Source organism: Nelusetta ayraudi, unplaced genomic scaffold, assembly GCF_046127955.1.
Source record: "Nelusetta ayraudi isolate G7.1 ecotype Tasmania unplaced genomic scaffold, CSIRO-AGI_Nayr_v1 ptg000060l, whole genome shotgun sequence".
Lineage (NCBI taxonomy): Eukaryota > Metazoa > Chordata > Actinopteri > Tetraodontiformes > Monacanthidae > Nelusetta > Nelusetta ayraudi.
The window spans coordinates 5360465-5431159 of NW_027466110.1; the positions used below are offsets into that span (position 1 = coordinate 5360465).

At 49.4% G+C, this 70695-nt stretch overlaps 2 protein-coding genes across 3 annotated transcripts; both read right to left on the minus strand.

Annotated features, from left to right (window-relative positions):
- Positions 1-13553: 13553 nt before the first annotated feature.
- LOC142897530 (protocadherin-17-like) lies at positions 13554-42702 on the minus strand. Of its 2 annotated transcripts, XM_076039936.1 has the most exons (6): positions 42670-42702; positions 42136-42207; positions 24792-30248; positions 23518-23576; positions 23148-23317; positions 13554-14560 (listed from the first exon to the last, which is right to left on the minus strand). In XM_076039936.1, exons 3-6 carry the CDS (start codon positions 27258-27260, stop codon positions 13896-13898), a joined length of 3363 nt encoding a protein of 1120 aa, XP_075896051.1. In that variant the 5' UTR covers positions 27261-30248; positions 42136-42207; positions 42670-42702; the 3' UTR covers positions 13554-13895. The 2 variants fall into 2 exon arrangements, with proteins under 2 accessions (XP_075896051.1, XP_075896052.1); XM_076039937.1 differs by lacking the exons at positions 42136-42207; positions 42670-42702 and having other exon boundaries at positions 24792-30412.
- A 4464-nt stretch (positions 42703-47166) lies between these two features.
- Positions 47167-51004, minus strand: LOC142897639 (protocadherin 8). The gene is made up of 4 exons (XM_076040109.1): positions 48519-51004; positions 48239-48309; positions 47805-47935; positions 47167-47692 (listed from the first exon to the last, which is right to left on the minus strand). The coding sequence occupies exons 1-4, from the start codon at positions 50898-50900 to the stop codon at positions 47349-47351; spliced, it is 2928 nt and encodes a 975-aa protein (XP_075896224.1). The 5' UTR covers positions 50901-51004; the 3' UTR covers positions 47167-47348.
- Positions 51005-70695: the final 19691 nt, after the last annotated feature.

Consider the following 70695-nt stretch of genomic DNA (forward strand, 5'->3'; position numbering starts at 1 on the left):
TGTTGACCAGGACTGATGCAGCATCCAATGCTAATCTCTTTAGCCGCAGCCATTGTTTACGCCTCATAGTAACTTCTTCTTCCTGGTCTTCAGCGTGTGTGTGTGTGTGTGTGTGTGTGTGTGTGTGCGTGCGTGTGTGCGTGCGTGTTTCAAAGCAGTGTGGAACTTGGAAGTCTTTGCTTTCATCACGGCCTGACCTTCCTGCCTCCCACCTCCTTAAATGCAGTCGGCTGTTTACGGAATGCGACGGCATAACATTTTGGGGGCCGACCGAGAAGCACGCAGCCTATCGGACGTTGGCAAGACGGATAAGTGAGATTTCAGAGTTGAAACGTGAGCGATCCAAGCTGTCACGCAAAGGCGACGTGAGGCCCCTCCCTGGACTTTTAATCATCTCGTCCACGGCCGGTGATTTCAAGGGCGAAAATAAAGTCGTCGCGGGAGAAACAACGCCCGATGCACAAGCGCTGACAGAACAGAGTGACGCTGACATACATCAGGACCAAGTCGTTCCATCCCGGGTACAAATTAATCTCCTTCCTGGGACAACGCCTTGTCACGAAATGATTTTCATGGTCGAAAAATAAATTCCCCCGATGACGGCTCGCTCTCCCTCCGCGAACGCCGTCTTTCGTTCCGACCCAACGTCGCCCTCTGCTTGTTCCCAGGAGAATTGACTAAATTAGCAGGCAAATAAGTGGAATTCACTTTTGCAGACAGTCGGGGCGATTTTTTTCACCTCCCTGTTTATCTTCCCTCACACTAAGAGGAGGGGGAACGTGTGAAGTGACGCGCAGCGGCAGATGACTAACAGATGGTAAAGGATGCATAACACGAGGCGTGCGCTTTGTGTGTGTGTGTGTGTGTGTGTGTGTGTGTGTGTGAAGGTCATGCTTTGACCTCTCCTGTCTGCTCGGTCCCACACTGTTGCGTCTTCAACTTGGGACCGGAGGATGAAGGTGCTCGTATATGAGCGCGAGCTGCGTGGGATGTTTGCATTGCGTTCCCCACCATCCGCGCGCCAGCGAGGAAACAAAGCCATGAATAAAACATAACAATCATTTATTTCCTGTAAGTTCATTTATCCCCGTAATTCTTTTTTTTTCATGTTCAAGCATTATTACTCATTCTCAGCAGTAAATTATCGCTAATTCTGCATTACAGCACGTTAGGAAATGCGGCGTCATTAGCCGAGTTCTCTTCCACTGAAATGGCCAATTAGCCTCTGCACTCTGGTGCTGATTCCTATTATTTTTTTTCCTGGCTGAGGGTTGGGGAGGGGATTGGAGGGGTAAAGGAACGGGGAACTTTGGTTTCAGGGGTTTGAGGGTTTTCTGAACGGCATCGCCGTTTCACTTTTCGCACTGAAACGCGAGGCGATCGGATCCACCGAGGCGGAGGGCGCCGGACTAAATTTAGCCGAGGCGCATCGGCCGAGGCAAAGAAATCCAGTTATTATGTTACAAGACGTGGAGAAGAAGCGATGTGCAGGCGGGTGGGTGATTGCACTGTTGGAGTGGAGGCCGGCCCAACAAAGGCTCACTTGGGAGGAAGTTCAAAACATTCAAAACGTTATAAATAAAGTTTTTCTTTTCAAGTACGTCATTGAGCATCGACAGGGACACAAAACAAAATGTCAATAAATTAAGGACACTTAAAAAATACCACCCGATGCTCACAATTTCAAATTGTTCCACCCTCCCTCCCGTCAGATAAAGTTTTTCTAAAGTGGCTGATGGACACCGAGGTCAAGTCGTCTGCACCGCACAGCGAGCTTTTCTTCTCCTTTTCCCCTCAACTCGGGGGAAATAAGAAGAGAGCCATCGCCGCCGTCCCCACGCTTTCTCTTCTCCGCAGCTCTATTTAGAAGACGGCGCCCACTCCTGGTGTCACTTTCAGACATCGTCACGGGCGATGTCTCCCCCCCCCCCCGCCGACTCGCAGCGAGCTCCGATCAAGGTCAGAGACTCCACGCTCGCCAGAAGAACAGCGCAAAAGAAGCGCCGCACAAAGCGTCCGGCTCTAATCTCCTCACTTAATGCGACAGTAGGAGACGGATGGGCGCATCACGGCGGCCGCTCCTCAACAATCGACAAGATGACGAGAGCCCGCGCAATCGCTCCGCCCTCGGCTGCAACTAAATCTCCCCCTGTTGAAAAGAAAAAAAAGGAAAGTCTGGATAAACATTCAATTTGTCCGAGCGTTTCTGTTTCTTTTTCTCATCCGCCGCGCTCGGCCGGACTCCGTTCAACAATGTCCTGGAAAACGATGGCTTAACTCCCTAACCAGCCCCTCCACCCACCCACCCACCCCACCCGGTCAAATCCGACTCCGTCAAGACAAACAAAGCAATAAATTAACTTGAAGTTGGTTTAATTTGATTTGGGTTTAATCGGGCGCCACGGTTTGTTTGCTCAGATCAGAAGGGAAGGTTGGCGGCGGTGGCGCCGCCGGGTTTGTGGGATTTTAACGTCACGCCGGATGGTCGCGACTCAACCCCCCCCCCCGCCCCCCCCACCCCAACCCACCCCTCTCGGTTGAATCGCAGGGGACTGGGGGTCGGGGGGGAGAGGGTAGTTAGGTGTTGCGGGGGGATCAAGGGAATGTAAATGCTGCCCTCACCTCATCCGAGCGACAATGAAAGTCCACTTTGGCCGCCATTCTCAGACGCACATGTGGAGTTTCCCCCAGAGAGCGGCAAGCAAAAGAGCACATTTGCCTGCGCAAAATTGCATAAAATCCAGGAGCCGGATTTGGTGATAAGGGTTCAGGACTCTGGGAGACCCAGTCGCACTGCGAGTGGAGCTCTTGGCTGTTTGCCGTTAATATATTTTTAGCCGCAGTGGCAGCAGCGGCGGCAGCAGCCGCAGCAGCAACACAATAAATGACCTCGAGGAGCCAGTTGTCTTACCAAGGTCGCGTAAACTCAAAACAAACGGGAAACTGAGGGAGGATTGGACGGCAGGTTTGGGTTCCGTTCTGACGTCGGTGGACAAGGCCTCCCCATCCGTCCGCCCACACACACACACACACACACACACACACACACACGCACACACACACATATACATGTCCACACACCTCTTTCTAGGTCACTGAAGAGTGAGCTTTTTAAAAACTCTTCTGAGGTGGAGGCTTTGCGAAAACTTCACTTTATTTTGTTTGTGTGTCCATGGAAACAATTTTTTCTTACTTGTCCTCCCAGCAAATCCCATTTTTGTTTGACGCCGCTTTTTTTGTATATTGTACGTATATATTGTATAATGTAGCCTTGGTTCACGCAGACAACATCATGTGTAGTGCTGCAAACAAGCATCGGGGCCGATGCACATCTGCTCCCCTGCACAATGAGGACGAGGACCTTTCGTTGCTTTCATTAGCTGTGCGTTCCACATAACAGTGAGAATTCAGCAATTTCAGCGTCAACCTTTGTCTCTTTGGTGTTGTATGCCAATTTCAGCTTTTAGTGATTGGCCGATGTGTTCTCAGGCTTTGGAGGTTGTATTGCCATCTCTGTTAATGTGCTTCTATGTGACGAGGCTTCGCTCCGTCGTAGCCGAGCCGCATCTTTTCTAGTGCAAACAGTCGGAAAACACAATCCAACTTTGGCTGTTTGAGGGTGCGATCACTCGAACGCAGAAATATAGAGCGTGTACGTTTTAGCAGAGAATTGAATGTTTTCCCGCGACAGCCGCGGCAACGACAGCGAGGCCAGGTGGTCAAGTGCGGCAGCCAAAATCTCACCGCCGTCGAGGCTCCAGGGTCAATATTGCAAACAGAGTATCGACTCCGCCGCAAACAAATTTCTGATCCCGGCGCTCCGCTGCGATCCAAACATTTACTTTTACAGATTTACTTGAAGTTATTGCCTCAGAAAAGAGCAAAAGTAGGGCCTCTTCTCCACCCCCGACAGAATGTGGAAGCAGCTGAACTCAACAAATGGCGGCTCAGTACATGACACGGTTAGCCTGGCGCGACAGACGGAGTGCCTCCCAAATCCTGCAGGATTTATCTCAGGTGCCCATCTGGTGAAGGGCCAACAGAAAGTGTCTGCACAGGAGTGGGTGAAAAAACTCAGTGGAACCGCGGGTTTCCGCGGCGGCGGTTGCATTTTCTCAGCGCAACTCGAGGCTTTCCTGTTCACGCGAGTGGTTTCTGTTGGACAAACGTCGGCTGCCCTGCAGCGTTCAAACAAGATCTTTTCCGAAGCCGGTCAAGAGCGAAGCTGCTGTGAATCAGCTCGTTAAGGAGGAAGGGTTGAACAACCAGGTGGCGACCGTCAAAAGAAACGACTGTTTACTCTGAGCGGCTAAATGAGAAGGAGAAGTGCGAAGTGACGGCAAAATAAATAAAAAAAAAGATCCTGAAGGACACCAGAAAACTGACTATCGACAGCACAGACAGGCCTCAGTGCTTCTGCAGTTCTGCTCAAAGCATCCAGGGGGATGAGCACCATTCACAATGAGTGTTCGGAGGAGCAGATTCCAACTAAGAAGAAGAAGAACCAACCTGAAGAAGAACCAAGCTGCTCTCAAAGGGCCACATCACCATAACAAACCAACACCAGTAGGTGCACAATTCACACCTTACTGAGCCAATCAGGTCCCTGAATGAGATCGGAGGGGTGGGGAGAGCAAGGTGGCACCAATCAGAATGTGCAGGTGTGCTGGGAGCCGCCCAGCCGTTGCAAAGCCACCAGTTCCAGCAGCCTTCGGCGCTGTTTTCATCGCCCTTTGAAATGAAAATGCTGCCCAGCCGTGATTAAAGCTTCTCCCTGCTACCTGCTTCCTCGCGCCGCTTCCCTCCTGTTTGTGTGTCTGTTTTCTGCGCAGCTTGATGCAACCGGCTGTCTACCGTTACAGGTTTGTGATGGGGAGGCAAACAAACATATTGAATTTTGGCAAAGTGCCTCTTTCAATACTTCTTCCAACACTTTGGTTTCATAAGAGTTGATCCGTGGTGTAATCTTTGGATTGTCAGCTTTTTCTTCTTTTTTTTTTTTTTCTTTTTTTAAAATTATAGCGTTGGGGGGAGGGGCAATAACGCAGGGGCTCTGGTGTGGTGGAAGGTTTGATTTTTGTTCTGAAACGAGAGGAAACGTGTGCCTTCAAATCTTCACACTCTGGAAGCCAGGAGCCAGGGTGACAACATTCAGCACTGAGAATAGAGACATAATACCATTGTGTGAAATTAGATTTAGACCAATGCAATGTACTGAAAATGAATGATTTCCCGGGGGGTGGGGGTGGGGGTGGGGGGGTTTGCACTAATCCACTCAAGTGCCACGGCACCTTGTCGTGCACTTCTTTAAACAAATCATATTTTTATCCCAGTGTAGGGTCACACTATTTACGCGGTTGGGATTTTTTTTTCTTTTCTGGATGCCAAAACTAATTCAAGTTGGCAGTACTTTGTGAAAAAAGAAAAAAAAAAGAAAACAGCCATTATCGACTGTTCTGGCAGGGTAAAATTTACCTTCTAACCGGGCATCAATAATAAACTCATTACACATCTACAAATGCGTGGCAGGGCGCACACGTCTACATCCAGCCCGCCGCGGCCGAGTGGGTCTCGCGGTTCTCCGGCGCCAAGCAGCAGAGCGACCGGCGCCGCTTCCAAAGGCGTCATTTGCGTCGCTGATTAAAGAAAATGGAATAAACCTGCAATAACGCTGACGGCCGCCATACGCTGACCTCCGCCGAAGGGTACGTGGGCAGACGTCAAAGCCGCTCAAACACGCCTCCCGTTTGCGTCTTTGAACGCAGCGTCCTGCTTTGGAAAGGCTCCGTGACGTCGTTTCTTTCTTTTTTAGACAGACGCTCCCACTGCGGGGGTTAAGAGGCCTCGCTCGCTGTGATATTCAGCAGCCTCTGCGAACGCCAGAGCGGTTAACCTACTTTTTTTTTGTGTTCGTCCCGACGAGGGAGGAGCAACTTGGCAGCCGCTCTTTCATATTTTTCTTACATAAGAGGCACCGATCCGCCGACGAGGCGCCATCAGGTGGATAAGGATATTCTCTTGAATGCCTTATTTATGACGGCGGAGCTTCTTGTTTGAAAGGGGATCAAAGTTTTGTGGGTTCTACGGTTTAAGTTGTGTGCACACTCGGACCTGATTGTCCGCAACTTTCCAGAAACTTTAAACCGCTGCTGCTGCTGCTGCTGCTGCTGCTGCTGCTTCTGCTGCTGCTGCTGCTGTTGCTGCTGCTGCTGCTGCTGCCGCCGCTGCCGCCTTCGGAAGAGTTTGCTGATTTGGAAGCGACAAATGGCCGAGAAAAAAAAAAAAAAAAACTTTGTCGACTAATGTTTTATTTACTCCACGCTCCATAGTGCGTCAATAAAACTGTGCCATCCCCTCTGCTGTGCTGTTTTTTTTTGGTTTGTTTTTTTTGCTATGCAGTGAAGTGTAGAATATTTATTTGGCACCTGGTGTTAAACAAATCCTTAACCTTGCGAGTACCGCAGCGTCGCTTGCATTCCAAATGCTAGCGCATCCAGCTTGCTAACCTCTGATCGAACGTTTCCTCCATTTCACAACCAGCCGGCTTCATTTACAGGTCGGAGGCGCCGGTGGGACAGGGCCGAGGGGAAAAGCTGCTCTGGGCAAATATGGAAGAGCACCAGGAAGGAGAAGCTGCCAGATGTCATAAGAATTTAAAAAATTAAAAAAAATGCTTTTACTGAGATTAGCATGTATGCTGTGGACGGAGAAGAGCAAAGAACAGCACAAAAAACCTCAAGCTACAAATTAATTTGCAATCAATTGATAAATCCACTACTGCAAAGGCCAGCAATACAGCTGGAGGCTGTTTGGTAGAATTATGACAGCAGCAGCAGCAGCAAGAGGTAACTCAATAATGACCGGAGTGTGTAAATAAGTGTGTTGGAAATAACCACACGAAGGAATGAGTTTCTGAACAACAGGAGCACCTTCAGTGTCTGTCCAGGTTTTCAACTGACCTGGCACCAGTCTGAGCCGCTCTGGGTCCACCTCCAGTCGCTGACGCCGGCAGCTTCCCACTTTTGTCGCAACTGAAAGGAAGCTGATTGGCTGTGGACTCGCCGTTGGACCTGCGACTAATGAGCGAGATTTCAAAGTGGAAAGCCGAGGAGAGCAGCTGCCGCCCGTGCAACATGAATATTGGACGCGATGTATGTGAAGAGCTTAGCTGTTGCTTTCATGCCTGCGTGCATCTGTACTCATTTAGTCACGTGATTTTTTTTTTTTTTCTCTAAATTAAAAGAGGCTTTCTAGCGACTCGAGCAGGTGGGACTGAGAGTAGCTCCTCTGCGCCACCTGCATTGATAATCGTAAAGGTGTAAATTGACTGAACCCAACAGGTCCAATAAAACTAATAGCGGTGCAGGGGGAGGCGTCATTTATTAGGCGCCGTTTATTACAAGCCCAGCAAGCTTGTGTTGTTGGGTTCTACGAAATCTGCCCTCGGCCAGCAGAATCGACATTGCAGGCTCCTGATGGCTGCAAGTGAACGGACCTCAGTTTGTTGCGACAGCCAATCAGATAATGAATATGCGATGCTGAGGCCGGCTCGCTGGTCCTACACGGAACTTCACACGTAGACGTTGTTTGATTGGAAAAGCCCTGAGTGTGCTTCTTGTGGATTTATTAAACCTTTAATGAGGAATGTCTGAAAATCTCCCTTTATTTGTAAGTTTTGACAGTAACAGGGCCGTAGTAATTCAGTCTGAAAACTACGTTTTGCTCAACAAGGTCACCTACATGATGGTGATGTGATGTGTAAATGTGATTGTCTATGGATTCTCGAGCCGTCGTGTCATATTGCGGGGGTGTATCAATTTAGGGTGGGCTGAATATGACGTCACGTCACAGCCGAGGCGGGAAATGCAGGGCCCGCCAGTGGTTTTTATAAGTTTTATAAGAACGCAGGTGAACAACCACAAGCTGAACGTCAGCACGTTGGCAAAAAACAAACGAAACAAAACTTTTCTGGAAATGCGATGGAAAGAGTGACTCCGCCTCGTCCCTTTGCATGCACGCCGCCGTTTGTCTACTTGATATTGCGCGCGGCGCGCAGCTCCGCTCAAATAACAGCGTCCCCCCCCCCACCCCTCCCTTTTTTTTCCCTCTGTTGAGAGAGAGCAAAAGCAAAGTCTCATGCATTCGGAAAGCGCCGTGCCACGCGGTGATAAATAACCCGGCGGGGAGCAAATGTGGCCTGCGACACGGCGCGGCGGCTATCTGCGCGAGATGTTTTCAGCCTTCTGGCTTGATTTGAAAAGAATTATTGAAATGGCGCAGAGGTGCCGGCTGAGGGATATCAAACGATGAAGAGAGGAGGAGGAGAAGAAGAAGGAGGGGGAAAAAAAAAGCTATGCAAGGTTTCGACCCAAAAAAAAAGAAAAAAAGAAGCTCAGGATAAATCACAGGAGGAACCTTGAGCGGCGCGGCCTGAATTATCGCCGGGGCTACCGGGTGCTAGCTCAATGCTAATGAGCCTCTCTCTCTCTCTCTCTCTCTCTCTCTCCTCCTCTAACTGCTACTACCCCTTCACAGCTGAAAAGTGAAGAGACCTGTCGTCCCTGAAAGGCCGCAAGGTTACCGCCCCCCTCTTCAACGCCCTCGTTTAAATTTCATCTTCGTTTCTTTTCTTTCCTGAAATATCACACGGACGTGCGTCGCACTGCGCCGATACACCGCGGTGAATTGATTCAATAAACGTTTCATCAATCTGAAAGGCTCCCTCGCCCCCTCTCTCTCTCTCTCTCTCTGTCACTCTCTCTCTATCGCGTTGGCGCTTCCCCTTATTCCCCCCCCCCACCACCGCCGCCTTTAACAAAAAAAAAAAAATTCTCCCTATCTTATTTGCGCTGGCAGACAAAGCACTTAAAGGGCGAGGACTCGGGATATTTGAGCAGATGACAGAGCACATTAGCTGCGCACTCTATGCGGATATTGGCCCACTTTGTCACTAAAAAGGCGTGCGGAGGACTATTTTTCGCCCGCGACTCAAAAGTGAGAGAGAGGGAAAAAAAGAAGGAAAAAAAAAAAGTGTGCCGTGACCCAGTAACACGGAGCCGAGTGGAACCTGTGTGAAGTCCTGCCGGATGCAGCCCCTCCCCCTGCCCTCCCTCCTACTCCCCCGCCGTCCCATAGCGCCACCGCCACCGCCCCCCCCCACCCCCCCCCACACACACACACACATCCCTCTCTTCCAGGCTGCTCGACATTAATCGTGATTGACAGATTGCCGCGCATTTCAACGCCTCCCACAGGAGGGCTGCCATAAGTAGCAGCTCTTTTTAAACAAGCGCTCGGGATGAAGCGGCTGTGTAGTCTGGAACGTGTTCTGTCAGACCGGGGAGGCGGGGTCAATGAAAGGGTTGTTAATTCCTCTGGGTGCGAACAGGAACTAAATGCAGTCAACGGCGGCGGCGCAGTCCCGGGGAAGGGAAAGAAAATAAAAATCAAATAAAAAAAGAGAGGAGAAAAACGACTTTTAAAGGACAGTGTTTTTTCCAGGCAGAACTGCTCTGTCAAGTCTGTCGCCAGCCACAAAGGGGAAATAAATTGTGAAAGCGCTGCCGCCCTGCCGTATGCATCCCTAACTGTGCCACTTTGAAAGGAACTCATTACCGTGCGGTGAAAAGTTGCCGTCTATTTATTTCCACGCTACTCCCCCGCAGTGCGACTTTAACCGCACAGTTTATTTGGTCAATCCCTTTTAATCTTGCTTTTATTTCTGAGTCTGTGTGTTTTCACTTTCGAAGTAAATATTAGGTTTGGTTTTCGCCCAATGCTGAAACTCCTGCATCCTGGACTTTTTAATGTTTCATAGGGAGCCACAGCAGCCTGAAGTGACATAGCGTTCAATGTTTTCTGGCAATTCTCTAAAGGGCTTTTTTCATTTAGAGTTTATGGAAAATGTTTATCTTTAAAAGTCAGAGGGGAATGCTGGCCTGGTAACCAGCGCTAAAGGAGCTAGCTCAGTGGCGGAAATTGCAGAATCTCTTTTCATTTTCCCTTTTACTTTCATTCTTGCTAATTCAAACTAGTGCGGGCGCATGCACAAAAGTGGTAACGTTGCTTAAATGTTTAATGTGAGCATGTTTAAACAGCAACACTAATTATATCGAACCGCTATTCAATTAGCATTAGCGCTGTTCCTTTTGCATTGCGCGTAGCTGAATGCAAACGCCGCGCCAGCATTAGCGTCCTCGATCACAGGGACGGCAGACTCTGACTTCCCACCAATCAAAGTTGTGTCAAAGGTTAAAAACTACACAAGATTGTCTTTGTTTCATTTTTTCTTTCTTTCTTTCTTTCTTTTTTTTTTTTTTTTCTAGGTGTCCACTTCTCTCCCTGATATTAAATTGGCTGCCTGCTTGCATGAATTACCGGCTGGACTAATTGTGCACATTAGGATTCACCCAGCAGCACCTCCTTAACGCTAAATTCAGGGCTGTCACATTTATATTGCCTCATTTACATCATCTAATTGGGTGCAGTCTCTGCTGTTTATTTCCCAGTTTGTTTTATCTTTAAAACAAATATGCAAATAAAGCCCGGAGGCGGCGCTCTAATATTTTTACCCCGCGGGCTGGCGCGCTGCGCTCGGCGACACCTCTCCGTTATGGGACGAGTGTTGAAGCTGCCTGCGTCGCCTTGTGTTGTGTTGTGTTTGTCGTGTTGTCTTGTGCTCCCGCACTCCCCCACCGCTAACCGTTTATCACCCAAGTGGAACCGTCTCCCACGGCATTCGCTGGAGGTGGAAGACAAGCCCTTTAATCTGAGGCGTTATTGAATTATTGAATTAAAGGCTTAAGTACTCGGGGCGAGCGTGTCACTTTTTCACAACTGAATGGCGCGCCGCTCATTCCATTTTCATCTGAATAGATCATTTGTGTATGTAAAACGGCGGGGAGAATGGAGGTATTACAGCGATGAGTTTCATTGTCTGCCTCCCCCCCCGCCCCCACCCACCACCCACCACCCACCACCACCAACCCCAACCAACCCCCACCCCCCGCCAATTGTGACTGCAGTCGTCGTGTGTTTGATTCCCGTCATTAATCTGCGTTGAACGACGTCGCACTTTGCTGTCCAACAGCTGCACTGTGGTGCACTGCTGATTGAGAAAGACAGTTTTTTTTCTTTTTGGCTTCAGCGCTTCGATTATTTTCCGTTTTTGCGTAATCACGCGCCAGAAGTGGAAGTTTAGCCCGAACGACGGAACGGGCGTCAGGAAAATGGAGGAATGTCTCGCTCGCTTGACATTCCGCTCACACCCCCCCCCCCCACCCCAGCACCACCACCACCTTGTTCGGAAAGCGCGGGACTGATACAGATGAAAACGATGCGATGTTTCTGTCTGCGTTCCAGCGGGATGAGTTGCCGTGACCCACGCACTCTCCCTCTCAGAGAGTATTTCAACTTATGCAGATGAGCTCATCAGAGCCGCCTGCTGAGAGGAGACATCCAGGGCCCTGGAATTGTGTCAATACCGGCACCAAAACAAATGCAAATCAAAATCCAAATTAATGTGTTTTTCCCCCCGAGGAGGAACCGTGCCGTACTTAGAGCGAGCTCTCAGTAGATGACAGGATTCTGTTATCCGAGCTCACGGAAAAAAGGGAAAAAAAAAAAAACAAGGCGTTCTGAAAGTGCTCGGCGGAGTCGCTTCTCTCCAGACGAACGAGGGAACAGAGCGAAACTACGTGGAAAAGGTTAGAGGGGAAGGCGGGGAGAAAAGGGGAATGAATCGGGAGGATTTTGGCGCCCGTGTTTCACAGATGAAAAACAGGGAGGGGAAAAAAAAATGATAATTAAAAGGAGATTCCTGCATTTCCAGGATTCCAAAGTTTGAATCTGTGCCTCGGGGGAAACAGGGGTGTGTGTTGACGGCTAAGCTTTACACCAACACACTTTATAACACAAACACACACACACACACACACACACACACACACACACACACACACACACACACACACACACACACACACTCGTACAAACATGTTTTCAAAAACCAACGTAGTAATTGAGGCGGTTTTAATGGAATTGTGGCGGCTCCAACTTGACAATTGTGTCCCACCTTCCCGCCTCTGATTGGACAAGAAACACTGAACAACACAAGGATCAAACCGCATTCCAACCCGGAGCTCCGACCGGCTCCATTTTTCTGTTTCCTTTAAAAAATAAATAAATAAATAAATAAAAAAAGCGTTGCACAATTTTCTCTCTCTAATCTACTTACGCTAACCTTTAATGCACCATTTGTTCAACCCATTGCCGCCGCAATGACCCACTTTTCCCCCCCAAAGGCATCATTAAAATTTAATTTTATCCAATCAAAGAATTCTGCCGCCAAAAAGAAAAAAAAGAAACGTCTCGCTTGTAAGTGACAGCTTGCAGCCGAACGTTAACGGGCTCTCGTTTTCTTGCGAGATTCATGTCGGCGGCCTATTTTGTGGAGACACCATCGCAGGTACGACTGTGAGCCGAGCGGCAGCCTTTGAAAGTGGAAGCAGGAGGGTGTTTTTTTTTTTTTTTTTTTTTTTTTTTTTTCACCCGGTCTTTCACCCGGCGGCACGCACACTTCTGACGGCGAGGACGCCGGAGCAGAGGGAGTCGACTCGGCGTCTGTTTGGGGTGCGCAAACACAAACACGCAGTGCCCGCTTTTTGTTGGATTTTTTTTTTTTTTTTTAAAAAGATGGATGGCGGCGGCGCGGAATGCAGAGTGTGTCTTTCCGCCTAACTAGCATCTGGACGAGTGCAGATAACATGTTTGCAGGTACACAGAGTCGAGCCACAGTTTGCTGAGTCGCGGACGCACAAAATGCAAAGCGACCCGCAGACGGCTTCAGACCAGCGGGCCGGGGCCGGGGAAATAATCTGCCTCCCATTGCACAGTGTGTACAAATTTAATAAAATACACAACAAGTACAGTAGCCCACGTTCACGTGTAAGCTCAGCTTATTTTCACAGAAACTGCAGAGGACAACAATTAAAATTACAAATACATTCTTTAAAAAAAAAAAAATTACTGATTCCCTTTTTCGTTGTTGTTTATTTTTTTTTGTTTGTTTCATTTTGTCTTTTTTTTTCTTCTTCCGGGAACCTGGGATGGTTTTATGAAAAGGGGACGTTCCCTGTGGCACCACCATTCACAGTTCATTAAGACACTTTTTCTTTTTTTTTCCCAACTCTTGTATTTAACGTCACTGATATGTATTTCAGTCGGCCGGCGATATTCAAGGAGACGTTCCTTAGACACTAAAATGGAGACAGAGAGCGTCACGGTACAAAAGCAGACAGGACTCGATAGCGTAACAGTAGCGGGGTTTTTTTTTTTCTGTGCGTCTTTTTTTCGGTTGTTTTTTTTTCGCTTTTTTTTTTTTTCTTTTTCTGTCCAACGGCCTCACGAAATCGGAGCTTGAAATGTGTAAAATACGGACATCTAAAGTCGACAGGTACGGTACACCATGAAACACTTGAAGTCAGGTAAGCACTGGTAGCCCCGCCCACCCCGCCCTGGCCCCGCCCACCCACCCATCCCCCTTCCCTCCCGCATCCCCACCTGAAATAAAACGTCACACCAGTCAAGGACACGTATTGCACTTCAACACAACAAGTCACAAAATCAAAAAGAATAAAAAAGAAAAAAAAAGAAAAAAAGTGAAATTTTGAACAAAAAAGCAAAAGGAAAAAACTTAAAAACACACACACGCACACACAGAGCGGATGTTTTTTGGTTATACGATGCGTGTCTGGACACCTGTGTGGGACAAAGTAACGGGCCACTAATCCGTGATTTCATCATTAACATCACCCCCTCTTCCTCCTCTTCCTCCTCCTCCTCCTCTCCCTCCTCTCCTTCCCCTCCTCCTCCTCTTCTTCCTCACCGTCGGCCCGTCAGTTAGCCGAGTCCAGCGAGTCGATGCCGCATTCCGAGCCTCCTCCTCCTCCTCCTCCTCCTCCAACGCCGCCGCCACACTCCTGGCTGATGACGGAGCTGTGGATGAGGCCGCTGGACAGGGACTTGGGCCTGAGCTCGCAGGTCAGGTAGGGGGCCTCCTCCAGCTCCGTGTGCATCGGGGAGCACTGGCCGTCCGGAGGTCCGTAGGCACTGATGTCGGAGCCGCCCTCCTTCTCGTCGGCCGCCTCTCGCTTGGCCGAGTCTGGGACGCCGGTGGCGGCGGCGGTGCCGCTGCTCTTGGCGGGGCTGCCGGACGCCGGCGGACTCTCCTGCAGCGGTGGGCTGAGCGCGTGCTGGGACTTCAGGTAGGGTTTGACGTTGGCCACGAGGACGGTGCCGTCCCGCTGCTCCTTCCCAAACGTGCTGAGGGCTTTCCTGCCACCACCGCCGCCGCCGCCGCCACCGCCACCGCCACCGCCGCAGCTGATGGCGCCATAAATCTCTGTCTCTACCATGGCGTCCATTCCCACGGGGATGAAAAGGTTGGTGCGATTATCGGCGCTGTCCGCTTGGCTTCCGACCCGTAACTTTGGCATCCAGCATCTGTCAGAGTGTCCCAGCGCGCGGCACTCGTCGGTGCAGTGGACTGATTTGTCTTGCTCTGGGAGGGAAAAAAAAGAATAAAAATAAATAAAGAAACAGAAAAAAAAAGAAGATATTTAAACATTTGTTATTGGAGCCTGTTGGTGGTGTGGAAGGGGGGCGTGGGGGTGGGGGGGATAAACAATCTGAAGGGAAATGCAGATGACATTTTGAGGGATGAGCCTGAATATGAGCGGCTGCACACTGCCGACAGACACACAACCGCGGCCCTGCGTTCGCCATCCGCTCAGATTCCTCACTTGATGTTTGCATCGGCGGGCGTTTAAGCGACAACATCGGGAGCGGCGGCCAGCTGGAGAGATTTTAAAGATCCCGCATTATGCAAAATTCACTCCACCAGCGTGGAGGGGGAGCGGGAGGAGGAGGAGGACGGGGGGGGGGGAGGAGGAGGAGGAGCTCAGCGGGAACAGGAAGAACTCTCCCTCCTCTACTTTTCAGGGAGCGTGTAAAAAAAACAAAAAACAAGTGATGTCACAAAGGGCAGCAATACCTCAACCAATACCATCAGGTCAGGTGATGAGAGCACCTTGTTTCTGCCTCCTTCCAAACAAAGCATCCGTGTCAGAAGCTGCAAACAGAGGGCTAAACAATACTGCTTGCTTACCGAAAAGCTCTTTTTTTTTTTTGAGGGAACAGCGTCATTCCTGTTGGTGTTCAATATAAAAAAAAAAATGGGTTTGAATTTTTATGTCCTGGCTTTTGCGGCGCAGAAATCCCCTGCAATCACAGTGACGCTGCGGGAGCGATAAAACAGGAAGAAGGCGACGGACTGTTTTCTTTTGCTCGGCGGTCAGTTCATGCAGATATTGCCAGAACATTTTTCCCTCTGCTGTTTCGCGACAACCTGTGTAGGAGTTTCCAGGAAAAAATATCATCTGGTGCAGAGGAAGTGATGCGTTCCTCATTTGCATTTCCAGCAGCACTTTGAGTTGAATTAAAAGTGGAGGGAGGGTGGGGGGGGGGTTGGTTGGAGGGGTATCAACAGTAAAAAAAAAAAAAAAAAAAAAAAAAAATCCGCATGAGGCATTTGCATGAGTGTAACTAAGTGATGTTTTCTCTCTTCTGATGGGAAAAGTTGGTGAGAAATGCACGTTAGCGCACGTGACGCAGGAGCAGCTCGGGCTCGTTACGTCTTTTTTTCCCCGCGCCCTCGGAAGAACCCAATCGGCGTTCGCTGGGCAGCTAGCGCGAGGATATTCACAAGAGTGAAAGAGAAATCAGAGGTTTAAAAATAATATTCAAGGTGAAATAGATTTTGAGAAAGATTTTTTTAAAATTACCGATTCTCTTCTTCATTCGCCATTCCTCTAATTATTTCCAAGGACAGGTGTACACTCATGCGTTCATTTGCATTTTCCAACGATTTTCTTCTCCCTTTTAACTCGGTATTAGCGGCCGCGGAATGACTCGTCCTTGCGAGCGGAGGATCCTGTTTATGCCGTCTACTCCAAGGCTTGAAGTGAAAGAAAAGTGAGTCTTTAAGAAAATAAACGATAAGCCTCCGTTTGAAATGTCAGGAAAACAGGCGCTGGGGTTAAAACTTGAGGCTGGGGAACAAACGAATAGTTTCAAACAGTTTTAACGCTCGTCACACGGGGATTAGTGACGAGCGTTAAAACTGTTTGAAACTATTTGTGACCCCCGTTTATAGGAGGAGCTCACCAAAGAAAATCTGGGTTTTTGATTGGTTTGAGCTCAGACAAGCTCCACCCACTCCCAGATCAACAGGGCGATTTGTTCATTTTGTGATCGGGGACCAGGTTACTGTGAGCGGCTGACTGATCCGTTCATTTGCAGGACTAATTCAGCAATCAAATGTGATTCCTCTCATTCAGTCACTGACACTTATTTCTAGTTAGCCAGCTAGCAGCAGCAGCAGCAGCAGCAGGGGAGAGTCTGGACTCAACGATTTAGCGCGGACAAAGAATCATGACTCAGGAGTCAGCAAAAGGACTCTGGAGGTTCGAGCAATTTGTTCAGGGCTTGCATATCACTAATAGGGACAACATTGACTCCACTCAGTGACTGCGCCAAGCACCTGCGGCACACTGGCAACGAATCGGACTCAACATCTTGCAGAACGGCTCCTTTAAGTGTGTTTTAAGTACAATCTTAGCGCCAGCAGACAGAGTTCCAGCGTGGAGGAGGTGGTGGGCGGGTCACTGGTGCCACTCGAAGGGAAGAAAACAAGCAACCTTTTCTTCTCGACGACTCGTTCTTGATTGAAGTGGCTCCCTGATTATTCCATATCAGAAGAGGCTTCAGCTGCGCTGGTGGGACACTTTAAAAAACAAAGGCCGACGTGGGCTAGCAACTGCGTATTAGTGTCAGCACGCTAATAGAGATTTGGGAAAAAAAAAAAAGAAAAAAAGTGGAGCAACTAGTTAGACTCCATCTTCGAGCCGCAACTCCAATCTCTGACATTTTGCACCAAATCCAATCGTGCCTGATGTCAAGTAAGCTCAGCGAGAGAGAGCGACACACTGAAGCAGCCAATTTCCATGCAGTTATGATTAGGGGGGCCGGGGGGGGGGTCGGGGGAGCTGGTTATTTTTTTATTTTTCTCCCTCCTTCTCTGTCTGTAGCCATTACGCCACGATACGGAAATTAATTTGACGATGATGCATCGAGCCGTTTTGCACGTAGCCGCCGCCGCGATCAGGGAAATGTCAAGCTTCTCCTCAGAAGGTGGCGGCAAATGTTAAACGTTTTTGCAATGTGGCGTCGGAAAACTTTTCGTCTCCGCTCTCCTCGAGAAAAAGTGTTTCTCCGCCGTAATGACTTCGCCGCGTGAGGGCTTCTTAATGTGGACAAATGTAAAGCGGCCCGCTTAATATTTCCGAGTTGTGACTTGAACTTCCGCGAGTGAGGCACAACTTTTCGAGGACTCACCAGCTCATTGGCTGCCCCTCCCTCCAACTTTCTCAAATTTGCCTGACCGCCAGGCAAAAAAAAAAAATAACGCGGCTCTTTTTCTCTCTCTCTTTTTTTTTTTTCAAACAGAAACAATATTCAACCCCCGATCGCAACTTTTTTTCCGGCGCCGTCAGCTGGGCTCAGCGCGAATGAGTCTCCTCCATCTCGCTCGCGTGCCATTTTGTGCTATCAAAGGCGGCGGGTAAGCGGGAGACTAACTGCGAACGGGGGCCACTTGATCTCATTTTCAAACCTGGCAGCCCTGATGAGGATCAGAAAATCAGCCGGGGGAAAACGTGAGGGAGAGGGGGCGGGGGGGGGATCTTCCCCGAGAAAAAGGCTTTGTGAGTGTGAGCGTGTGTGTGCGCGGGGGGATGGTGGTGGTGGTGGTGGTGGTGCACGTGAACGCGCACGGTGGCGACGGTGGCGGGCTCTTTGTCTTCAAGATGCGCTGCCACCGCCGCCACCGTTAGCCTCCCTCACTAGCACGCCAAACCTCGGCCCGCCGTTCTGGGGGGGGATGCGCAAAAAAAAAAAAAAAAGGACAAAAGGACAAAAGGAAAAAAAAAGAAGACACCAACTCTGCAACAGCGAATCCCCAGAGACTTGCAAAAAAAAAGAGAGAGAGAGAGAGAGAGAGAGAGAGCTTCCAGTGTGGTGCACCACACACTGGAAGCTCATTTGCAAAGTAAAGCACATTGATATCAGTCGGGGCCACTGTTGCTGCTGCTGCTGCTCCAGTCCACGAACACCCACACAAACACTCGCCCACGCATGCACACGCACATGCACACGCACACACACACACACACACACACACACACACACGCTCACAGCTACACAGGACAAAGTGGAACCGTTAATTATGTGGTGAATCAGCTGGTAATGTTACGCCATAACTGTTTAAGAGATTGCATAAAGAATTTTAATGGTGAGGGGTGGGGGGTGGGGGGGGAGAAGAAGACGTTTCAACATGTCATCACGTCAGATCTTAACGGTAATTTCTTTAAGGACATTATGGCTTTTTATGTGGTGGGTAATAATTGTTTTTTTTCTCTCTTTTTTAGCATAATGAGGGTAATTTTTCTTGGCCAGCTGTGGGTGTAGCTGCCTTTTTATTTTTGCTATATTCCAATATGCAGTGAGCTCGGGTTGAAACAGTCGGCTGGACTTTTTCCCCCCACAGACGCCGCATGCAGCTGTTTATTCTGCACTTTTATTTATTTATTTATTTATTTATTTGTTATATTGCAGCAAAGGTGGGGTGCATTCACCTTCTTTTGGTGCTGAGGAAGAAAACTGTGGAGGGCAAAATGTGCTTCATTTACATGGAACCTAATTGGTTACGAATGGTAACAAATCCAGCTGTAAACCTTCGTGATCCGAGCAGTGGAAAAAAAAAAAAAGAAAAAAAAAAAAAGCACACCTCCAGCCTGCTGGAGCTTTTCAAACCCTGCTAAACTCACTCCCATTCAGAACCTGCAAAGTTGCCCGCGTACTTATTTCCTGCATAGCTGAATGCTGCAGCTTCTGCCTTTCTCGGCACACATTTAAAGTTACTTTCCTGCCTGCAGCATGTTGAGTGCACCACTCAGCCTGCCCCCCCCCACCTCCTCACCCACTCCCACCTCCCTCACCCACTCCTCCCTCCACTTCATTCAGAATTGATTCTACCATTTTATTGATCACTTGTCACGCTTGTCAGGAGTCTGGCTTCAAGTTGCGTGGCAAGGAAAAAATAAATAAATAGATAAAAAACCAAGCGGATGCCAGATAAGGCAACTCGCAGCAGCAGATGGTCGGGTGGAGCCCTTCTAAAAGTTCCAAAGTCCAGGCTTACATCTAAAGGTGACCTGAGTCGTGCCTCCGGGGCTTCGGGGTGACCTGCTCGGGGAGATAAGGCTGGAGATTCACCGTCCTCCTTTTCTCTTTTAAATCCCTTTTAAAAATCCATTTGAACCGCTCGCCTTCATGTCGCTTTGTCCTTTATTTTCGAAAATCTTTTTGCTGCGCTCATTCTGACTATTTTTGGATTATTTATTGTCCACTTTCCCTCCTATTTATGACTGAATGCATTGCTTTAAACTCTTTATAGAAACAATTTCTGTAATGCATTTTGTATCGTTGGAACTTTTTCTGTTTTTTTGCCAAGGCGGCTTCCTGTTTGACTCATTCCGTCTTACCGCTTTTTCCTTGCCCGTCAAAGTGCACTTATCTCGCCTTTGGAACGCCGAGTCCTTCTCTTATTATTACTGAACGATTATTCCGGAAGCAGGCCGGCTCCTTGCTAATTTTGGATTAGGTCTACGGTGCAGTGGAACTGAAGGGTTTACCTGAGAGCCCGGACAGCCTGTCGAGCAAAACAAAATGTAATTGCAAGGCTGCATAGTGTGATTCCTTCTCCCTGTCACATACCGTGAACTCAGGGCATTGCATTCGATGCGTGAAACCTGCACGGCTCTCCATCAGGAGTGGGGTGAGGAACGGAAAAAAAAAAAAAAAAACAGGCATCAGAGTTCAAAATGCATTTAACATCAAAAGGGAGAACTAAATGATGGCTTTGATTTGACGAACCACCCCCCCACCCCCACACCAACACAGATCCTGCATATTATGAGCGCTACGCTTTGAAGCGTCTACAAGCCAGATTACAGTCCTGTGGCCCCGCGCATTTGTTTTTCTCTCTGTCTTTCTTCCAGCGCCACGGAGAAAGTATCTCTTATGGGCACGGATGCGCCGGGCCAGAACAATAAGCGTGAGCAAGGAGAAGCGGAGAGATGTTGAATTCATTTCCATGGTACCTATCACTGCTGCAGAGGAGCGAGGCAAATGATGTGGATGCAAAGGGATGTATGTGCTTGTGAGGTTGAGCGCGGGGGGTGGGTTGTTTTTTTTTTGATTGTTTGTTTGTTGTTCCTTATCTTTTTCCCTGCTCTGATATTTGTCTTGCTGCGTGACCCGAAGCGATTCCAACAGCGTGTTTACATTAAATTAAATGCTTCTTTTGCTTGAACTTGATAACATGTTTTAATTGTTTTCTCCTGACATAATTGTGGCTTGCTTACAAGACGAAGCGTAAGAGGAAAAAAATAAAACTATCGTAGCTTTGGATTTTATGCGATTTCAAACATTAATGTGGAGGAGAAGGGGGGGGGGTCCTTCTACCCACCGACTATGTTGTCTGTTTTCAATTTCAGATCCATCACAGGGGGAGGAAGAAGAAAAGAAACAAAGGTGTTAAATAACAGGTCAAAATGACAGAACGGCCGCTTTTTACATTTCACATAATGGAGTAATGACAAAGGGATGCAGGAGATGTGATCTTATAGGGCGAGCGCGGATGGAACAATAACATGTTCTCAAAAAAAAAAAAACAAAGACACTGGCTGCCCATTATAAATAGAATCAGAGAAAGCCTAGCAGCATACCCACTGTGCATCTGGTGTCTGTGCGAGTGAATAAATATTCAGAGCGCACGATAGTTGGAGCTGCACAGGTGCATATATTACCTGTATCAAAGCAGCCGGGAGACTAGAGGGATGGTAAAGGTAAAGACATAAAAGCAATACTACTTAACCCGCTAGCTTTTGTGTTGCCGCATTCGGAGCTGAATTTCTGTTGGATTCCATTTTGAATAATAGCACTATCTTGTCAAAAAGACGGAAAAAAAAACATAAAATCTCCACCATCTCGGCTTTGTGTTCAATAAATGTACCTCGCACGTACGGAAAAAAAACAAAACAAAGCAAAAAAACACAGGGATGAGGGCGGTGAGCTATCAGGGGCGGTTGTGATGTTTTTCCTCGTGCGATCAGCTTTCAGCCACGTGCACGTAATGCGCATCTTCCAGCTAGTCAGTCAGTCAGTCAGTCAGTCAGTCAGTCAGTGAGACGGTGGCACCCTTCCACCAACGACTGACCGAGCTCGACACCAGAAATCATTTTCATCGAACCATCATCTCCAGTATTCAACTCTTGACGTGTGCAATGGAGGGGGGTGGAGGAGTTGGGGGGGGGGGGGGGGGCATTAGCAGTGAAAAAAAACAACTATTAATATTAAAAGCAAGGGCCCACTTCTTTGCATTTCTCTTATCTTGAGCGTGCGCAGGTCTATAAATTAAGCGCCGGTCCTGCTGTCAGCGCCAAGCGTCAGAGGCGAGCGTCACAAACGCTCGGGCCTGGCGTGCGCGCAACATCTCCATCAATATGTGTCCATTTGACTGGCCTCAGAAGCCTCGACGCCGAATCAGACTCTGAAATGTGCTGCGAAGAAGTAAAGAAAAGGGGGAAAAAAAGGTGATTGAATTTACACCTCCCACAGAGCCAAGTTGTGTCTGCCATAATAGCGTGCAGAAAGGAAGGAAGGCAGGCAGGCGCGCACGCACACACACACACACACACACACACACACACACACGCACATGCAGAAGTGAGACAAGAAAGAGGGACGGACGGAGAGAGAGATTCACACATCTCCTGGCAGCCACAAAACTGTTTCCATCTCTGCCCTCCTGAGCATACCACAAACAAACAGTTCACAGCAATGGAAATGGCATTGAAAGTGCTGCATTGGGACCCGATGACCATCGGCCGTCCTCCTCCTCCTCCTCCTCCTCCGACGATGAAGGACTCGCACGCAAAAACAAGTCGGAATAAGAATAACAATAATAAAAAAAAGAGAGAAAAAGGAGAATTTTCACCGCTTGGCCCGAGCTGCTCCTTTATCTTTCATCTCCGAGTGAGACTTGCTTTCATATTATTTTCAGTTTTCATACCCACGACTGCTAAATATATCAGTCCCCCCATTCGGGGTCAGGCGGGTGCAAACAGATTGACAATCACCTAAGATTACAACTCCTGGCGCCGGCGGATCGTTTCAGATTTGAGGAATGAACTTAACGTGTCTATTTTCAGTCGTAAAGCTGAGAAGCCTCTGAAAACAACCCTGCAACAAGCGCCCCCCCCCCCCCCCCCTTCCGCCCCCTACCCCCCGCAGCCGCCCCTCCCATCCTTCCGTAATAACTGAGGAAATCTTTCCAAGCCAAAGGTTTAAAGAGCTGTGTCGTGTCGCGCCAGAAATACCTGTCATTTCCGCACTGCAAACGTCTGTCAAAGCTTTTCTCGTCTGCCGCGATGGCGGCCGCCACTCCGTTCAAATAATGGTATGATCAAAAAAAAAAAATAACGGGGGGGGTGGGTTTGGGGGGGCGTGGGGTTACGGCGGAGGCACGCTTTGCCATGCATACGAGTTTGTTTGATGGCGGAATCAGACGCGGATGGGCTGGGGGAGGAGGTGATGTTTGAACATTCTACCTTGAGCCATTGGCCCCTTTCATCTTTTTAAAAACTACCATCTCTCTCTCTCTCTCTCTCTCTCTTCCTCTCTCTCTCTCCCCCCTCCTGCTTTTTTCTGAAGCATTCGCGTCATTTCTGAAATCGTGGCTCCAGCAAGTCAAATCGTAACAAAAGTTACGCCAACAAGAGTTCGGATTCACCCGCTACCCCGTTAACCCTCGACTGCAACCAGGTGACAGGTGCCCCCCCCGCACCCTTCCCTCCACTTGAGGCCATACAAGCACAAACAAGCGCGTGCGATGTTGGCTTACGGGGGGTTGGTGGGGGGGGCAGCGAAGGCATCCTGAAGATGTCGCCGGCCACGCATCCACTCACCTTGTTCAAAAGGCTGGCCATTTACTGCCGGGGCTTTCATCTTGAGGGCCTCCCGAGCAGACGTGTCGCAGTGTGAGCCTTTATTAGTATCCTGGTCACTATCAGCCTGGTCACTATCACCATGGCCACTGTCTCGGAGGCTCGCTCGCTCTGCATCCTTAAATGTTGAGCTGCAGCAGAGTGAAGGGAAGGAGGGAAGCAGGGAGGGAGGGAAGGGAAGGGAAGGGCGGTGGGGGGGAGACATAACTTGACATTAACTCTGCATGACTACCTCTATTTGATAGCCACAGTCATCTGGCTGGGTACTGGGATGAGGGAGCGGCCAGAATGCCTTTTTTTTCTTTTTGCTTTTTTTGGATGGAGTTCTTACCTTTGAACAAATGGCTGCCTGTTGCTGGCGTAATTGGGTTCTGAGGGGAAATTTTCCGTCTGGGAACGGAAGGAAAAAATATTCGGCATTGGGCATGTTAAAGGTTTAACGCAATTTTCCACAACATTCCGAGAAAGGAGACATTCAGAAAGGGAAAAAAAAATTAGAACACAAAACATAAAAAAAATTCTCGTTTTCTTTTGTGTTTTTTTTTTTTTTTTATGTTTTCATGACAGCAGGGGGAAAAACGTCAGTGAAGCCACAGAAACGACCGCTGTGGTACAAACAAATCTCCATTGTGACCATATGTGATCCCTTGGCGAGACAAAGGAGTAGCGCATTAGCCTCCGCCATCAGCATCCTCTTCCTCTATCCTGAGAATAATGTGTTTGTGTTGATCACACCCACGTGCACTAGTGACTGGTGACAGTGCCAGGCCTTGTCATCTGCGCTATCATCCCCGAATGAGACTGTCTGCTAGGCTGCCCTAGATATTTACATCGTTTACATCAGATAATTCCGCTGCGCAAAATGTTGCGACAGGCCCACAACGTCAAATTAGCATGTTAGCTGGCTGGTTGTACACGTCCGCATACCGTCTCGACGAAGCAAGCCTGGCGCCTATTAATGGCCTTATCGTGCCAACTTTTGGACGCTTGAGTGGATCTGGCCTATATTGTCGCGGGGGGAGGTGGGGTAAAAAAAAAAAATGTGATTCTAAGGTTATGCTGCATGCATCTTGCTGCGCGGTGCACATTGGTCTGGTAATGTGATTGGACAAGCTGTTCAAACACCTGTCCAATCCCACATTTCCCAGGCAAGGTTTTGTTTTCTGTCTATCGCGGCTGATCTGGCAGGGTCACAGCAGCCTTGCTCAAGACTCACTCTGTTTGCATGTCTAACTGAGGGTACTCATGATTATGCAGACCACCTGTACCGCTTTGCGGGAGGAGGCTTTAGGATAAAGCGCTGGCGGAAACGATTCAGACAGGTCGAATGCACCCGGAAAGGGCCACGTTCGGCAAAAATGCCATTGTGGAAAAGACTAATGCGCCTTCTCATTAACTTCCACCATCGCTCAAACAATATTTCAGCTGACATTACGCTCGCGAGGACAGAAGGTGATAATAATCGCGTGTGTTTACTTTGACAAAGTTTCTCATTTTCACTCGACCATTTGCCTTTGTCGGATTGTGTGTGGGGAGACAGCGTAAGTGCTAAGATAAGCGAGAATAAAGAGCAGATAAAGAACACAAGAGCGGCAGCATCCTTACCTGTATCACTGACATCCTGTTCGCTTGAGTGTCGGCACTAAGCCCGGCAAAGCTGGAGTGGCAGCCCGCCCTGGGGACCGTCAGGCTGTTGGGGGTGGTCTTCAGGTACATGACCTCTGACCTGGGCAGCGTGAGCGGCAGCGGGCTCTGGTAGTCGAAGCAGATGGGTGAGGTGATGAGCGACGGGCTGCTCACCACATTCATCCGACTTGCGGAATCTCTCTCCTCCATCTCGCTCTGCACCAGCATGATGTCACTCTTGTTGATCCGTTTCTTTTTGCCTTTCCCCGCCGGAGGATTGGAGTACTCGGTCATGCGGCAGTTATAATTCCCCGTCTCCTTATCTTGATGCTTGGACTTGACAGCGATGGCGGTCATGACTGCTAAGAGCATCACGGAGATAATGCAGAGGGTAACTATGAGGGGCAGGGATACGTCCCAGTGCTGCGGCTCCCCGCTCGCGCCGGAGCCCCCCCCTGCTGCCGCCTCCGTGTTCGCCTTAATGATCAGCTTAGCCACAGCAGATAAGGGGGGCTTGCCGTGGTCGGTTACCTTCACCACCAGCTCAACCACGGCCGTGACCTCCTCCCACTGAGCGTGGGCGGTTCTTACCTCGCCGCCCACCGGGTCCATTTCAAACAGGTGGTCCTCGTTCCCCTCCGTGATCTCGTAGGTCAAGTGGCCGCTCTCACCGTGGTCGTGGTCCACCGCCTTCACCGTGGCCACGATGTAGCCGATGCCCACATTCCGAGGCACGGGGATCTCGGCCGTGTCATTCAGCAGGATCGGCAAGATGATGACGGGAAGATTGTCGTTGACGTCGAGGACGTTGACCCTGACGGTGGAGGTGCTCTCCATGTGCGGAGAGCCGCCGTCCTTAGCCTGAACTTTGAACTCGAAGGACTTGGTCTGCTCATAGTTGAACGAGCGTGACGCATATATGGCTCCATTGGTGGGGTTGACGGACACGTAGGTGTATACGGAAACTTCCCCGATGTGCGACGGCAGGATGGAGTATGACACAGTGCCGTTGCGGCCGACATCGGGGTCGTGTGCCAGAACAGAGCCCAGGTACTCCCCTGGGATGTTGTTCTCAGGCACCTGTAGCACGTAGACTGTCTTTGTAAAGCGCGGCGCGTTGTCGTTCTCGTCCAAAATTTTGACTGTAAACGACTTGGTGTAGTTCATGGAGGGGATGCCATTGTCCCTCGCCACAATTGTCACATTGTACTCATCCTTCATTTCCCTGTCCAAAGGTCTGTCGGTGAGCAGAGTGTAAAAATTATCATTATTCTCCTGCAGTCTGAAGGGAACGTTTCCCAGCACCCTGCACTGAAGTTGACCATTCCTGCCCGAATCTTTATCTGTCACTCTCACCAGCGCTATGACAGATTCTGGAGGTGCTGCCTCACTGATGGCGCCCTGCCGGACGGACACAAAACTTATTACAGGTGAGTTGTCATTTTTGTCCTGCACTTTCACAGTTATTTTACAGTGCCCCGGAATTGGGTTAGGCCCAAGGTCCTTCGCCTGCACATCAAACTCTATGATTGGATTCTCTTCATAGTCAATTTCTCCCTGGACCTTGATGACGCCAGTATTGGGGTCAATGGAGAACAGATCTTGGATTCTCTCAGATGCATATCCAGTGAAGGAATAGACCACCTGCCCATTGCTTCCTTCATCTTGGTCAGTGGCGTTCAAATCTATCAGTATTTTCCCAGGGGGTGAATTCTCTGCAATTTCAATCACATAAGAGGATTTTTCAAAAACGGGGCTATTGTCATTCGAATCAGTCACCCTGACATTGATTTGCATGGAGCCTGATCTCGGATACTCCCCACCGTCTATGGCTGTGAGGAGAAGGGTGTGATGACTCTCATCCTCTCGATCCAGCGGCCTCTGAACCACCAGTTCCGGATATATAGTCCCATCGCCTCTCACTTTTAAATCCAAAGAGAAGGTATTGTAGTCGTCTCTCGTGACCTGGTAGGTCTTTATCCCATTTTCCCCGGAATCTGAGTCATGTGCAATAGTCAGTGGGAAGCGTGTCCCGGCGGCTGCGTTCTCTGAGATATCAATATTAATGTGATCTGAGGGAAAGCTGGGCGAGTTGTCGTTTATGTCCTGTATGTCAATCTTGATCATGCATATCTCCTTGTCATTGGCAAACACCTCCATGGAGAGCTGACACTTGGGGTTGCGTCTGCACAACGTCTCCCTGTCAATCCTTTGTTTGGTAAAGATTAGTCCACTCTCCGGGTCGACGTCCACCAGATGCGGCGCAGAATTCTCCAGTACCCTGAAGTTGGATTTCTTCCCCCTCTCCATGGTCCCATACCCGGCATCTTTTGCTATATTGCCTATAACAGTGCCCGGTCCCTGTTCCTCCGGAACAGAATAGTTAAGGTTTTTCAATGTCAGGGCTTTAACCCACAGCAGAAAGAAAATGGGTACAGAGAGACGCATCCCTTCAACTGGATATGCGGTAGAGGCGGACAGAAGGAGGAGAAGGGAGAGAGAGGGAGAGGAAAAACGATCCTCGTTGACTCTCAACCTGTTGATTACGGCAAACCTAGAGGACTAAGCCCAAACCAGACATGTGCTCCGTGCCAAGCCCACACTAATTGAGTATGGAATCGATTCGCGATCCGTTATTGCCCTCCCCCCCCCCCTTTTTTTTTTCTGTCACAGCGGCGAATTTTCACCTGTTTCACATGCCGCTCGGCGTCTATGAACTCTTTCTGTAAACAAAGATGACCGCCCGACGACACCCCGAGCATGAATTATACATCAAATCCGACATAGCGGTCGCCAAATGTTTTGTTTCCTACAACCTCACCACCACCACCACCCCTCCCGACCACCACCTTCAACCGCACGCACGCGCGCGCACACATACACACACACACGCGCTCGCTCGCTCGCGCACACACACACACGCACGCACACTTGATGAATAATCGATGACTATAAAGTATTAATATTCCCTTCTGCATCCAAGGTTAAAGCGTTCGAATCTCGGTTGCTGAAGGTTATGAGCGGAGCTCACAAAAGCGCATTGCCCTCATGCGACATGTACACCTCGGCTAACGGCGAACACTGACATGCCCGCTTCAGAAATGCAGCATTGTCCGCGCTGCATTCACGATGCATTCACTTTTTCTCTTCCCCCCCCCTCGCTCTTCTCCCTCCCCTGTGCGGCACACTGTTGCATACGCTCGGGTAGCATATCCGAGCGCCCGACAGCGCCATAAAGTGGAGGAAAATTTCAAAATCAAAAAATAAAGAAGAAGCAGGATTACGGAGCCGTTAATCCCGTCCAACCTTTTTTTCCCCCAGTGTGCGAGCCCGTCATTCAAGAGCATCCACGGCACGTCTGCGACTTTTTCCCCCCCTCCTCTCCTCTCCTCTCCTCTCCCCTCCACTGTCCGATGATTGTCCTACAATCAGCCCAGTAATCCCATAATCCAGTCCAATTGGACCCGGTGCTCTCTCATCCTTCATCCGGACAACGCTCCGTTCCGCGCGGGTTTCTCTTCCCCCCCCTCCACCGCTGGTCGTCCGGCGAGATTTCGGGAGAGATAATCAAAATGAATCGCTCCTCTTCCTTTGCGCGCAGTTCCCTCTCCGCGTCAACTGTTGAAACCTGCTCCCCTCCTCCTCCTCCTCCTTCCTCCTCTCCTTCGCACTGAGATCCGAGCGGAATCCTCTCGACGCTTTCCCGACGCACTCCGCCGTCCTTCTTGGCGCATTTAACATACTTTGTGATCGTCTTCCAGCAAATGAGTGAACGGTGACAGATCTTCGCCTAAAGGGGGATTTTTTTTCTTCTCTCCCCCCCCCTCGCTCTCTCTGTCTATCTCTCTCCCAGAAAGGTCTGGCGAGATCGCGTGAAGAAGGGCTGTTCTAGTGCTACGTGATTCATTTACTGATGTGCGCGCACCGAGCAGCAGCAGCAGCATCAGAGAAGGGGGGGGAACGTGCTGTTGGATGTTGCTCCTAATGCATGCGGATGTTGAACCGCGGGATTATGAATAAGTCCATCAGATGTGTTCTGACTGTGCTGGTGGTGGAAGTGGTCAGCGAGGCGAGGCGAGGCAAGGCGAGGCGGTGCATGTTGCTCCAACCTGAAGGGAGCTTTTAAAATTTTCAACACGACAAATTGGATTTTTTTTTTCTTCCTTCCTCCTCTTTCAAAGATGATCGGGAGGGGGGGGTTTCACTCCCCTCAGACATGGTTGGGTCTCTTTAGGTAGTCAGAACTAAAGATCCTTATCCATAATTGAAAACAACACTGTCTCTGCAGCGCCAAAAACTCTCCCGGTCTGACAACCCTCCTGTTGCATGTCATCTTTATACATGCCGCCCCATCAGCCGCCCCAAGAACCCTAATCCAAGTCTTGTCCGGCTGCGGAACAGAACATCAGACAAAGGAAATCCAGCAGGTGAAACTACAATGGCAGCATGCACGGCAGGAGCATAAGAGGGTACTGATATTGTGGTCAGACTGTCTAAAAAAAGTTGTTATTAGGTGATCAAAAGAGAAACATTCCTGGGCGTGTCCTGTTCACTCTGTTCCCCATGCGAATTTAGCGCGAGTGACAATTAAACAGTGAGTGCAGCCATGCACCATCACGCCTTCTCGGCGATACAACCTGAACCATCAGTGAAGAGGGTCAAATAAGAAGCACTGCATGCACAGACGGTATATGAATATAGATAGGTCGACCAAAATGACGAATGTATTTTGAAAGATGAAACGGTTTTATTTCCCCATAGAGAGACGTCTTCCCCGTATCGATGGGGGCTCTTTAGATAGTCCAAGTTGAGAGATTTTTATCCATAATTGAAAACAATACAAGGAGACGGGCGTTGCACCTAATCACGATGAGCCCCGCAGATAAGACTGGAGACTGCGCATGTTCTCAGGATAATCTTCCGCAAAAGGACACGAGGAAACTGCTCATGCGTTTGAGGGAATGGAGGAGGAGGAGAGAAAAAAAAAGGCTTGTTTCACAGCTCAAATATCACAGCTGTTGGTATAACCTGCCGTCTGCAGCTATCGCACTTACCTATCCGCATCAATCTCATATCTCATATTGGAAAAGACGGACTGACATTTAGTTCACTCTACATTTCAACAATATGACATTTGCATTTTTATTCTTACTTGACCAGATCTCAGTGACACGTGCGGCTCCTCGGCAGCTCAGGTACCTTTTTTTCCTTTCCCATTTTTTGCGAATAATTCAGAGAGCGAAGCCGAGTCAGCGCAGGCCAAGAACCGCGTGGCCCCGGCTTCCTCATTTAATTCCACGTTGCCCGGGATCTAAATCAACCTTCAGTTGTCCCCGAGTTCATTTCCATTGTCTTGAAGCGCGGCCGGCTTCCTCCAGTGGGGAGCGTCAACTTTGCCTGCGTGGCCGAGGAGCTGCCTGCATAAATTGGCCATTTCTGCAGGTAAGAGATAAGGAACAACAAAGAGGGACTAATTATCATTCACTCTATGTTCAAACCTCGGGAAAGGATTGCTGGTGACGATCGTGTCCGCATTGTCACAGTCATACTCATTTAGTGTGATCTGAAATGAATGAAACGAAGGTTTATAATAAATAGGCCTAATGTGCAGCTTTGGCTACTTTGTTTTTTTTCTTACCGTCAGCGTCTAACTTTCAATAATGATGGCACCGCGCCTCGGCCATAACCTGGATCTTTATTATGATTTAAAAAAATATATATATGTATATATATATAAAAATATATATAAGCTGCCACGTTGCGTCCATGTCAGCAGAGGTCAGCAGAGGTCAGCGGTGAGCAAAAGCAGGCAGTTTGGACACACATGCCGCATCTTGGCCCCTCTTTGAGGTGACTCACTTACCACTCAGCCTGATTAGAGGTGAGATTAAGTCGTTCATCGTCCTGGTTTTTTTTTTTTCTTTTTTCTTAAGCGGCCGTTATTTGTTGCAGCTCCCCGAGCAGCAGCGCGGCGGAATACTGATGGCAGCGAGGTGATGGAGGCGGCGGCAGGCAATCAGCGGATGCATGCAAGAGCGAGCAGTCGTCCCGCCTCCTCAGACACTGGCGGATTCACGGGCTGAACTCTCCCCCACCCTCTCCCCCTCTTCCCTTAAAGGTACAGTGAGTAAACCCCTGCCATCTAGTGGTCAGATTTCAAATCGCAGCTCTGTTTTGCTCACCCTCCCTCCGCCGAGCTTTGCCAGTGAACTACGTTGCCCTACGCGCACACAAATTGGACATTTGTCTACTTTCTTCCTCTGTAGTCTATTTGAGCGTGCGAGTGTTCACCCTCCGATCCGAAACGCGCCACCAGGCGGTCTGGATTGTCCACGCTGGGCTTCCTTAGAAACATGACCGTGCAAGATGGCAGCTAACTAGGAGCAAGACCCTTGCTCTGTGTATATTATCATATATAAATCAGAACCATTCTAAGGGTAGGAAAACCAAATTTTTTTTTATTGCACTGTGAGTATATATTTTTGTTAATTTACAGTATTTTCAGGCAGTATATTAGCTTCAACCAATATAAAGATCATAAATCGAGCCGAATTTTACACACTGGAAATTTAAATTCAGCTTTCTCTAACTGGGCGAGGTTCTCTTTGTCGGGGGAGGCCACCACGGCCACATTAATGCAGTCACACATTCATACCTGGAAGCCGTCCAGCACAGCAACAGTCTCGCCGACTGGTCCGCTGCAGCCGGGGAGACGATAGTTAACAGCCTCGTTCAAGGACGCCGCCGACGCCGCCGTGCTAATGAGGGAGGAGCCCTGAGTCGCCTCCACTTCGCGCTCTGAAAATGAATCCAGGAGGGTCCGAAGAGCCCGAGACGTGGGCCCTCCGGTCAAACGGCTCGCCTGCTCTCTCCCGTCTTTGACCTCCAGCCGCTGCCTTTGAATGGCTGAGCGCAAATCGAGGCAGGCAGAGTTTCTGCTCGGAAGGGAAGAGGAGACCGTTGACACGACAACACAAGGCAGCCTTTTGTGGTTAAAGGTCCCTTATTATGCAAAAGAAGAAAAAAAATCTTTTGCCAGTGTTCACTAGCAACAAATGTGGCCAAGAAGTGAGGGAGTTTTTTTTTTCTTCTTTTGCATGCTACACTTTGCAGGAAACACATGCTAAAAATCACACCGTCAACCCTGTTTGGTCCCATTGTGATGTCACAAGGAGAATTGATGTTGTTTGTGTTGCCTTCCGGACATGTGGAAGTAACGCCAAAGCTGATTTTACTGACTGGTGGTAGCGTGGGTCACGTTCAGCAGCTGCTCCCTAGCTGGGAGCCGTGCTCGCTAAAACCAAGCATTTCTGCAGGGGCTCCTGTAAACAGAGGGCTAAAAATAGTCTGTTTTTTTTGGTTTTCTTTTGAAGATTGAGATTTTTTGGTGGGGGGGGGGGATTAATTTATCAAATGAGTCTGTGCTGAAAAGCGCAGAGCTGAAAATGGGTTCACCATTACCAGGACCTTAAATCCAGGCGCACAAACAAACACCAAGTCTTAAGAACGTCTTCTGAAATCACTGCTATTTTGTGAACATTGCCCCCAGGTGGTCAATCCTAAACTGCAAAGAGCTACTATTTCCTCCACTCGGTGCCTATAGCAAAATGGAAAAGTGTTTATTCTGTAAACTGGGTGACATTAAGGAGTATTTTTTTTATTTTTATAAAGGTACCTCGGTTTGGGAAATGCGGTGTGACTCAGATCTTTCAAAAACAATGACTGACCGATTACGGTGACTAATTACAAGAAAATGAAAATAAATACAAAAAAAAAAAAAACACTCACCTTAGATACAAAATGTTCGCTACTTAGAAGGTTGTGATGAATGTTGCCAGTGTCTGGGTTGTGTTATGGGAAAATCAATAAAGTCCCACCAGCGGTTCAGTTTTTGGCAACAACAATTTTTTAAGGTACAGAATGTAGTAAAATATGCGGCCGCGGTTGGTTATTGCGCTCGTAAATAATGGCACATAAAGTATTGTCTCGCGTCGCTTTGAGAGATTGGATTCAGCAAAAAAAAAAAAAAAAAATCTGATTGGAACCTCCAGCCGCTGAGCACTCTGAGGTTTTTGGGCGGTGGTCTTCTTCTGGGTCTCTCCGTCAGGGGTTTTTCAACAGCCAATTATATCAAATCAATTGGCAAGTCCAATGTCCTTCCTGACACAACCGTTTGTATTTACACCAGTTTGGGACTGGAGGTACGAGGAGGATGCTGGTCTGCGCCCCCTACAGGCTGGCAATCGAACCCGGCACCTCTCAGGTCGGACGTTGTCACACTCTTTTGATTTTGGATCCGGTTGGGTGATTATTTAGTGGTTATTCCTCACAAACGTTTCCATTTAGTCAAAGAAAGATCTAGTGTTGAGAAACACGTACAGTTTGGCGACCGCCCAAACTCATTCGCTTCAGCAAATGAGTTGTCTAGAAATTATTTATTGTGACACTGCCGCCCTTGAGTGTCGCGGTGGACTATTTTCACTCAATCCCATCATCCCGTTGCCATCACTCACAGCGTACTGAAACCTGTAATAATCCCCGGCTGAATATAGGCACCGTGCTAATTCTCTGTTTACCTCCATTGGAGTAGCATTAGCTGCAGCGTAGCGCCGCCAGATGTATTTAAGGAAGCTTTTTTTAAATTTATTTAAACGTGTACCCATTTGTTTTCATTTTCTAAATGCTTAGATTGACATCCGGAATAGCATTCCCCTCAAGGCTGTGTTGGATAGAAAAAAAAATGCTAATTTACAGCCACTGCAAACAAGCAGAAGAAGCAGCGCAAACAGAGGATACAGTAACATCCAGGGTTCCTAGCATAAATATGAAGACGATGAACTGCAAATGATCATTATTCCCATTGTTATTACCAGAAGTGTCTTTGTCTGTTCTCTATCCCGGCCTCCTTATTTTGTGTCTTGTGTGAGTTGACAGGTAGTTGGATTCCAATCACACTCCGCTGCTTTGCACTGTTTTAGGGTTGTTGTTCTTTTAATGAGGGATCTTATCTCGTCACGTTTAGCTTCGTCACCGGCTTCCCCACTTCCCGATGTTCACTTCCCCTCCGCCGACGTGATGCCTGCAACGTCTGCGAGGCCGACACCTGTTATTTGCATCCTTTCAATCCACCTGTACACGCCGAGCTGCCGACCCAACCCGAGGCAGGCTCGCACGCATCTCACGAGCCTTGTTATCACGGTGCATGTTGAATAAATAACTGGCGGTGCAGAGCAGCTGCGGATTTGCATGTGAATGCAGATTCTCGAGGGTCAGCGCGCCAATCCGCCAACATTTCAATTCTGAATTAAAAGAAAGAAGGGAATAAAAAAAAAAAAAAAGTTGGGAGTCGATCCCTGCTCTCCAGAGTTCCCGGGTTAGAGAGTTGATGTTTTTGCATTAGATTTGCTGAGAAACTCTCTGGGGCTCCAGAAGCCAATGCAAGCCTCTGCCAAATTATCAAAACTGAAAGTTTTGGCTCGCAGGCATTTTGGATTCTTCATCCAGCATCCAGCGGAGTTTTTTCTGTTGGTGGTTGGTTGGTACGACGGGTTTAATAAATTCTGCACCTAATCTGCATTTGTGTGGGGGACGGTTTGAAGCATGTGACTGTCTGCTAAGAATGCGACTGATGCAAAGCATGCAGCAAAAAAACAAAACAAAACCCTCACCCAAATTACCTGCTTATCAATCACTGTGGAAAAAGCAGGCATGCAACACAGCGGCTCTGATGCAAACAGGAAAGACATTAGCAGCGCCGAGCGGGATGGGCCTTTCCTGGAACAAAACTCACATCAAACATTTGTGATTGTACTCATGAATACAATTTTGAGGAACAAGGAGAGGAACACTATAAAGAGGGGCGCGCAAACAGAGGAGCCCTTTGTGTGTCTGCGCTTGCGGAATATGAAAGGCAGATTCCCGACATGCGCCGGTGTTTGCTGCAGGGCGAGTTCTTTTAGTTTAAACCAGCCAAAATGCCACCAGGTCAAACATATTAAATAATCATCGCTGTGCTGCGAGGCTTGCGGATCTTTGAGTCGGGGACGGGCAACGCGGCGGCGGAACATCTCCCATCGCAGGCAAATATTATCCGCCTCTTGCTGTATAGCAAGTGCCGTGACTGATCGCATATGCATTGGGGGATATTTGCGGGCGATCCATACTCTTTACCATTTAATCAGGTGGGCTTCATTGAGGAACGTGAATTTGTATTACAAATTAGCCAGGTAATTGTAAATAGGCCGAGCTTGAAAGGCTAAAGTATCGGAGTCGTCAGGAAGAATTACCCTCACAGAAATCCATTGATTATTCATCTCGGTAACGACCTCGTGTCGCAACTTTTTACACTCCGGTAATCGGCGGCCTGGCACGTGCCGGCCGGTGCGCCTGGTAACAATTACTCCTCATCACTGACGATCATGCGAATATCATGTAATGTTTTTAAGCCCCGAGATCGGAGCGGGACGGCTAACAAGAGCTGGCAGCTCGGTTTCGCTCTGACGAGCCGCAATGTGGACGCTGAACACAAACCGCTCAGCACCCTGCAGGTCTGCAGTGGTGCACCCCCCTCAGCCCCCTCCCCACACCCACACCCCAGCCCCCAAAGGATGAGGCGCCGGGGCTGTGTATATAACTGCGGATCATGGAGGGGAAAATGGACTGGAACCGTATCTGCGCTGACCGCCTGCACGCGGTCGTGCTTCACATAGGAAATAGCCGGCGGTGGAGTTTATGAGGTAAGCTGTTTCCTAATCAAAGGAGGTAAAAGGTGTTAAGTAGCAGCGCCGGTGAGATAATTACATGTGAGGTTACGTCCTGCTGGCATGACGACGAAAGCTCCCACGCTGTGCATAATCTGCCTACACTGACTCACATTTTCACTTGACTTTTACTTCCTGCAACCCCACATCCAACATCATCGGATGGTTAATGCTGCTACTTCCGCTTCGCCACCTCACTTACTTATGACGTATGAAGGGATGAATGGAAACGGAATGCAGCAACGTGGACGATGTTGTCACACGTGTGGGCTAACTACATCCTGCGAGCACGACAAAGGCTTCCTGTCCCTTGCTTCGCTAACTAACAGCTATTGGCTGCTAACTGGAGGTCTAACCACAGCTAACCTTGCATCATGTTTCATCAAGTGCTACCAGCTCTCTGTTCTGCCATCTCTAGCAGCTTGCCTCAATTCTTACTTCTGGGCAATTATCTGCAGGTTTGTTGTCAATATACATTATGTAAAGAGAGAGCGCGAGATCACAGTGGTTGGTTTTTCTTGAGCTGATGCGACCTCATCTGAAGTGTCTGACATATGTTTTTCATTATCCCCCTAGAATAACAATGAATTAATTCACTATGGTGTGAAAACAACATTTGCTCCATCAAGATAGCAAGAACAAACCTTTCAAACACTAATAATAATTACACCGACAATAGCTAATGCATTGTTTTTTTTTTAGTGGGGTAATTTGGAGGTTGAGTGACAGTGTGAGACAGAAAGTTAGTGTGTATTACACATAGAAAGTGAGAGTTTGCAACCCAGCTAACTACCTCATTACTGAAAGGCTACCAAAGGCTTGCTAGCACGTCAAAAACCTCCCATTATCTCACCACCAAATAAGCACACAATATTTCCACATTAACTTTAGTCGACTGAAAAATGAGCTGCGTGCCTGATGTCTCAATCCCGCGGTTAACCTTAGCACTTGCATTCTGCCGCCTCACTGATTCTTTACTGATCAGAGAAGGTACGACGCAGTAGCTTTAGTCAGATTGTCACATTAAGGACTAACTATCCAATCTGATCTTGGAAATGCGTCGTACATAATGCATGGCATGAATGTTATGACAAGAAATCTGCTTCCTGTACATCCGTGGCAGTTAGCATGGCTAAAAGCTGCCGCGCTTCCTCACAATTGCACTGCCATGGTCAAAAGCTCAAAGCTACCCGCAAACCTCACGCTTCGTGGCACAAATGTCCCCTCTCGCTTCGTTGCTGACCTATCGCCTTTAAAAAGTTGCCAACTCTGCTGCTATCTCCATCGCTAGCCGCAAGCTAACTAAACACTGGCTGCCCCGTTTTCCACTTGTGAGAGCAGTCAAGTGCAACGTTTAAAAAAATAAAAATAAAAACTCCAAAAACTTTAAGGCGTTGGCCGCAGTGGCCCCTTACGACCCCCTTCTGAACGTACCCCTGTAAACGAGCAGCACTGGGTTTTAATTGGACAGATCCAGCTGCTACCTCCTGCGTCAAATCAAAGCTGAGCTAAGCTCTCCTGGCATTTTCTGCTTATTAAGAAATACTAACGCAGAGAGTGTAAAAAAACCTTCCTGTTTGTTTCATCGGAGCAATACCATAGATAAAAACAAACTGAACCAAAAAAACAACAAACAAAAAAATTGTTTGAATGTTTCTTTTTGTTCTCCCGTTTCCTTGAGCTCTGCCCGTATCGCGTTGCAAGAGGTGACTCTGGCGAAAGGTACAAAGAAAAAGAAAAAAGTGCCACAACACAAGATAAATATAACATGTGTGCCACTTCATTTCTAGGGCCCCTGTCTAAATTTTACCGAGCCGGATCCAAGTGCGCAGTCTCGAGGAGGTTGTGCCAGATGCCTCGTCTCACTCTTTACTTCAAGTGTCCCACATACGGCGTGAGAGAATTGCTGGTTACATTGCTCTTAGGGACCAGCAGAGCAGCAGCACACTGGGTGTAAAAATAAAAAAAAAAAAAAAAAAAAGGAGAGAAGAAGAAGAAGTAGGAGAGAAGAAAAAAAAACACCTCCCCGGAGAAATGATTCAAGGTATTGGAGAGAGCAGAGAGGCGAATAAAGTGGGTGCAATTTCAAAGGGTGGGGTGGGGTGGGGGGGGGAATAATGGAGGTCATGGCGTTTGATGTCGCCACGTCCGGCCGCGTGAAAGCCACTCGGTTGGTTCGGTCACACCTCGGCGGCGCTGAATCTTAATGGAGACATGTTTGCTTGTTTACTTTGCATTTTTAATAACGGCGGCGGCGGCGGCGGCGCTGTTGCGGGGCTCAGCCATCCATCTCAGCAGACGGAGCAGAGCAGCAGCGTTTATCTGCAGCCGCGCCGCCGGATAATATCAGCTGACTGAAGCAATTACCTTCCCTCACTTCTTCTCCTCCTCCTTTTTACGTCTGTCTTTTTGAAAGCGTCCTCTTTTTCTTTTTTTTTTTTGTTTGTTTTTTTTTTGTTGTTGTTCTTTTTCCTCTGCTGCCGCCCGCCCGCCTGCCGCTGTGTTTTTGTTGTGATGAGTGAGCTCAAGGTCAGAGCCGAGTTTATCCTCTGATATGACCTGCCAGTCCAGACAAGAGGAACGCTCACTCAAGGTGACATGACTTTGTTTTGGGTTTTTTTTTTGTGTGCGCAGCGTGAAGCTACTGAATTTCATTTCCTGTGAGCTAAAAATTTACAACTTCTCCTTTCTTTTTGGGTGTGGGGGTGGCGGGGGGGATGGGGGGTGGGGGGGTGGCAGGAGGGAGTAAACATTCTTAATGTGACCTGGGCGGTGATACTGCAGGGGAGACAAAGAGGGACTCAGACTCAGAATAATTTAAAAAATAATAATACAAAGCAAAAGGCGCCTTTTTGTTTCATTCCCCCTCCCCCCCCCGCCCCCAGTTTGTTTGTTTTCAGATCATCGGCGACGCAGACAGAAGTCCTTGAGAACTGCCTCCAAATGTTCGGCATATTAAATCAACAACAAATTAATAGAGCTGCAATCTTGCCAACCAACGAGATTTATGCATTCTGCGGACGCCACGCCAGGCTTCCGCAATATGAACGTGGTGGGGGGTGCGTGACAACACGCGCAGGTGCGACGAGACGCAATGATTTAGTGAGAGCTCCTGACATTTTCCTTTTCTCCTCCCTTCAGCCGCCACGGCCACTCCGTCTCCACGCAGCGCAGAACTTATTTAGTATGCGGCGGATCAATCACTCCGTCCTCAGAAAAGTCATTTAAATTAACTTCTCCGGCAGATATCTATCCGGCAGAGTGGCCGACGGAGGCGAGGACCTATCAGAAAATTAAAACGGACATAAGCGTTTTTCTTTTTGCGGTTTTTGAGGCGGAAAAAAGAAGAAAAAAAAAAACGATGGGGGGGGGGGGCGAAAAAGCCCGAGCGAGGCGAGGCGGCGGTTATGCAAACACGCTCAAGATGTTCTCCGCAGCAGATTGCTATTTGTGCGTCTGCCTCTCCTTTTTGAATGTTGTTCGTCTCACGGAGTCAAACAATGAATGCCTGCCTTTTCTTTTCTCTCTTTCTTTTTTTTTGTTCAGACTCGGCGTCCTCCCTCTGACAGCAAATTACTTCTGCGTTAAAAAAAAAAAAAAAACGCTAATTTCCATTCGGGTCCGATATCGAGAGAATCGAAAGCTGGCTTTGCCGACGTCTATACTTTCTTTTTTCCCGTTAACAAAAGCTTAAAAGGTGAAGGCGAGTGAATTTCAAAAAAAAAAAATTGACTGTGTAAAATAATGGCTTCACAATGACTCTAAATCACCGATCATCTTCCGCTCGTACTGGAAAATAAAGGCCTTGTATCAAAAGGCAGTGCACAGTCCAGAATATTAACCCGTTTTTCCCTTCGGTCATCTTCACGTTGTTTTTTCACAGGATTTGGAATCCTGTGATGCCATCAGGGCGGGTATTGATACTTTATCGTGAGAATCCATCTGATACCGGACACGTCTGGTATCGCCACGATCGATACTCGAGCATCGATCCGCTCGACACCGCAGCAAGTCCGACCTTTTTTTTTTGTTTTTTTATGTTGGCCTTCAGAGTAGTGCCGCGGTGGCCGCCTCCTCCAACAGACATGACAGCTGGATTCATTTCTTTTAGGTGACGAAGGAGGGAAAAAACAACCCCAAAAAGACTCAAACTTATTAATTCTCAATAAGAAGTGAGAGCGAAGCTCCTGGCCGGGGCCAGCCGGCACTTTCCTTTTAAATTAAGAGGAGTCCGAGGCGAGAGTTCGATTTGCACTAAATAAAAATAAGCCAATGGCCGCGTCTAATTGCAGATGAAGCATCGAATTAAAATGTCAGGGCGCGCCGGCTGCAGAGGCTGGCGGCGTGCGCCAGCAATGCCAACGAGCTAGCGAGCGAGCGAGAGCTCGGGGTTGAAATTTATATCGGAGATTACGCTACTTTGAAGGAAGGTGCAATTTGGCGCGGCGGCATTACCCGAGCAAGACCATGTTATTAGTTGTGACAACTCTCAGTCATGTAAATGTCGGGGAGGAAGGAAGACAGCGTGCCACCTAGTGGGACGTTAATAACCCATGTATCTCACCACCAATTAGCATTAGGCCCGCACTGTAAAGTGACAGGAAACTAATTCAGGAGTGCCGCGGCGACATGAAAGAGGAGGGAAGGCGGCATCCGGTGAGGAGGAAGAAAAAAAATAAATAAATAAATAAATGCGAGTCCTGCGCAGACGGAGGGGGGCACCGGGGGGGGGAAGGGTGTCATCAACACAGCCCTTCCAATTACTCCAAGGTTAACCGTCAAGCGCTAACAGCGTCGGGGGAAGCGCAGAAACAAAAATATCGCCGGCTAATTACATAAGCAAGTCATCTGAGCAGAATGAAGTCGAAAAATTTCCCTTTGACCCGCCTTTTTCCTTTCTCCACACCCCTCTCTTCCTGCCTCCCGCTCCCCCCATCCAACCCCACCCCTCGACTCAACCCCCCCCCCCCCCCCCCCCCCCCCCCACGCCGACGCTCTTCCCCAGCCCCGGCAGTAAAGCAACAATCAACTGGTGATGAGCGGCTGGCACAGATTTATCATCATGGGCTCAGGAACAAAGCCCCATAGGTGTGAGATGACACGCTCGGCAGATAGGAATCTGCAAGCGCTGCCATTACGGTTGGAAAACAGAGGTCAGGCAGTCTGCTGCTGCCGCCGCCGCCGCTGCTGTTGATGGGGAACGCAGCACTCACTCCACATTTATGCAGCGATAAACTGGATTAATATTCCTGCGGCTGGCAGCCCCGGGAGATGAAACACTCAGTTTTTTTTCTCTCTCTCCCTCCAATAGGTTTATATCGATGGGCCCATAACAAAGGAGCTACAAGGGGGAGGGGGGCGGGAGGGGGCGGGGCATAGGTGGAGGGGGAGGGGGGGGGGGCGGTATGTTTGTTTGTTTTATATTCATTTATTTATTTATTTTCCGATTTATTTATTTATCTAGCTGCCACCTCCGGTGTCACTAAGGTAACGCACGCGCAACGCTTTGTTTTGTTTGCTGCCCACCTCCCCCCCCCCCCTACGCCCGCGGTGTGGCAGCACTTGTCATTCGAGAACCAAAGTGAGAACTCTGACCGGCGAGGATTTGAGCCTCGGCTGTTGCCGCTGCCGCTGTGGTTGCAGCTGCTGCTGCTGCTGCTCCCCTCGTGCTCGTGCTCAACAGGAATGCAAATTAGTCATCCGCATTGTTTCTATGGAGCCGTGAATATGATTTACAGACGAGGCGTAACATACACGGGAGCGCTTCGTTTTGTATCTGGGCGCTGCCAGCTGAGGTGGTTCCAACCCGGTCCCCCCCCCCCCCCCCTCCTGTTCGAAGGGGTCTGGCGGACGGCGGGATGTGGGATGCTTCAGCTGGTGGAGGAGGAGGAGGAGGAGGAGGAGGGGAGGAGGAGGCAGAGAGGAGAAGGAGGAGTAGGAGGAGGAGAAGGAAGAGGAGGAGGGACGGCCTCACGGACGGGGCCTCAGATCGGCTCAGAATTCGAAGCAAAGCTCCTGAGAGTCGAATCCGGCCTCAAATGTGAGACGTGTTCAGATATTCAGGTTGATGCCGCGCTGGTTCTCCGCCGCCATCCTAATGTAGGAGCCTTTTGAAGAGTAACAGTCGGGCTCTGTGCACCTGCTAAAAACCTGCTCGGCGGCGGGCTTGGAACAGCAGAAAAACGTGCACACACATACTCGCTCTCTCTCACACACACACACACACAGTGAGGATGTTGCAAAGACATATCAGTGATCACAAGCTCGTGGAAGGCATCTGCTCCACCGTCACTTCCCTTCTTTCTCGTTGCTTTTTTACGACCTGCTCAACAGCGAAGCTGCAACATCATTTGTTTCTGCCTTTTTTTCTTATTGTTTCCATCATTTAAGCCGTTTTTTTCTGCCTCTAAAACCCGCGAGTCACTAATATAAACACTGGCAGCGGCGCTGGGGGTTGCGTAGCATGATGTTTCCCCCTAGTGGTCTAGCAGCTGAATTCAAACAAGGGGGCCCCCGCTCCACTTGTTCCCATCACTCCAGATGACAAAACAAGGCGTCGTGACCTTACCTCGTCTGCGCCGCGTTCTCGCCTCCTTCGTTTCAAGCGGGAAGTGGAGGGTGCGCGGGGGCCGTGTCTGTCACGAGGAAATGCAGTTTATTTTCACAGAGAAATTATGTCCTTAAACATTTGGAGGATTTATGCATTTTAAAAAAACAAAACAAAAACGAAAGCAGAATAACACCCACGACTGACGAGGCAGCGGTGCCAGACGTGGCAGATGATGCAGCTTCTGCATCATCTCCTGTGTTGTTTCCTTTGGCTTTGGAGACAGTTGACCAAAGTTGTGTGACTGGTGAGGAAGATATAACTGAGGGGCCTCCTCAGAGTTTAGGAATATCTGCAAAAGTTTCTTTTTTGGGTACGTGTGGCTCATCCACACAGGTTAGTGGTGAGTTTGGTGTGTTTTGTGGTCGAATATACCAATTTTTGAAACCAGGCCCGAGGGTGTTTGACCTCCTTAAGACCACTGTTGCATTTCCATGTCTAGAAGCCATAAAACAAAGTAAAAAGAAGAGTGTTGCCTTCGAAGTTTTACCTGGTCAATAAAGTCTCCTTTCTTCGCTTTTCTTCACTTTTCTCCCACTTCCAGGGTTTTCCTGAAGAGTTTGATGCACATGCTCAGCCTCTCCCTCTCTGTTTTTGGTGCATTTCTGCAGCGTTACAGCACCACTTACAGGCCTGGCATATATACTGCAGCGTTCACCGCATATTTTTTTTTGTTTGGACGGACACATTTCCTGATTTCCTGAAAACTTCTTGGTGCAAAGCTGCAGATTTAAAGACGCGGTTCTGAAGGCGACGTCTTAAAGACCTGGCAGTATTACAGACAGCCACCACTTTGACACACAATTCACACTGTCAAGTCAAGTTAACATGAGCTAATTAACAAACTGCTACCAAGTGCTCCGCCATGTTAACAGCACAATTCAAGAGAAGTAGAGTGAAAGTGCAAAAAGCACACAGACCATTTGTAATGCCTTTCTGCAGCGGCAGCATCAATCTTCAATGACAGCCATATGTGGATTTCAATAGGAAGAAAAAAAAAACAACATTAAAGTGGAAAAACTCAACCGACATTCTTTTGTTACGATAGAAATCATCCATGTATGTTGCCCATTCTAAGCAGCCAACATCTCTAATGGCCCAGAATGCATCTGGAGACGACATGCAGAAGATAAAAGATCTGATGCGGCCGCTGACTGACGGGGCTGAGTGCAAGAAAACAGAGGTAAGTGCGCCCTTGAAATGTGAGCTCGGGGGTTAAACGGGCAGGGTTCTGCGGGAATTAGAATGATTCTTTTTTTTTTTCTGACTCTGCCTTGCCAAGAGTGAGACGACGATAAGATCAAAAAGCGGCTCTCGCTGCCGTGTCCTTCGGTGGAGTCGCAGCCAGCAGGTGGCTGCAGAAACTTAGCATAAAGATCAGAAGGCGGGTGGGCGGAGGGGGGGGAGGGGTGAGGTGGTGGGGGCTCTGCTTGACCGGCGACTTCTACGGCTCATTAATTAAACTCATATCATGTTTAGTTTTGGGGGAGGGGAGGGGAGGTGGTGGTGGTGGTTGTGGTGGTGGTTGTGGGGGGGGGGGGGGTATGAGGAGTTCTTTTGTGCGACGCGGGGCAGCGAGCGCAGCCAGGCATTAGAGTCCGTATGCAGAGCAAAGCCCCACCATCTGCTGGAAGGCGGCTCAAAGGACGGGCAGCCGCATCCATCTTGTCACATATCAGCCGACGAAAGAGCTTCGCCCAACTTCCAAAAATTCAAAACTGCTTTTTTCCCCCACCCTCCTCCTTTTAATTTATGCAGCCTTGAAATTAATTACAGTGGGGAGCTTCCAGTCTGCCAGTGATCACATTGGATCCAAAAGGCACTTTTTTCTCTCTCTCGCTCTCTCTCTCTCTCTCTCTCTCTCGCTCTCGCTCTCGCTCTCGCTCTCTCTTGCCGCCTCACGACGCACATATGCCGCGAGGACGCGTGAAGACTGAAGCCCCGTCCCTGAGTGTCACACTGGATAAGTTCTATTTGCGACATATTGTGCGTTTCGACAGTAATTACGGAGCGGCGGCAGGCAACACCCCGTCATTCGCCGGCAACTGTTTGCCTTTTGTGCAGATTTTTTTTTTTCCCTCCTCCTGCCGCCTTAATGTATCAGACATTGACGCGGGGGACTGAACTTGCTCCGATACAACCTATTGTAAATGAAGCAGATGACATCTTAATGGCAAACGAGCCTCTCCTCAAAGACAAACTGTCAAGTGGAAAACAAACTGCGTTATCTTTCTCTCTCTCTCTCTCTCTCTCTCTCTCTCTCTCTCTCTCTCTCTCTCTCTCCCCCTCCCGCCCTCATGCACACTCATGCACGCACGCACGCGGGGCCTCGCAATTCATTGCGTCCAAAAAAGTCGATATCCACACTTGGCAGTTGAGACAAAGATGAAGATGAGGGGCGAGAGCTACAAAAACACAGCATTGTGCGCAGCGATGGGGCCCCCGAGCGGTAATTGACAGTGATTCAGAGCGAGGCTCCAGGATTTTGCGAGACGTGCGTAACGCGTCGTGGACTGGCGTCTCCGATGAGACACAAAGAGGCCGCAACCACATATTAACAGTCAAACCAGAGGCCTTCTTTTGTATTTAAAAAAAAAAAAAAGCAAACAGGTGCGCTCCGCTATGATGCGGCGCCGGCTCTGACGCACTCGCCAGCGGACTGCTGATGAACTGAAGAGGCTCTTTTCCCATCACCTTGGGGAAGATGAGAGGCTGCTTTGCCAGAGTGCCACAGACAGGAAGTAGGGACTGTTTTTTTTATTATTCCACCCCCCCAGCTCCCACCGCCCAGCCGTCCTCGGGGACAGACTTCTCCAACGCAGACGCGGCACAGATGAAGATAAGCCGCTGTGCGAATTGCCAGGTCAGTGCGCGACTGTTTGACCTACAAGGTGCATATAAAGCAACGGCAGCGAGTGGGGTGCGGGGGGGTGGGGGGAATCATATTGTATTGACTGATAAATGCGTTTTCCCTCCCCGTGCAATTGGCTATCTGTCAGGCTGGCGCACATCACTCGGGGTACAAATATGACCTTCCATTTTATTGCCTTCGCCCGGCGGACTGCGCGGCCTTGAATTCCTGGGTGGGCAGCGTGCCTAAAATAAAGTTATTATTAACTTTGCAATTTCCAAAAGTGAAGGGAGCGACCGCCTGCTCGGCGTATTAAATGAACAGACGAGAGGTCGGCGGAGTGCAGGGGGGTGGGGAGGTCAGGACACACCTGAAATACGGAGCGAGGCTAACAAGGCGCGTTGCGACGCCGGCGGCGGCGACGACTCTCCGGCAGCTCGGCAGTCGTGTAAAAGGCATTTCAAGCCACTTCATTCCAGCTTTTATCACAGCTATCAAAAAAAAAAAAACCCAAGGGGGGGGGGGAATGGTGTTTTGGCTTATGCTAATGCACGCCGCTCTCAGCGCACTTTTTTTCCCCTTCTCTTTTACCGTGCAAATGAACAGGAAAAGAGTAAAGAAATAATGGCCGGGCCTGCAGTCAGCCTCCACTGATAGCTCTTCCTTGGCAGCAATTTCAGAAGCTATTTATTTTCACTTCAGGAATGGCCCTTAGACGGCTATTATGTAGTTTGTAGCAACCTTTTTCTTCTTTTTTTTTTTTTTTTTTTTACTCTTGTCTCATTTGCTTTCATACATCACTGCCTCATTTGGAGTGACCTTAAAAATAATGAGGACAGAGCAGCGTGACAAGGCTGTGCGTGAGCGGAGGGGAATCAGCTGGTAGTTAATACCGTTGTCGTACGTATGTTTTTGGAGGCGGTTGCGACTTCTGAGAGAAGATTCCGGACAGAACCACGACGATGATGAAGAGGAGGAGGAGGGCGGGGAAGAAAAACACCAAAAAAAACACTGAAAAAAATGGAAAAGAGGTCCGTATATTTTAAGCTGTTGATGAAAAATACAGGCGCCTCCCTGCCGACGGCCTCCCATGATTGAAGGATGTATTTCATTAATTTTATCTTGCATAATTTAGTTAGAGGTTCCTTTGCCCCCACTCCCATCTACCAACCCCCCCCCCCCATCTACCACATTCCCTCGATTCCGCGCAAACCAAATGATGTCGCCGCTCTATTTCGGGACGGTGCAAACTAAGGAAACAATGCAAATTGTTTTTGGCGAGGCGCGCACACGTACACGTGCTCGGCGACTGACATCCGGGGGGATGGAGGACGGTGTTTGACAGAGTTTTTTCCGCTGTTGTTCGCCGTTGTCTCATCAATAAATCATTTGGCACCACAGATGTTTTTTTGTTTTTTTTTGCACTTGCCCCACATAGCCGCAGTTGCATCAAACTCAATAACGGTGACCGGTTTTTGAAAATGCGGCAGTCGGGCTCAGGGTGAGGGGTGGTGGGGGGAGGGGGGGGGGGGTAAGGGGTGGGGTTAACAAGTGCCTTACAAAACGTTTGGTATGCAGACAAAGGCCCACGAAAGGTGATTCCGCCCCATTTTTCTTTTTTCCATTTAGACACAAGCATTTATCGACCGCTCCTTAAAGCAACAGATGACAGCGAGGGATTTATCAAGTCGCCTGCCGTGTGTTTACAGCTTCGTAAACTATTAAGCACTTGAGATAAATGTGACAGCACGCGGCCCGAGTTTGGCTTCTGTTTTTTTTCCCCTTCCCTTTTTTTGTGTTTTTTTGTGGGGATGGTTGGTTTTGCGCAAGTTATTTTCCACTCGCGCGCCGGCTCCTTTTTTCCCCTCCTCATTTGCATGCAAGGGACTCAACCACGTAAACCAGGAGTCTTCAAAGTCAGTCTCCAAGGTAATGGAGTCGACTTGAGATTTTTTACATCTGATCAGACTGATCATGTAGGTTCAAGCTTTGGCAAGAGCTCTTCATATTCATATTCAAACCCATATCAGAACCCCAGCGCCCGAGGACATAATATCCCCGAATGGCCACGTTTTTATGATCAAATTAAGGTTATATGTGTGTACTTCTAACTGAATTACAGAGATCAAAACACAGTTTTCATTTTTTCAGTCGCTTTTATTAGAAAAGAAACAGGTGTGCTGGGTTAAACACAGTGAGAATACACAACATAAATAAACATATTATATAAATAATAAAAAAATATTTACACAAAGTCTGACTGTTTTCTTTGTACACCGTCCTTCACTCTCTCATCCTCGTGCCGTCCTCGGCTTTGTTTAAAAAATGGTGGCGACCTCCAGCTCCGTCGCCACAGTGACAATGTTCGGGCTCTGACTTTGTGGCTCGCCAGCTGCAGCGCTGCGCTGTTGCTGGGGGAAGTAGGAAGGCAGCGTGCCCGTCCTGGAGAAGGAGGGAGCGCTGCTCCGAGACGCGGGACGGTTGGTGCCGTAGCCGCAGTCCTTCCAGGGGTGGGCGAAGCCGCGAGGGCTGTTGAACACCGGCACGGGGGCGAAACCGATGGTGTAGGCGTTGTCTCGGGGGGGTCGGAAGCCCTGCTGAGGGACGGCGTAGCAGGTTCCCTGGCGATCCACAGGTAGGCCGCGAGCAACGCTGGATAAACCTGCAGAGAAATATACCAAAAAAAAACCCCCAAAAAAACAGGAATGAGATTCAAATAATCCTGTTTACGAATGTTGTGAGCAAGAAAGGCAGGAATCTGGCTGGAGACTCACCCGATCGGGGCTGGAAGGTGGTGAAGTTCCTCTTGCAAAGGTCGCCGCTCATGTCGGAGTCGCTGTCGTTGAAGTCGCTGTCGCCTTTGCCGCTGTCCTTCACGCTCAGCTGGTCAGTGTTGCCCACGCCACTGCCGATACAATCAACGGACACAGTTTGAGCCACCAGCGCATTAGCTCGACTATCGACGTCTCCTTCGGCCCACATGCACAAACAGGTCCCCCCCACCCCCCACCCCCCACACACACACCCTGGGGGGGTCCCTCCATCCTGCCCCTAACCTCAATCCAACTAGCAACTCAACAACTCAAACAAAATGGAGGAACTGTATGCGCGGCGCATGCTAGCCGTCGCCGTACGTTTAAGCGTGAAGGAAGCGTGCCCTATCGGTGTGAGAGAGCGCCATTATACTCATACTTAGGGGTTGTCTTACCTCACTTGCAAGCAGTATTTATCACCTTGCCACACAGATGTTGCCTGGAAATGCTTGGAGGGCAGGAACATCTAAGAGAACAAACAGAATGACAGCAGGGAGCTTAGTTTCCATTCCTGGCAGAGAGATCAAGGCAGCTCTCAGGAACATCGTGTGCATGTAAAAATAAAAGGGGGGTGGGCGGGTGTTGGGGGAAGGGGGGCAGGGGCGCAAAAAGAAATTGCAAAACTCCTGTGAAGTTTTTGTTGTTGTTGTTGTTGTTTTTTTGGTTGCGGCTCACCTTTGCCTCCGAGTCGCCGCTCCTCTCGTCGTACAGGCAGGAGTCGTCCAGGGACGAGGAGGTCCTGTCGTGGTAGAAGGCCCGGGGGGGCCCGGCGTAGATGTTGGCCTCGGGCAGCGGCAGGGGGGGTCGGCCGTCGAACAGGCTGCGGCGGGGACCCCTCTTGCCGGTCAGGCCGCCGCGCCTCCTTCGGCCGAGCTTGCAGGTGATCACCACGGCCACGATGGCGACCAGCAGCAGGGCGCAGCCGCCCCCCAGCATCACGATGGCCACCAGGGAGCCGTCCAGGCCCAGGAGGAGGTCGCCCCCGTCCTCGTGCTCCTCGCCGGACCGCAGCACCAGCACCACCTGGTCTTCCGAGGGCGCCGCCGCCTCCGACACCACGAACCTGAGGAGGGCGCTGCTGGACAGCGGCGACCTTCCGCCGTCCGTCACCTCCACCGTCACCTCCATCGTCTCGCCGACCTCGGCCGAGAGCCACCGCCGGAGGGCCACCTCACCGGTCAGCCGGTCCACGGCGAAGAGGGCGCCGTCGCCGCTCGCCAGCCGGAAGGTCGGCTCGCCGTTGGCACCGTCGTCCTCGTCGGCCGCCCGCAGGCGCAGGGCGAGGTAGCCGGCGGGCGCCCCGAGGGGCAGCGGGACCTCGGCGGAGTCATTGGCCAGCGGTGGGAAGGTGAAGCGTGGGCGGTTGTCGTTCTGGTCCACCACCCGGATTCTGATGGTGGTCGTGCTGGACAGGGGAGGGGAGCCTCGGTCCTCGGCCTGGATGACCAGCTCCAGCTGGTCCAGGGTCTCGTAGTCCAACGACCTGAGGGTGTACAGGGAGCCCGACTGGGAGTCCACCGAGACGTAGGTGGACACCGGCGAGCCTCCCACCACTTCGCTGTCCAAGACCTTGTAGGAGACTTTGGCGTTCTTGCCCGCGTCGGAGTCCCGGGCCACCACGGTGGTGACGTACGAGCCCGGGATGTTGTTTTCCAGCACCGAGACTTCGTAGAGCGACTTGCTGAAGAGCGGGGGGTTGTCGTTCTCGTCCTTGACCCGGATGGTGTACTGCCGGACGGTTCTGAAGGGCGGGCTGCCCAGGTCCTCGGCCACCACCGTCAGGTTGTACTCGGGGATCTTCTCCCGGTCCAGGGTGGTGCTGGTGACGATCATGAACGAGTCCCCGTATGCCTGCTGCAGGCTGAAGTGCTCGTGCCCGAGCAGGCTGACGCGCACGTAGCCGTTGGAGCCCGAGTCGCTGTCCGAGGTGCTGATCAGAGCCACGAAGCTCTCGGCGGCCGCAGCCTCCGTGATGTACGCGACTCCGTCAGTGCCGGACGTCATCGGCTTGATGCTGATTTCCGGCGCGTTGTCGTTCACGTCCACGACTTCCACGGTGACTTTGCAGCTGGTCGGCGCCGAACTCTCGCCCATGTCCGCCGCCTCGATCACCAGCTCGTACGATCGCCTCTTCTCGTAGTCGACCAGCGCCTTGAGGGTCACGTCGCCCGAGTACGGGTCGATGAGGAAAACTCGGACGACTTCCGCCGGCAGCCCGTCGGCGAACGCGTACGTCACCTCGCCGTTGAGTCCGTCGTCCGGGTCGAAGGCGTGAACCCTGAGGACCTGGTGACCCGCCGGCGCGTCCTCGTTCAGCTCCACTTTGACGGTGCTGTGCTCAAAAGTCGGGCTGTTGTCGTTGAAGTCCAGCACCGTGACGTGCACCACCATGGAGCCGGACTTGGCGTGCGCGCCGCCGTCCCTCGCCGTCACCTCCACGGTGTACGAGTCCTCGACCTCCCGGTCCAACTCCCTCAGCAGCACCAGCTCGGCGCACTTCACCCCGTCCTCGCGGTCGTGCACCTCCACGGCGAAGTGGCTCGAGGGGGAGATGTTGTAGCTCTGGATGTAGTTCTCCCCGACGTCCTGGTCCAGGGCGACCTGCAGGGGGAACCGCGAGCCCAGCGGCACGTTCTCCACGATCTCCAGCAGCGTCTCGTTGCGCGGGAAGCGCGGCGAGTGGTCGTTGATGTCCTTCACCTCGATCTCCACGTGGATGAGCTGGAACTTCTCCCTGGAGCGGGCCACGATGTCGAAGGTGATGAAGCAGCGGGGCGACCTGGGGCACAGCTGCTCCCGGTCAATGACGTCCGCCACGGTCAGGAGTCCGTCCAGCTCGCGCATCTCCACCAGGGAGGAGTTGTTCTCCTGCATGAAGCGGAACGACGTGTCCGGGTCATCGGCAGGGTCGATCTTCAAGTCCTGGGACAGATTCCCGATCTCGGTGCCCGGAGCGTCCTCTTCATAGGTGAAATACCTCGTGGTCGTGCACTGAGCAGCGTGAAACAGGGTAAACACGACGCACAGTGAAACTCCGGCAGCACAGCAAACTCCCATGTTGAGAGGTTGCACCAAAAAAAAAAAAAACGCTGCAAAGACCAGAATAAAAGTTTTGGGAAGGGGGGAAAAAAAATCACGAGTGATGCATCCAGGCTCTAACACTGCAGTCACAACTGTGTCAAAGTGTGACATCGCACAGGGACTTTAAGCCCCGCTCTATGCAAATGCGCTGCCCCACTGACCAATAGCCTTGCAGGGGGGACCACCGACAGGGAGACGTTTGTCTCTGCGGCAGACTGTTGTCCAATTTGTGCGTCTCCAAATGGTTTATTAGATAAACTGATTGTGTAGCTTTAATCGGGGATGATAACAGCCTCCCTTAAACACATCTGAGCGAGGCAATTAATTAAGTGGTTCGCGCAGGAGGCTTCACTTTGTGATGAGAGTACAAGAGGCAAAGTTTACATTGCTGCACTGGTTGAAAGCCCGATTGGAATATGGATGTAAATGCTTCATCTCTGGGAAATATTGCAACGGTAAACACGGGACTTGAAAAAAAGAAAAGAAAAGAAAAGAAACAGGAAATTAATGTAGCTTTGCAGCTGCTTACTGCTCTCTTCTTTTTTTTTTTTATCAGATGTGGTGGGATAAAAAGCTCACAGAGATCTAGTGGGACAGGGGAAAAATGATAATGAGGTAATAAAAAGCAGGATGTGCCAAAGATGGCTACTTGCAGCATTAAATTCACAGCAGCAGAGGAAAGTGACATCCAGGGTGTTGTTTTATATCACTCAACCTGGTTTTTCTTATCATCTGATGGAATTCCATATACAAGGCATGCCACCCCAGAGAGTAGCCACAGATTAAAACACACACACACACACACACACACACACACACACACACGGCCCAAAAGTATATTATTCCGAGCTGTTTAATTAGTTTACAGAGCGACTTTCAGCACCGGGGTAAAATCAGTGGGAAATGCAAAATACCTGTAATGAGAGAGGATGGCAGAACTGGATGGATGTTATTATTATTCATATATACTCACTGTATTATAATCACACACACTCATCAAACCACTCCAGCGTGACATTTAGACTTAATAACAAACCCAAATTGTGAAAAATGGAATAACAAATACTTATTTTCATTACTCCTTTCTCTCCCGATAATTCATATTCATGTCAACTTAGCCCGCAAAAATCATCTGCATAATAAAGAGAACCGGCAGAAAATATCCGTCCCCGCCGCAGCCGCAAGTTCTCCGCCTGCCCAGATAGCAGAGGAGGAACACTGGCCTGTTAGTGCGGCTGCGGTGGGGAAGCCACAGAAGCAATAAATAAATAAATAAAACAACAAAAAACAAGGACCATCATCTGAACACCGCCGTGCATTTGTGACACCCACAAATATTAATTATGTATAGAATGTGATCCGGGCGCAGTGTCAGAGGGAGAACCTCCCCACATAATCAAGGCCATTTGTATTATAACAAGGCCTTAATTTAACCTTTTCAAGTCAGCAGACAAAAGGAGTCTGGCATCTAAACTCCCCTCGATGACCCTCCCCCTTCACCTCCCACACACACACACACACACCCACACACACACAGACACACACAGAGGTGTGGGGGCTCACGCCAGTCAAATGATAACAAAGAGCATGAGTCAAGCAGACTTTTGTCAGCCATATGGGTGATTAGCTGCTGATTAAAAGGCGTCTGTGGGTTCTTCAAAGGGCTCCTCACACCTCGCAAAAAGTTTCTGTCTGCACGCCCCCGGGGCCGGGGGCGACATACAGCAAGGTGTTAAAAGACACAGCGAGAGCCACACAGGCGAGCGACACTTGCAGGAGCTGATAAGAAACCTCGATGCCGTGTTTAATGAAGGCGGCTTTTAGATAAGTTCACCCTTTTTTCTGCCATTTCTCAGAGGCTGCAGGGGCAGCGAATATTTTCTTGGGAAACAGGGCTGTCTGCTTGTCCTTAATATCTACACCTTTTTATTTACTTCTTCTTGGGAGATCCCAGGGTGGATATGATTGGTTGAAGGTTTTTTAAAATGAGACGCGCACCCACACAAACACACACAAAAAGCCCCCTCTAAGCTCAGGCGCTGATCATTTTCTGACCAGGAGCAGCCGCCTCCACGGTCAAGGCTTCTAAACAGTGCTAAAGGGTCTCTGGACTCCGCCGTGGTTTCCTGAGAAAAGCTCCCAGGGTTGGAAAATGTTTTGCTGCAGGTTTCCCTTTCTTCAGCAGCTCCGCAAATCCAAACAGTAAGTTGATTGTTCTGCTGCCAAGAGCCCCTCTGCACGCGGCAGCAACTGTAACCCAGTCAGACCATTTTTTTAAACGTCCAGCGATGTGTAAAATTCTCTTCACCAACGTTTTGAAACGATGATACTGCTCCCAACAGAGGAATAAGAAAAGCCCTTGATTTAATCCTTTAGATTTGTCAGTTTTTCTGAAAAAGCATGTTTTTGCAACCAAGAGCATGTTAAAACACGTGCAGCTCTGGGTCAACCTGGTGACTTCACAAAGGGCACTGATACACCTCTCAACTAGGGGTTGCTTCCAGCCTCCGAGACAATGGACATATGGAGTGTTAACCAATATTTTTGCAGAAGGCCGCAAACAGAGGGCTGATTATCCCGCATCCTGGAGCTTTAAAGGGATGATTAATTATGCAGGGCTGCTGCACTGGAGACGCAGTAGGGAAAGAAAATCTGAAAATGGCTATGGTAACAACAAATCAATGTGATAAATGGGAAAAAGCTACAGATGATCTTTTTTTAAATAAATCCTGCCTGCTGTTTGGAAGGACGTGAACAACAGGTATAAACACTCTGCTAAAGCCCCTGTAATAATGCGCTCGGCTGAGAGCTGCCCTGACTACATATTGGACTCGGCTCGCGTTCGCGCACGAGTCGGAGGTTCAGAGTTTGTGTTTGTTCTCGTACGGTGCAAAACCAACAAGTGGTTCTCAAAGAAGCCGACGCTCACATAATAAGCCTCCCGCAAACACGCAAAAATCCTTCAAGAGACCTTTTTCGTCTTTACTCTGAGGCCAAAATCGAAGCCACACATAAATCATTAATCCTGTAAGTGCCGTGGCATTGCATCATCACAGGTGGCGCCCAGCTGAGAAATATTACAGTATTGTAAACATGAGCTCTTGAACTCCGTCATTCATAATTTACTCCTGCGGCTCTGTTTATTCGGCTTTCTGTCCTTTATTAAAAACAACAGCAAACTACTCAGCGGGGGGGGAGGGTGTTGAGTGGTGGTGGTGGTGGTGGTGGTGGGGGGGGGGGTAATCAAACATAAGATACTTTTCTTCCATTACCAGACACACAAAGCCTTTAGCACAATGGCTCCATGCTGGCAGGGTGTTGAAATCCAAGATTTTATGGCTGCGAGGAGTCAGAAGGTAAAGCAGAATTATTGGCCAAATTAGATGTTTGCCACTAAGAGGATTACCGCTTTAATCTTATCAAATGTCTCACGCACTTACTTTGTGTTGTAGCCGTTTCAAGGTAACAGCTGAGCAGCAGTGGATGATAAAAAAAAAAATCCCCCAATACATTGCAGTGACTCAGCCATTGTGACACCTTAGGAAAAACTAAAAATATGGCATACATATATATATATATATATATATATATATATATATGTATATATATATATATATATATATATATATATATATATATATATATATATATATATATATATATATGTATATATAAATATATATATATACACACACATATATTTAGAGATTTTTTTATACACACGTATACATATATGTTTGTGTGAATATATATATAATGATAGGAGTTGTGACGACTTCTTTTTTTGTGATTCAGAGTCGCTTCAGGGCCGACAGCGTGCTCAAGGCTCAGGTCCTCACAGACTGCGCTGCTCCCACTCGTGTCTCGAGGGTTGTTTTTTTTATTCCCTCCCCTATCACTACAAGGTCAGCAGAGGTCTGGCCACGATGAAAGCCAGGCCTAGCGCAGGAACGATACTTGTTTGTCACCTAAGTCGGCTGATTAACGCAGATCACGGCTTGATTAAGACGAGTGTGTTGACAGTAAGAGCATTACCGCCGATTAATGCACTCGGCCATCTGTTATTCCCTTGCTAAGGTGATTTTAATTAATGGCGAGGACGGTGTTGATCCAGCCTTGGCACTACACGTCGATGCCATCAAAAAAAAAAAAAGAGGGAGAGAAAAATTAGAAGGGTGGTGAGAAATTGTTGTGATGTTTTTTGACATCTTTTAAAGGCCATTTGCTGATATTTCCACCTCACGTGCCAACAGGTTGGAGGCCAGGAATAGCATTTGGTGACAGTGGAAGCAGTAATCCTGGCATATGCCACTGGGAACAAATGTCACGGAGGCCCACCTTTTGGAAAGCAGCCACCGTGTCGCCCACTGGCCAATTTCTCCTCCTTCTCTTCTTCTTATTCCAAGTCGTATTAGTTTCAAGGTCTGATTTTCTAAAGGAAAAAAAAAATTATCAGACCTCTTTTAAACAAACTAAACAAATAAATAGTGTATTAATTCCAGATATAATCATCTCACACACTAGCTTAATAGCTAACCAGCTAATGACATGGCAGCAACGCAATGCATTTTGGATGTGGTTGTGGTGAAGGCGACTTGCTGAAGTTCAAAGCGAGCATCAAAATGAGCAATAAAGGGGATAGAAGTGACTTTGAACGCGGTTCCTGGTGCCAGACGGGCTGCCGATCTGAAAACTGCTGCTGATCTACTGGGGTTTTCACACAACCATCTCTAGGGTTTTCAGAGAATGATCCAAAAAGCAGTAGCAGCAGTTGCGTGGAGGAAAATACCTTGTTGGTGTCAGGGAAGGAGGAAAGTGAGCAAGACAGGAAGAGAAAGGCAACAGGAAATCAAATCAACACCGAGGTCTGCAGAGTCGCACGTCTGAACGCGTCCAACCTTGAAACCGGCGCAAACGTATACGCACTGACTGGCCATTCTATTAGGCACGAGCAAGGTGTACCTAATTATAAAGTTGTCTATGAATGTATTCAAATGAGCAGATGGGATATTTGTTTTGAAGATCAAATGCATGTAAAAACAAATTACGGGTGAACTGCGTTCAGGCAGTCCAACGTAAACAAATTATCTGCTTTGCTTTGCTTTATCTATACATAAATTGTAGAAACCGAATATAGAAAGAAAACAAGAAAAAAAAGAAAGAAATTTGAAAAGCATGCTTGAAAAAATAAACCCAGACTGGCAGAGACGTCTGTAGAGCTGCCGCGCGCGCAAATGAGACAGACAGAAAGCATGAGGCACAAACAAGCTATTAGCAAAACGTGACACATGCAGAACAAAAACAGCAATTAGCCTCGTTTCCAGAGATGTTCTGGCTCGGCTCATGACAGCGAGCGACGCTGCTTCGCAAAACACCCACAATCAAAGTTTTGGAAATGCAAATGCGGCCCTGCTGTCACAGCTGCGTGAGACCCCGGCGTCGTTTCCACGCTAACAAAGAGCGAGGCTCTCCATTTGAAACGAGCAACAACCGGCGAACCTCTCCTCTCTGTCCATTTAACAATTGACACCCAAACAGGCTTGGAATCAAAAAAAGAAACAAACGAGCTACTGCTGATAGCTGACAGTTAAAAAAAAAAAAAAAAAAAAGAGGCATTCAGGGGGTTAGTGCAGGCATGGGCAAACTATGGCCCGGGGGCAATATGAAGCCTGAATTAAGCTGTTTAATCTTGAATTATCTTGATAAAAAGTCAATAAAAATCCATATTTCATCAATTTTTGCAGTGTTTTAAGAGTCATTTCAATAAAGAGATAAATATCATGGGGCTCCAAAGACATATTTTGTTGTGACGCTTTTGTTCATTTTCAATTGACATGCAAACACATGCTTTCTACATATCCCATGATAAATTTCTTCTCCTATGGGGTCGGTCACCGAAACACTCCACCCATCCGCTCCTGCTCCGGCCCCTCTGTCAAATTTCAGAACCCATTGTGGTGGTCGACCAGTCAAAAAGTTCGCCCACCCCGGGGCGAGCGCTTATTGAATCCAGATCCAGGCGCGGCGGCCATTCTAGTCGAGGCTGAGAGAGAACCCCCCCGCCCCCCCTCCTCCTATCAATTTCCCCCATCTCACTTTGACCTCAGGTGCTCTCATAAACTGGGGGTGTACATGTCAGCGCGCTGGCCGTGAGGGGTCGCGTGAGGGGGCTTAATCCGGGGGCCACTCGGCCAGTCTGAAAGGCAGATAAAACAAGATTATCTGCCGCTCGGCCAACCGGACCCTCGGCGTGAAGGGAGAGGGCGCAGGCGTGCGAGTGAGCGAGCAGCAGCAGCAGCAGCAGCAGCTGCGAAGGTGCCAAACACTGCGCCCGGCTAAAGGCCTCTCTGTTGCTTTTGGCACCTCCTGCAGCGTCAGGGAGGGGCGGGGTGAGGGGGGGGTTGCAGATAACCCCCCCCCCCCAACCGCAGCTCATCCTCGCAGCTCTCCGACTGATTACAACTGGCCAAATGTTCGACACACTGTCCCCTAATCACACTCAACATTCTGTCACAATATGCTTCCTAAATAGCTTTCAGGGCGACGTAAAACCCCGGCGCAGGTCCTCGCAGCCTCGCTCGCTCTTAGGTCTAATTGTTTCCCTCTCTCTCTCTCTCTCTCTCGCTCTCTCCATCCCCCCTCCCTGCTTCTCTCCGCCTCCCTCTTTCCTTTCCTCCCGTCTGTTGGGTTGCCTTTTGTTGTCTGCGCGCCTCTGTAACGAATGCCATTCAGATCATTTCAGGAGAGGGTTAGTTTTTTTTTTTTTTTTTGCTGGGCTCCTGGATCCAGGACACGTGAGCCGCTGCTTAAGGAGATGTATTTGTAAAAACAAAGATCAATTATGGAAATGAATGCATAACATAAGAAGAAGAAGAAGAAGAAGAAGAAGAAGAAGAAGAAGAAGAAGAAAAAAATCCTCTTGTTTTATGATAAATTAATTAGTGTATCAGAGCCGGGACATAAATAATACACGGCTTGTCTGTAATAAGATCTCCGTGGACTCGACATGTTTTTAAACAAATTCACGACATTAATATGGATGCCGTGTAAACATGTTTCTAGGATTTTTCTCCATTTTTTTCCGATTTGGCCACAAAAGACTGAGTCTATTAAGAAATTTGGAAAGGCAGATTTTGTTGTTTAAATCTGCTAAAAGCCAGGGCAGATCAAAAGAGGCATTAGTATGCAGAGACAAACCGTGTTTGGCTGAGGTTCCTCTACCCCCACTCAACTCCAACCATTCCCCACTGTGCAACTAATGCTCGCTGGCTAAAGGGAGATTGGGGCAGAGGAGAGAGGAAATAAAAATAAAATGAAATAATATTTTTAAAAAAACAAAAAAAAAAAAAAAAAAAAAACACTGTTGCTAGCTGACACCTCATTATGCACGAAGAATATTTTTTTTTGAATAATCTCCGGACGCAAGAGCCAACAGGTATGCACGCCACGGCTGCTGCACGCCTCAATATCCGCGGCTGCGTCAGGTTGCAGAGAAGGAAGCAGACAGGGAGGAAGAGGAGAAAGAGGAGGAGGAGGAAGGCAGGGAGGGTGGGTGGGTGTCTGCTGGAGAATCGTAATGACAAACAAAGCAAGAGAGGTTTTGGAAGTGAGGCCGGTGATTTCAGAGAGAAAGAAGGAAGAAGAAGAAGAAGAAGGAAACAAAAAAAACAGGGAGTTGACCGTGAAAAGGTTTGGAGCGAAACCAAGGTGTGAGAGTGCCATCTACAGGTGGAAACATCAGAGGACACGTAAGCCAAAGAGAAGGAGGAGGAGGAGGAGGAGGAGGAGGAGTGGGAAAGAGCAGCTGAGGGAGTGTGAAGCTCGTGCCTGAGACCCCCCCCTCCCTTTTTTAATGCCTCCAGCCACCTGTTAGAGGGAACATGCAGCCCTGACGGAGGGTCTGACTGGATGATTAGCAGAGAGAATGACCGACCGCCGCTTAACATTTCAAATCAGCATGTGACGCAGCCTCCACACCTCTCTGCTGGCTTAAGTGACCTGTCATCTGTCAATCCAGCAACCCAAGTAGCGATTGCAGCTTTTTAAAACCCTAAAAGTAAGAGGGTTAAATTAGGACAACTGGATTTGTCACTGGGATCTTGAAGACATTTCACCAAGTCCAAGTTGGCCCGACTTAACCCTTATACTTTAAAATGTCCTGGATGGCTGAGAACCTTCACTGTCATTTTTTCCCCCTTTCATATAAAAACAAAAACAAAAAATGGAAAAAATGATCAGCAGGACCTGCAGCCGGGCCTCCAGATGTATTCACTGACTGCTGATTACAGCCTGTATGTATGTGTGACTCGAGACAGATACAGGCCCCGGATTGATTCACAGCTGTCACGTCACGTCACATGACCGCCACGCTGGTCATTGTGGACGCGCCCACACTGGAAATCACCGGCTCTGTTGTTGTTGTTGTTGTTGTTGCTGCACTCTCGCAGGCAGGCAGGCAGGCAGGCAGGCAGGCGGGCGGGCAGGCAGGCGGGCGGGCAGGCGCAGATGCAACCTCGCTGCAATCAGAGACCCCTCTTCCCCCTCCACCTCCCTCTCCACCACCTCCACCACCCTCTTGCTTAGCCGTTACCGTGGCAGGTGAGGAGGTAAATAAAGGATCTGCGGCGGGAGGGGAGGAGCATCATGGAGGCGTCCAAGGCTGTGAATAAATTTCATTCTCTCTCTCTCTCTCTCTCTCTCCCAGGGCGCAAAGTCATATTATTCAAATAGGCCGAGATTAAGTGTGGAGTCTGCATGCACGCGCGGCGAGAATGTTTGTGCATTTTTTTTAAAATACACGCCTGTATCTGAGCACGTGCGCGCGAATGTCAACCCTCGGAGTAATTTGTGCCCTTTCAAGGACCCCCCCCCCCACACACACACACACTCTCTCTCTCTCTCTCTCTCTCTCTCTCTCCCTCCCTTCATCCTCCTCCCCGCCTCCTCCTAGGAGGAACAGTAGAAGAATACATTTCACATCTCCATATTGCCATCCGAGACTGTCGCCTCCTTGAAGCAATTTCCTCTCACAGCCATTATCTGATGGCTGGGAACCGTTTCCCATTGGCAGGGATGCACGCAGATGATGACACGAGGAGGCTGCTGGAGCTCTGGCTCCCTCAACCTGAGACTGCACCCCCACCCGACCCCACCCCCCCAATCCCGAGCCGAACCGAGCCGGGCCAGGAGCCGGCTGGCCACTCAGGGGCTGAACTATCGGGCCAATTGGCCGCCGAGGGGGTGTAATCACCCCCCCCTTCTCCCCCCGTTCTGACACATTTGGCGCGAGCAAAACGCATTGGCTCCGAGAGGACAAAGGCACGTGCGAGCGTGCCTGCTTTAATCCCGGCAGGCCAGAAGATGGCACTGTTGAGGCGGGGGACAGACGCCTCGGTCACCCGCAGCCTGTGGTGGAGGCTGCAGGAACAACATAGCGAGGATGAAATGGTCGGGAGTGTTTTTGATGGATATAGAACATCCCTCTTCTTCTAATGCATTTAATAAGGAGGAGGAGGAAGAGGAGGGGGGATATCACACAATGAGACATTATGGGCACATCCAGGCTTACCAAAACCTCGGTAATATCCAATTATTGTCACGCAGACATGAAAGATTGGAGGAGAAGGGGGTGGCGGGGATGCAGACGAGGGGCGAAGCGAGGCGTCCTTATTTTTCCTGCCCTCAGTTTACAATTAGGAGTGAAGAATGACAACAAAGGCAAGAGACGACGCTGCCAACGGCGCCCGCGGCCGCGGCAGCTCGGCCGGGCTCCCCGGCCGACGCCTCGCGCGTCGCAAAGTCCAACGAGTGTTGGAGGAAAGAGATAGATTAATGTTGAGGGGCATCAGCTTAGAGGATGTTTTGTTTCCCCGCTGTGTGCCGGCAGCGGAGAGGGAGTTAAGGGGATTCCAATCTGGTCGCCGAGTCCTGCGGCGCGGAGGATGTTTGGAGTGCGGCTGGCGATAGCGAGACTCCATTACGGGGCTGAGTCTCAGGGTAGCCTGCCATTGTGGCAGAAAAGCGAGGAGGTTAATCAGATCCTAGCTCCATTATGAATGCTTGCTGTTTCTAAAAGGGCCTCATGAATAGAATACTGTAAGCCCGGCGTAAAAATGAATGGGCTCCGTGCAGATCACCCCTCCCCCCCCGCCCCCCCAACCCCCCCAGAGAAAGGCCTGATAAAGAATGGTATTGCTGTACGTTTGAGGAGATTTCACGTCCTCCAGAGGGAAGTCAAATGAGTGTTTTATGGCAGCCTAGTTATTAATTATGAGATTAAGAAATTCTCTTTCCAGCTCTGCAAGCGATGTTTCCCATGTCTGCTTTGTTTGCTGTTGAGGGCAGATTATCTTAATTGATTTTTTTTTTTCCCTCCTTAGTAATAAATTAATTTCATATTGCGAGTTAATGACATCTGCCTAGGCACGCACAGGCCTTATCAGCCTTTCCTTATTAAACCAGGCTCCGCAGTTGCACTTGCTTTTACATTTCAGCAAATGACTGTATTTCCCTTTCATTCGAGGCATCTGTGCATTTCCAGTAGTGGCCTGAGGGCATGAAGGAGTGGTCAGAGTTTGTTCCGTCTCGAGGGATGCCGCAAACTTCTGCATACGTCCTACTATCGTTACGACTGCTTAAACAAACATAGTACACTTCGATGCAAGACACTTATTGCATTGCACCGGTGTCAACATGCGGAGCGTCGTCACCGATCCCCAATTACCGTTTGTTTATGCAGGAATTGGCGATGACTTCTTTTTCAGGCATCACGTTATTCTCGTCTAAACGGTGCATATTAAACAAACGGTTCACACGCCACAGATGACGGCACATTATTGAGCCATTAGCCTGCACACCAGCACCATTATGCCACTTCTGCTGCATCACCAACATATCCACATAGTTTGTCAAAAGATAACTCAGCACACTTTATGATGTCAGCACCAACTATAGCTGGAAACACATTAGCTAGCCACTGGCCGCTAATCGTAGCTACTAAGGTAATGCCATTACACCGCTTAAGCAATCAAATTAGCATTTATTGGCTGTATGAAGTGTCCACGCAAGTATTTCTGGACCATTCTGAGTATGCTGTGATGCACTTTTACATATTTGTCACGTTTGAACGCCCAATGCACTCAACATATTAAGTATTCAGCGCATCTGTATGGGTTTTGGGATGCCTCGTTTTGAGCCAAACTCATTAAAACACCAGCACAGCGAGGGGTTAACGTGACATCATCACCAACACGAGACTGCTCAAATACTCGGCTGTAAATCTATTAGATTAGGAGGCTGGTGAACTGTGCTGCTTGTCTGGCGGCAGATTTATAATCAGCCACCTGATACCCTGGATGCAAACCATTATCCTCCTTGACCCTGACGCAAAGACACGACATTGATTTCTGATACTCCTCTGCATCGGCCCCTTCGTAATTTCGTTGCTTGTTTTTCCGTGTCTCATTTATGAGGCGAACAACACTTCAAAAAAAAAAATGCAGTTTTTAAAATTGCACAATAAATAAAGGGGTCTTTATGAAGGCTAAAACTAGATAATGTGCTTTTCGGGATGGAAACTGTTTACCGCGTATTACATCCCAACGCTGTCTGGGCGGGAAAAGTGAATGAAGACCACAATAAGACTTGACTTCTGGGAATTATGGAAGCAGGCTGTTCCGCCGTCTGCCATCACAGCAACATACACTAACTGTGATTTAGAGAGCAATAACTGCATGCCTAATAGGACAGTTCGCATTTCACGCGATTTGTCGGAAATCTAATTTCTCTGTGAAGGCAGAGGAGCTCGAAATCCATCCCGGGCTGTACAGCAGCAGCAGCAGCAGCAGCAGCAACAGCAGCAGCGGCAACAGCAGCAGCAGCAACAACAACAGAGCACTTATGCGGCAGGAAATGTGTTAACAGGCAAGGCAGTCCTATTCTCAACAAAGAGGTATTTAAGTACTTTAGATGAAGTGAGATGGAAAATCTCATTTCCATAACAGAATGGGAAAAACAGTCTGGCAGAAGGTGTTTTCTTTTTCTCTCCTCCCTCCCTCCCCCCGCCTCCCTCTGTTGAATTTGTCAGAGCAATCACGGCCGAGCCACAGCCAGGGCAGCACACTAAAAAGGAGTGTGAGGGGTGAGGCGGAGTGGAGGGGAGGAGGGGGGGGAGGCGGGGAGGGGATTTTGTCTCTCTTTTTTTGCCCCCCTTTTCCGAAAACACATACAAATGAACGCAAAATATCTTGCGCATGGTTTCGCAAACACGCGCGCGCGTGTGTGTGTGTGTGTGTGTGTGCGTGTGTGCGTGCGAGTGTGTCTGCGCAGCAGCGAGACACACACATAGATGTGGGGTTGCACAAATAGTGCTTAGTCTCGGCGGAGCAGACAGTGAGCACATTATGCAAACAGGGGCTTTGTGTGTGTGACGCCGAACGTGTCTGCGTGTTGGAGAGAGAAATTAGAATGATTAAAAATCAGGGGGTGAGAATGAGCAAAAAAAAAAAAAAAAAAAAAATGTGGAAAAAAAGAGAAGAAAAAAAATCACAAACTGTTAGACGGTTCTCCGAGGGGCTAATTAGTATTCCGAATCCTGGAGTGAAAACACACTGTTTGACAAAGCTGGAATGCTAGGTATTCTCCTGATTTGTGCACCAAAGTCGACTTTAAATATTTACTTGTTTACGTTTGAAAATGCAAGCGCCTGCTGCATAATGGGAGTGCCCCCCCCACCTCCCCCCCCCCCCACCCATATCCATCTCTTACCTACCTTTCCAAAGCAATAATATTGTTTGCCACGCCAAAGCTGAATGGGTAATGCATATAGGCTCCCCCAATGCATTCCTCTAGGTTGGTGGGGGGGGGGGTTGAAGTAAGTTATAGGGATGGAGTGCGGTGGGCGGAGAGAGAGTGCGTGCCCTTGCAGCTCGGGCTCAGACGGAATGAGATTCGGCACCCGGCCCCAGTCTGAGCACTGGGCGAGAGGCGAGCAGGTTGCGCCGACTCCGGCAGCGGGAAATGAACTATTGTTAGTTAGCTTCCATCGGCGGCTGATGTAACAGCGCGGGCCGGAGGAGAACCGCAAGGAGCAGTGCTGAGGTAACCCTCCCCAAAAATTGAATAAATATTTAATTCCGGTCAAAGAATGAAGCCGACCAGCTCGTCCTTGACCATGAGCCGAGCCGGGAGGAAGCCATCGCTGCGGGGGGTGGGGGGGGGCTGAGCGCTAATCGGCCGATTCTGTTCACCTCACGTAAGGGAGAACACAAAGCGCTTCCTGCTCTTCAATTGATCATTTATAAACTCTCTATTTTTAATGCGCCTGCTTCTGGCGCAGCCAGCCAGCCAGCCAGCCCCGTATGAATATATTCAACAACACGCGGGGAAAAAAGGGGGGGGAAGTAAAAAAAGAAAAAAAAAAGGTGAAACGAGGCAGATCTGTTTTATGTTGTGAGCACAGGCAGAATTCTAGTTTAATATTTAAAAGCGTCTCCCCTGCGCTGCCGTCTGGAGCTTTTCCGGCGGTGGCAGCGGCGCCGCGCGACGTTTTCATTTCCTCTTTTGTAGCGCTCATGTTAACAGAGCAGTGGAGATCAGGAAGTTGAGTGGCCGTGACATGACAATCATCTGAGCAGACATATGGGCCCATGTGGTTACAGGGATAATGTGAGTCCTGTCCGGGGTGAGTCTGCGGTGTCCCTGATGCACCGGAGCAACGGCAGCAGCAGCAGCAGCAGCAGCAGCAGCAGCAGCAGCGTGACTCTGCCTTTGCTCAGCCAGTGTGGAAGAGAAGTGTGGCAGTTTGTCATATGTGAATCCTCCAACAGGTAGGTTGGGAGGGGGGGGTTCGCCACAAAGAGCAGCTGGCTTATAAGATCCCACATTTCAGATATTTTTTCCATCAAATACTGTAGCAGGGCAGCCCGACATGATTCATTATCAAGAAAGATCTGCAGAGAGCTCAAGAAAACATCATATTTAGCCATCTGTTTACAGCCTCTCACCTGGTCTCACCAACAAGCATTCAGACAAACCTCGTGCCGCATCCATTCAAATCGGGACGCACCGTTTCATTGTCAAATACAGGACCAGGTTTGTGCACAGCAGGACCTTTAAAGCCAGACAAACGTAACAGATTTAGTGATTCACGAGTCCTGAACGAATCGTTCAAAAATCCTGAATCAGTATGCCTCATCTCTAGCTCTGTTCGCCGACACCCTACCGCCGCTGGCTAGCCGGCAGCGAAGAACTACAAAGACACCAAACAACACGTCACTGTCGTTCCACTGCATTTGTATAAATATATCAAGTTAATGGGGAAAAAAACCAAGAGCTCCGATTTCCTGTCTTGGCTCAGCTCCCCCACTCCCTGCCTCCCTACAAGTCTGAGCTGTGAAGGAACAGATCACTCAGTTGCTCGCAGTAGCCCGGCCCCCGCTGAATTTGGTTGGACTGAGTCAGTGACTCAAATGATTCAAAAAGGAATGGAGTGTCCCCATCACGACGGAGCACGTCTTTAAAACAGGCAGAGAAGTTGGAGGAACATCGCTCATGTGGAAAGGTCAAGATGGTCGGCCGCGTGTCGGGGGGGTGGGTGGGGGGTGGAGGTGTGGGTGTGTGTGTGGGGGGATTGTTACGGCTGTGGAACTCCTCAGTTGGGAGATGTGCTGCTCGATGCAAACGGGCAGGATGTCAAATTGCACGCAGACGCTGGCGGGCTGCACGTCACGGCCCTTTTAATTTAGAAGCAGCTCGCTATTTAAAACCACACTGACTTTCTGTTTCTTTCTCACAGGGGAAGAGAAGCAGTGGGGAACTGCTGCAGGAGATCTGCTGTATTCACCTGCACCCACCCAACATTTTGCACTGATTGATTAACGACGACTCGCGTCACACAAACATTAAGCTACTTAAGGTTCGATGGCAACGAGGCAACGACAAAAAGCTAAATGCTGATTTTATCTGAGGAGAAACTTGCTCACGTGTCACATGCCTGCAGTGAGCATATGAGCAGACACCTTACTTGGAGCGCAAGACAAAGATAACAACATACCTTTCGGAGCACTGACTCTGCTGCCGTGGAAGGTTGTTTTTTTTTTTTTTCTTTCTTTTTCCCCCTGATTTCCGGAGAGAAAAGCTGATGTTTGCAGGGGGAGATTTCATGGGCTGCCTAAAGCTTCTGCCTGCACAGGAGTTGGTATCCCCGTTTAAAGCCGCGTGGCCGGCAGCGCACACACTGAGCTACGGATAGAGCCGCAGGCAATCTAGCAGGTCAGCGAAGCTCACCTGTGCTAATTAACCTTTGTGGGAGTGTGTGTGTGTGTGTGTGTGTGTGTGTGTGTGTATGTGTGTGTATGTGAGAGAGAGAGACAGAGACAGAGAAAGAGCGAGAAAGTGGAGGTATTAGGAGGCTGACAATAAAACCATGCGGAGATTGCAGGACTGCCACAGCGAAGCATTTGAAATTAAAGGTCCCACATACAATATATATCGTAATACAACAACAATATTGGACCTTGTTTTTTTAATTTGATGGAGCAACTTTGAATGATTAAATTGTGTCTAGAAAACAGGATGTTTAGTCTGTGCTGCTCTGCCGTCACCAACCAGGGGGGGAGATATCAGTGCCTCTTGTGACATCACAGGGGGTTGATTTCCAGAACTGCACTGCTGCAGCAAAAGATGTAACCGTGGCAGTTCACCAAAGCACAGGCACATAATTCTGTTAGAGTGCAATGTTAAATTTGGATGTGTGACCTTTACATTAACATTTGGCTTAGAAACTACAGAGGCGTCAAAGTTCTAAAAAAAAAAAAAAAAAAAAGAAAGAAAGAAAAAAGAAAAACTGGCCCCCTTTTGCCTTGATAGCATGCAAGGGGCGGAGCCTGAGCTACTAAAAGATAATTTGGGGCAAAAACAAAGAGCGACAACCTGTCAGGAGGTTTACCGACTGTCAAAGAACAGCGTCGAGCTACGTGACCCAAATTTCCCACCACCGTGCAGCAGCACCTCTTTCCACACCTAAACACAGAGAGCTTTCCCAGCGCAGACGGCAATCTGCAACCCCCCCCCCCCCCCCCCCCTACAAAAACCCGGTGCCAGAACCCGGGCCTTGAAATATTAAAAAACCTGCGGTGCAAAAAAAAAAAAAAAAGAAGAAACAATCTCGCGGAGAATAATCTGCGCTTGGCTGGAAATAAAAGCCGATGACAGTTAGACAGCCGCACAGCGCGAGAGTGAATTATTTCACACGGCCTCGGGGACCTCGTACGTCCTGTCTGTTTCACAGATATTCCGGCCGGCTCACAAAAGGCCCTGCGTCGCCCCGCGTGTCCTTGAGGCACGGCGGCTCCCACTCCCCGCAAATCACGACGCAGGAGTCCAGGCCATCAGTCAGAAAGTGGAGAACGTTCGCTTAACTCGCGCCAGCTTTTCGACAAAAGACCTCGGCGGGCGAGCACGCGTTTTTAAACGCGCTGTGACTAAGTATGTCAGCTCCGCTTCTGGCTCGTTTCAATAAACGGGCGGCGGACCCCCCCCCCAAGAGTCTTGGGACGGACGAACGGGGGAAACTAAGCATGGCGGTAAATTACATTATAGCGACGCCCCCCCTCCCCCGCCCCTCCTTCAGCCCACCCAGTTGCTGAATCCCAGTGTGGCCGATGGATTCCGCTGTTAGCTCATTGGCTTATTACTGTAATTAAACTCCCCACCTGCAGATTAATAGCGCTCCTCGAATCGCATGAGTTGCATCGAAAAGCGCTCCAGTCTGACCTTTGACCCCCTGCCGCAGTCACTTAAAAGCCCCCTTTTTTCAACCCACTGGAGCTCTGGCTGATGCCTGAATTTCACAAACCAGAGAGCCGACAGTGACTCACTCACGCGGTTTTCAGCTTCTTTTTTTTTCTCCCCTCATCCGTTGTTTCTCAAAGACTCGTTCCTATTGATTTCTCCCTCCCCTTCTGTGTTCTTTCGGCGCTGTCAGCGCTGCAAATGAAAATCCATTGATCTCAATTGTATTAATGCGCAGGGCCTAAATTTTCGGGGGATGGATGTGTTAAAAGCACGGCAAATTAAGCCAAAACGAGCCGCATGACTGAATAACTGGAGGTCGGAATGAATAATTCTGCTTATAATGGTCCTGTTGTTTTGTTTTTTTTCTGACGGTAAATGACTTTAAAAGAACAAATCTATATTGTGTGCAAAGCTGCAGCCGGAATGCCCAGCAGCATATTTCTTATTCAAAGACAAGAAGAAAGAGGAGAAAAACCAAACACCAAACCAACACAGTGAGCCACAGTGTGCAGAGTGCAAAACAACAGACTCTCTCCAAGTCATACGTCAAACTGATGCTATACGAGTCAGTCCATATGAGTCAGTCCGTATGAGTCAGTCTGTATGTGTCAGTAAATCATGGCAAACACAATTCTTTCAAGTGACTTATGAGCAAGTCGCCAAGGAGAATTGGGTTTTCGATTCATTTGATCCAATGTGACCCAGAATGTGCAGCAGTCCATTGGACAGGCGAGCTCCGCCCACTCCAGCTCCCCACTGACTGAAATCCACTGATTTTGAATGACAACAGGGCTGTTAAAACAGAGTGAAGGGGGAAACATCAAGTGATCCGTTCACTTTACGAGCAAACGGCCAGACTCATCGTGACTCAAATGTCTTTTAAATGATGTGCCGCAGCCGACACTCGCTGACGCTCACTGCAGCAGCAAGGTCGGAGACTCTGAGGTCTCCGGTCCACCGCCTGCTTCTCCCCTTCATCGAATTCAACAATTCGTCCGCTCGGTGCGATCGAATCTCCTGCAGACTGCACTACCAGTCTGGGGCCGATTCCTTTGTGCCGAGTCTCGTGTCTTCATTAGGAAGACACGCGGCCCGCGGCCCCCCCGGGGGGACAGGACTGGCAGGGGAGGGGGAGGCAGTGGGGGCTCTCAGGTTATATCCGGTGACAAGTTCACTTTTGTACGAAATCCTCCCCAAACAAATTCCTCCATTCTTGTTCCCTACCTGTGCACTGTCACAGCCTGTCACTGCATGGAGAGAAAAAACCCTCTCTTGTCAACTGAAATCACTTCCTCTGATGCTCCCTCATGTTCACCGTCTCTCTCTCTCTCTCTCTCTCTCTCTCCCAGACTTGGATGGCGGGCGGCACACAAACCGCTGCGCACGGCCGGATAACCGCCGAATCTGCGCGTTTCACTCAGACGCGTCGAGTCGAATCGGAAGTGACAGTCGCGGACGTGGACGGGAAAAACCCCTACGATTTCAGGGATAAAAGGTTCGGTCGTTGATGGAAGGTCCTGGAAGGTGGATAGAGGGGCAAGGGGGTTGGACGAGTTGAGCTCGCTTGGAGCTTTTTTTTGAAGCGCTCACAAATTTTCACCCCCTCCACCGCCGCCCCCCCCACTCCTCCCCCTCCGCCCCGACACCAACGAGACACTTCAAATAAATTCTTCATCGACCTGTCAAAAATGCTTTTCCTCTCGCCCGCCGCACCAGCCGGGGCCACGGCGGCGCTGATCTGCTACTGAAATGGCCTCATTGTGCGGGGTGGCGGTGGCGGTGGTGGTGGTGGTGGTGATGGGGGGCCTCCGTCTCATCCGTCTCACGTGCTCTCGACTGTGAATTTTTCACGTTCCGACAGGGCTGTCCGGGTTTCGGCCCCGGGGCTGTGAAGCCCGCGAGCGCCGGTGAAGCACTCTGTTGCCTCGCACGTCTGAAAATTGGCTGACACGTTGGAGTTTTTTTTTTTTTTGCGCCACACCTTTATTCGCTCAATCTCGCCCGGGTGACTCAAGACCTACATGTGTCAGGGCGATGAAGTTCCGCCCTTCTTCGGATGATTCCTCTACATTTTTTCTTCTTCTTCTTCTTCTCCTCCACATTTTCCCCCCAGAAGTTGCCGCGTGCGCAAATTTTGACGAGATTTACGCGGCGAGGAGTGTAACCCGGAAAATCTCGGCGTCGGGGTGGGTGGGGGGTGTGGGGGGTGTTGTGTGTTTGACAGTTTTCCCATTCGGGCCTCAGCATCCCGCCGCGCTGTAATCCCTTAATATCGCACCAATAACTATTAAGGGTTTAACGTCAGCCGCGCTCGGTTTCGGGATTTCCGACGCGATTCTCCCTCAGTCTTCCCGAAGCCGGGACGAGGGCTGAGACCGGCTGAGCTCGTCAAATCTGTAAAGTCCCCGCCGACGGGTCGACCGGAGGAGGAAGAGGAGTGGAGGAGGAGGCGGGGGGACGGCTGGGGTGGGAGGAGGCCGAGGTGACCGTGATTACCAGTGTTTTCCGAGGATAACGATCGTTCGGCTTGACTCGCCAAGACGAAGAGCAAACGAGCGAGCGCCTTGTTTTTTTGACGGAAGAACAAGATCTGGGTCGGGTCTCTGTACAGAGAGGAGGCCAAAGCTGCGAGCAGGGATAGAGTCAGTCACGGTGTGAAAATGTGGATCACACCGGCTGAGATGGATGAAGGTAGGGGGGGAAAAAAAAGAGTAGACTCCTCAGAAAATCCCCCCCAGTTAATTTTTCATGGCCGCACCTTTTAGGGGGGATGTCAGCTTGATTTAATGTTCGGCTGACAGTTATAGGCTTTTGCTGTTTACTTCCCATCGCTTCAGGAGAGAGGTGGTGGAGGTGGTGAAGGTGGGGGAGGCAGGGGAGGTGGTGAGGAAGGAAAACTGGGGAGTCCAATCTGCGGTGCCGAGGCACATAAAGTGGCATCAAAAATTAAGATCTTGACACCCTGGAAATGTTGTAA

Coding starts and splice junctions, on each gene's coding strand:
- LOC142897530 (XM_076039936.1), bottom strand. CDS start 27,260: ATGCGTCTCTCTGTACCCATTTTCTTTCTGCTGTGGGTTAAAGCCCTG. Junction 23,577..24,791: donor ACAGGATGTCAGTGATACAG/GTAAGGATGCTG, acceptor TTCCGTTCCCAG/ACGGAAAATTTCCCCTCAGA. Junction 14,561..23,147: donor TGGCCAGCCTTTTGAACAAG/GTGAGTGGATGC, acceptor TTTCCCTCCCAG/AGCAAGACAAATCAGTCCAC.
- LOC142897639 (XM_076040109.1), bottom strand. CDS start 50,900: ATGGGAGTTTGCTGTGCTGCCGGAGTTTCACTGTGCGTCGTGTTTACC. Junction 47,936..48,238: donor AAATACTGCTTGCAAGTGAG/GTAAGACAACCC, acceptor TTGTATCGGCAG/TGGCGTGGGCAACACTGACC. Junction 47,693..47,804: donor CACCTTCCAGCCCCGATCGG/GTGAGTCTCCAG, acceptor ATTTCTCTGCAG/GTTTATCCAGCGTTGCTCGC.